At 39.2% G+C, this 70,708-nt stretch overlaps 7 protein-coding genes across 12 annotated transcripts in view; 2 read left to right on the top strand and 5 right to left on the bottom strand.

The window, feature by feature from the left end:
• ldlrap1b (low density lipoprotein receptor adaptor protein 1b) overlaps nt 1-426 on the bottom strand; it is a 27,533-nt gene extending 27,107 nt beyond the window's left edge. The window contains exon 1 of one of the 4 annotated variants that reach the window (XM_067479790.1): nt 82-426. In XM_067479790.1, coding sequence (XP_067335891.1) covers nt 82-166 — 85 coding nt within the window. In that variant the 5' untranslated portion in view covers nt 167-426. The remainder of the gene's footprint in view (nt 1-81) is intronic. The other 3 variants (XM_067479789.1, XM_067479788.1, XM_067479787.1) reach the window with 3 other exon arrangements.
• A 2,912-nt stretch (nt 427-3,338) lies between these two features.
• Nucleotides 3,339-17,431, bottom strand: maco1b (macoilin 1b). The gene is made up of 11 exons (XM_067480939.1): nt 16,990-17,431; nt 15,129-15,270; nt 13,294-13,420; nt 11,781-11,904; nt 10,365-10,543; nt 8,613-9,171; nt 7,827-7,985; nt 7,266-7,448; nt 7,008-7,128; nt 5,762-5,936; nt 3,339-5,649 (listed from the first exon to the last, which is right to left on the bottom strand). Exons 1-11 carry the CDS (start codon nt 17,067-17,069, stop codon nt 5,447-5,449), a joined length of 2,052 nt encoding a protein of 683 aa, XP_067337040.1. The 5' UTR covers nt 17,070-17,431; the 3' UTR covers nt 3,339-5,446.
• A 345-nt stretch (nt 17,432-17,776) lies between these two features.
• On the top strand, nt 17,777-22,021 carry rhd (Rh blood group, D antigen). The gene is made up of 11 exons (XM_067480942.1): nt 17,777-17,793; nt 18,121-18,325; nt 18,638-18,824; nt 19,007-19,157; nt 19,231-19,378; nt 19,509-19,681; nt 20,177-20,314; nt 20,383-20,510; nt 20,593-20,672; nt 20,901-20,974; nt 21,077-22,021. Exons 2-11 carry the CDS (start codon nt 18,178-18,180, stop codon nt 21,101-21,103), a joined length of 1,254 nt encoding a protein of 417 aa, XP_067337043.1. The 5' UTR covers nt 17,777-17,793; nt 18,121-18,177; the 3' UTR covers nt 21,104-22,021.
• Nucleotides 21,790-24,360, bottom strand: tmem50a (transmembrane protein 50A). Its single transcript, XM_067480944.1, has 7 exons — nt 24,217-24,360; nt 23,572-23,677; nt 23,229-23,341; nt 22,651-22,718; nt 22,377-22,469; nt 22,103-22,163; nt 21,790-22,017 (listed from the first exon to the last, which is right to left on the bottom strand). Exons 2-7 carry the CDS (start codon nt 23,671-23,673, stop codon nt 21,972-21,974), a joined length of 483 nt encoding a protein of 160 aa, XP_067337045.1. The 5' UTR covers nt 23,674-23,677; nt 24,217-24,360; the 3' UTR covers nt 21,790-21,971.
• A 2,255-nt stretch (nt 24,361-26,615) lies between these two features.
• On the bottom strand, nt 26,616-28,394 carry mgst3b (microsomal glutathione S-transferase 3b). The gene is made up of 4 exons (XM_067480945.1): nt 28,191-28,394; nt 27,765-27,887; nt 27,447-27,519; nt 26,616-26,938 (listed from the first exon to the last, which is right to left on the bottom strand). The coding sequence occupies exons 1-4, from the start codon at nt 28,314-28,316 to the stop codon at nt 26,838-26,840; spliced, it is 423 nt and encodes a 140-aa protein (XP_067337046.1). The 5' UTR covers nt 28,317-28,394; the 3' UTR covers nt 26,616-26,837.
• Nucleotides 28,395-29,267: 873 nt separating this feature from the next.
• rsrp1 (arginine/serine-rich protein 1) lies at nt 29,268-33,315 on the top strand. Of its 3 annotated transcripts, XM_067480940.1 has the most exons (5): nt 29,268-29,509; nt 30,760-31,390; nt 31,535-31,704; nt 32,814-32,885; nt 32,977-33,315. In XM_067480940.1, exons 2-5 carry the CDS (start codon nt 30,781-30,783, stop codon nt 33,109-33,111), a joined length of 987 nt encoding a protein of 328 aa, XP_067337041.1. In that variant the 5' UTR covers nt 29,268-29,509; nt 30,760-30,780; the 3' UTR covers nt 33,112-33,315. The 3 variants fall into 3 exon arrangements, 1 of the variants encoding a protein (XP_067337041.1); XR_010911126.1 differs by lacking the exon at nt 32,977-33,315 and having other exon boundaries at nt 31,535-32,113; XR_010911125.1 differs by lacking the exons at nt 32,814-32,885; nt 32,977-33,315 and adding an exon at nt 32,350-32,804 and having other exon boundaries at nt 31,535-32,113.
• A 2,075-nt stretch (nt 33,316-35,390) lies between these two features.
• Nucleotides 35,391-40,538, bottom strand: syf2 (SYF2 pre-mRNA-splicing factor). Its single transcript, XM_067480943.1, has 7 exons — nt 40,414-40,538; nt 40,018-40,116; nt 38,922-39,047; nt 38,313-38,430; nt 37,324-37,414; nt 36,756-36,854; nt 35,391-35,831 (listed from the first exon to the last, which is right to left on the bottom strand). The coding sequence occupies exons 1-7, from the start codon at nt 40,429-40,431 to the stop codon at nt 35,666-35,668; spliced, it is 717 nt and encodes a 238-aa protein (XP_067337044.1). The 5' UTR covers nt 40,432-40,538; the 3' UTR covers nt 35,391-35,665.
• Between the last annotated feature and the right edge of the window lie 30,170 nt (nt 40,539-70,708).

Below are 70,708 nucleotides of genomic sequence, written 5' to 3' on the forward strand. Positions count from 1 at the left end.
TTAGCCAAGTTAGCCTTGGTTTAGCCCAATTAGCACCAGCTAACGCTTCCGACGTGATGTGCTCAACAACTGAATACTTACTTTGATGTCTGCTCGAACCCCACGACTGTTTGGCGATACTGGGACTCCGTATAATTGCCCTTCCGGCGGATTTCAAAGCGTCCATGTCGTCACGTTAATCCAAAAGTGGGGCAAAGAGCCCGACAAGCGTCTATCCGTCTCCGTCTAAACACTTCGCTTGCTTTAAAACAGCTCTCTCCCGTTCAAACTTTTTTTCCGCTGTGTTTTTCTCCCCTCCACACGGTTAGCTTTCAGTCGACGAAAGATTATCATGTTCGTCCCCCTGGGCGGTGTTTTCTATGTAAATGAACCGGATAATATGCGTGACGCGCGTTTATAGAGTCACGCGAATGAGGTCCTTTGCAGCGGCGGCGACCGCGGCGGTTACAGTCCAGACGGGCGGTGGTGCTGCTGCGGATGCTGTCGTTCCCCTTTACTTACACACACTCACACACACACACACAGTACAGTTTTACACCCATCCAGTGTGTCTTTTGTGACAAATAATTTGGTAGTCATGTCATGGGCTGTGGTCAGAGTCCTCCTGTTTAATTCAGCTACATGGCTTCTTTTCTAAGCTGCTAAAAGCAGCGTCTGATCAGTGAAAATGTCAGTAATGTCAGGCAGAGGCAGCTGAAGGTTAATTCAGTTCTCTCACCTTTCCAGGTGGATACAAAGCACTATAAAGTAACTAATTTCCTATCATATTATATCTGATAGTAATTTTATATAATATAAAATTATAATGAGTGAGAAATAACATACGAGCACTCTTAAACAATTTTTTTACATATATAAATATTTGCTTCGTGTAGGAAGTTGAAAGTCACTTATTTAACCTAATATTCGCTGTGTTAATATTGCCCTTCAGTTTATGTTACATATATTGTTCACGTAAGAATATTTTAGAACAAGGGCATCCCCATTGTAACCTATTCTCCAAAATTCTGTCCAAGGTTAATAACAATAATATCCCATGGTGTAACAGCTCTAGAGATTCATATTCATTTCTTTTGCCTGTCAAATACATATTTAATGCTCCAAAGGACAAGCCACTGGCAGTTCTTATAGTGTTGAGATGACATGAAGAAACTTTTAGGTGATTATCCATAAAGTAAGATACTAAAAAAAATATTATTTGAATGCTGGTGCTGAAACTTTTGTGTTGTATTGTCTCCATCATCAAAACATTTTTAATGAGACCAAGCCCACATTTCCACATCAGGTTTCATTGAGTCTTCATCAACACCCACTTAACAAATCACTCAGAAGAATGGATTTCAAAACATCTTGCAGTACCAGTTTCCGTAAAAGATGAAAAGGTCAGACACAAGAGTTGAACAGGCACATGCATCCCCAAGGACATATTAGGCAACACCACCACTATCTCCAATCTGACAGTCAGTTGTTGCTGATAAACAATGGTTTTACTCTACATTTCTGGGAGAATTATTATGACATCAGTGAAGCACTGTAAAATAAATGCTCTCTCCACTCAGACAGGTGCATTCCTTTTAAACACAGTTTCTTTGTTGCCCACTACAGCCACGTGTCACTGAAAGGGGAGAGACAAAAGAGTGCACTCTGCTAGTAAATCTACCAGTTATTGTAGCATGCAATCTTGACTCTAAAAGCAGCAACAAAGGTAATAGTTACAGTGGGTGTGTTTGGGTAGAAAAATCAATGCATTTCTACTAGTTGTGAAGAGAAGAACTGGGATAAAGGGGAGCATATGAGCTGAATGCTCAATGTGCAGAGGATTCTTCACTCTAGGTGAGAATGAAAGACCAAATACAATGTGTATTTAAACATAAAGAAAACAAGTAATATGCAAACATCTATTCAACAGTGCTGCAAACTCACTAAATCTTTACTGATTATCTAAGAAAACAAATTCATTTTTAATCTGTTTTACTGTGTTTCTTGTTTTTCTTCAAGAGAAACATGGGAGGTGAACCTTGAATTTCTTAATTATGGCTTCTTCCCATAAAACAGCTGCATTTACTATAGATTGGTGAGTCCTAATGGCAATGCAAATGCAGCTGTGCTAAATGTTGAGAGCTAGAAAAAGAACTATTATAATCTTTTAATTCCACATGCTTGACTCTGCCAAACTGTTTGGTGCCAAACTGGAAGAGACAGAGCAATAATTTCAATAATTCTGAGGACTGAGTGCAGTAGGCACCAGTTAATACAAGAAAAATGAGTGCAGAGCTTTACTCACATTTGTCTGGTTGGTCAGGTTAATCAAGCATGTCTGGGGAAGCCTGGCATGTGACAGAATGCTGAGCAGAGAACTTCTTTCATGCATTGAAATTCAGTGTCCTTGGAAAAGGGATTCTTTATCTCCCCTTCCAAAATATCCCAAGTGCATTAAAAGAATTATCTCAGATCAAATTGTGTGACAGCCCATAATTTTCCTTCCTTTTATGGTTGATCAGATTGAAATCGCTGGCCCAGAGGTCAGCAGAGCCTAGAAACTTCCTGATGGTAATGAGGGCTGAATTTGAAATGCAGACAAAGACAGTGCTTAGAATAATTTGATAAAATACTCACTTTTGACTTTAACAAATAGTTCTTACTCATTAGCATTATTCAAAAAGTGCACACTTTAAACTTCATTTACGTACAAACCCGATTCTCCAGCATAATATCTGAGCACCACTGTTCACACTGTTTTGACTAGTTATGATTTGGGGTTGGCATGAACCATTTAAAATGCCAGTTAAGTTTCCTTTGGTTGCAGCTGAGCTGGGAGTTGAAAACCAGCGTGTGGACAGATCATCTCCAACCTGTATCACACAGATGGACAACGCCTCCTAGTGGCAAAAAAGCTTTTCTGCTAATTGTTACTTTTCATATTTTGTAAGTATTAACTATTTGTCAACCATTATTTACGCTTAAGGGGTTTTCAAACATTGTAGTTTAGTCACTTCTGTTAAGTTCAGGGCCTCATAAGAGGCACAGAAAAAAGCAAAACTAAGATCCAAGCTACACTGTATTTCTCATAATTTAAGTGTATATCCTGCTGTTCCTCTCCTGCCTCCTAAATTTCCTGTTTGTGGTTGTAATAGAGGCTTTCTGATACTTCATATTTTTAAGTCTCAAGCTAAAGCAAAAGGGACCCAGATAATAGCACTCAGAAAGTGAGTAAAATAAACGTGATGTGCTACAATCACAGACTGCTCCTATCAGCAAATTCACAGCCAAGGCTGACAAATTGTTTTGACATTTGTACACATATGTCAGAGTAACAGCAACAAACAAAAAGAAGTCAATTTGCAAGAAAAGAAACATGTTTATTCCTTGTAAACCTCACAGAGCGAGATAGCGCAGCCAAGGTCAGACCTGGGGAGAAACAGAGCAGTGACTGTGGGCAGAAGACAAAACAAAAAAACCCAAAAAACACTTCTTTGCTTTCAACAATCAAGTTGACCAAACAACTGACTAATTTCACAACGTTTTTTCCCCCTCAAGGAGCCAGTGAAATCAGATGAAAAAAAAACCTTCTCCATACACAGTAAATGTAACCCCCATGGCCATTTCAGATGATGATGAAACCACATCAGACTCAATTTTTCTACCTGCAAGAAAACAACAATACCAGAAACAGGCATAAGAAAGACTGCTTCAAAAACAGCCACTTGTCCAACAGCAAATACTGTAACATTCACATTAAGAAATTTGGCTTTCTACTCCCTTATTTTTAACTACAGTCTACTACAAACAGGTGACACGTTCTCTACCTGCTTAACATAAACTTTCATTAAATCATATTCAACTGGATATCTGACAAAACATGTCAGCAAATGTATTTGTAGTACATTCTTGAACATAGAGAAACAAGCATTTCTGGTCTTGGCACACAAACTGAAGTGGAAGTTTACTGTACATAAAATTATTCACTGCTTCATATTAAAGTTTGCTTTTATGTAGCTTTTTTGCATTACACAGTCCATCTTTACAGCTTTCCCTTTCAAAAAGCAGTTTTACACAGTGCAACTTTTAAATGGAAACCAAAGTGAAAAGAGGGTCCAGCAGCTAAACCAAGGGATTTAAAGCTGTAGAGATGAGAAATTATGAGGAGGGGCATGTGACAAGCCGGAGACCTCTGTGGAGTACACTTTTAAGTGGTTAACATCATGTCAACATGATTGGCAAATAGGTCAATGAAAATGTCAGATTTGGTGTTGTCCAATGTTTGTTAAATGCGACTCAAATAATAAGGGAAAAAGCTGCCTTTTAGTTAACGTGCCAGAGTAGGTTTCCCACAAGTGGGGCAATTTGTAGAGTCCAAAAAACAACAGTGTCTAAAGACAATTTAGTTTCATCTCACAGGGTTGGGGTCAAACATTGTTTTATCCTTTCCAGCTTAGCCAGATGCTTCCCAATTAAATTCAGGAGGAGAGCAGGGCTGTATTTTATCATCAAATTAATTTTCTATGTTCTTAACCCAAGGCACTGTGATAATAATAACTGATGAAGGGTCTGCATGGCACTGAGCTTTACAGTTGTGCAGACTTTTCTTACTGCCCTCCTTTACTGAAAAACTCTTAAATACAGCAAAGTAAACCAAATCTCTGTTCTCACTGATAGTCAAAATTTGGGGATGCGTGGGTTCACTTTATTTTAATTGAGAATCTTTGTTTTTTGCTTCACATCATCATGTTCTAATTTGATGTAATGAACACAGCCTTTTGAAATTAACACTTAAATCTTAAGGAGCGAACAAACAAGACCACTCAATACACTTTAAAAACTACTTACCACCAAACCCTAACGCAGCTGAGGGCAGTGCTAATTTGGTGTCTGACTGCAAATTAAAATAATGAATTAAACGCACAGGGCAAGAGTCTGTGCCAACTTTGGACTACGTTCCTCTACAGTTTGCACAGACATTGTCATACTATCTTTGGGGGGAACATATCTGTAAAAGATACTGATGTACAAGTATGTGATAATAAACAATTTTTTTCCAAATCTTAGCATGGAAAAAAAACTACCTAAAATTAAAGCAGCTACTCCCCAGGACCGAGAGCAGATAACTGGTTGCAGGTTTTTGCAGTTGTGGTGAGGAAGGGAGATCAACACCCTTGAGATGATGACACATACCCAATTCTGTGAGGTTTCAGTAGACACTTAAGAGGTGGAAAAAACTGGGACTTCCTAGTTGACGCAATGTCCATTTTAAGTTTTTTGTATTTTGTTTAACTACAACAAATACAGTCACACAATACAACATCCTTCTGACCTGGCAAGGAGAGAACAAAAACCCAAGAGAAAAACAATGTTGTCAGCCGCAGACATGCCAAGCAGTTTGGAAGGTGGTTGGCCTGAAGGAAAATAAAAATAAAGGGAGGATGGATGGAGGAAGTGCAAGATGAGTTCACTTTTTGAGCGGCTGATAAACAGAGGCATTGGGGTCTAGCCCGGAAGGGTTGGCGTCCATGAACTTGGAGGAGTAGTGGGGGGCCACAGGGGTCATGCTGCTGGTGTCGGCTGTATAGGAGATGCTGGGCATGACAGCCATAACTTCGGCTATTTTCTGCTTCAGGTCTTTGATCTCCTGGTCCTTCTGAAGAATCTGACCTGAAAACAAAAATCAACAGGTCAGTTTACTCTAAAGATAAATAATTTGCAGGCATTGTGTCAAATGAAGTGTCATGTGTTAATATATATTTTGTATGAGTGTCAGTCTGACCTTGTGCAATTTCCAGCTGTCTCTTGGCATCTCCCAGTGCAGAGAAGAGGTCTAGTTTGATTCTGGTCTCTGCACTCAGGCTGTTCTCGAGGTGCTGGGTCTTGTCCTGCATGGCTGACAGTGCTGACATCAGCACCTCTGTGTCTTTTTCATTCTCTTTATATTTATGAAGCTCCTGAAAAATTAAGAAGTGAAACAGTCAGGGTCAGGACCTAAGCAGTTGTGACTCAATACTGACATTTGCTTTTGGTAAATTTTTAGCTTGCTAGATGTAAGTGGCTTCCTTAAAAAATGTAAAGAGAAAGTCATCCAGGAGGAATAAGCCGTGAGCTATTTCTAAACCTAGAATGTAAATTCTAAAACAGCTGAAAGTATACACCTACAATCCACAATATAAACCACCTGTTGGTGGTGGAGAATAGCAAGCATTAGGGCTGAATGATATAGGAAGATTTTGAACTATGATTTTTTTTAAGCTATATTGCAGTTTAACATGCTTTTTTCCCCTGAAAAGCCTATTATTCAGTGCACACAAACTGCAAATGATAATACCCAACATTTCACAGATTATAAACTACTCTTTGATGGCCATGCACATCAAAAGCATACAATTCTCCCCATGCTGACCCCTAATCATTTTAGGTTACTACAGTAGAACAGTATTGTGACAGGGTATTAACTTTTAGGCAATAAATTGTTCCACAGTTGACCTGCTCCCCTTAAATTTAATTTTTTATTTGAAGCTTATTTATATAGTAAACAGAGTTCAACCCCCTATATCTGAATGCTGACTTCAGGAATGGAAGACCGTTTGGATTACATTTAGGTTTCAACAAATCGTGACTGTTTGAGACTGTTGAGTATTTTAGTAGTGAAGAGACATTTGAGAGAAAAAAAAAAAGAGTTATAAATATTGACAGTTTCATGTGTTCACTTGAGATACGGCATTGCACTAGCATGTTCTAGGAAACTGGCTTTGAAAGTTGCAGAAAATGCTCCATCATGAAAACCACATAAGTAATAAAACCACTAAATGGGTGAATGCATTGAGCAAGTTGCACAAGTTTCACAAGAAGCAAAACATTTCTATTAAATTACAATATTTAACCATTATCACAGAAATAACCATTGAGAACGACATAATAAAAGGAAGATTATGTTTTAATCAGAGCTTAATGGTGATGACTTTGGTAAACATTCAAATTCATTAATAAAAAAAAACCAAAACAACTCAAAAATACCTCACCTGCACTTTTAACTCAAGCTCTCTGATCTGGTCTTCCTTTAACTTGATATCCATTGTTAGTTTCTTACACTCTGTTTCTAATTCAGTGATTCGCCGCCGCAGTGTATCTGTGCACTCCCCTCTGTGAGTGGAAAAAACAAAGTTGAGGCAAAAAAGTAGCTAATTTATATTTATGTTTGTAAAAAATAACACGTTGAGAGAAACAAACAAACAATAAGTAATATGCTTATTAAAAACTAAATTTCGAGGTTCATCAACCTGGATGCTGCTGCCAATGCTACTGCTCTTGCTGCAGTTGCCTCCTCTAACTTCTTTCGCTTCTTTTCATCTGCAAGCTGTTTCTCAGCAGTGGCTCGAGCCTCCTGCTCTGCTTTGAGCCTCTTCTCCAATTGGCCCACTGCCTGTTTGTCTTTTTGCTTTGCTTGCACAGCATTATGGAGCCTGCAAGTGCACAGACACATACAATAGAACAGAGGATTTAATATAGAGGAATAATGGGGTAGTAGGATAAACGTATGTATTCATTACAATTTCTCATAGATAGCATTTGTCTAAGTAGCCTAACCAAAAGGTTGAGTAGCTATGATTTAAATTTTCTTCTTGAAATTTTCTTTTTTTAAAATGTAAGCCCAGACAGAGTGAAAAAGATTGATCAATGTCGAAGACTTCTCTATTAAATATAGGTCTTCAAGCCATTTAGCCGTAAGCGGTAAAGTGATTTTGTCTCTGCTACCCTAAATGCCCCAGACAATTAGAAACCTCCAAGAGATTTAAAGAGAATCATTGGTCTCCTATTCTGCAAACCTTAGCACAACTCACTTGTTCTGCAGCAGTTCATTCTCCTGGCGCAGTTGGCCCAGCTCGGTGCGTATGGAGCGCTCAGCGCTGCCCAGTGAGCCAATCTGGCTGCGCAGATCCTGCTCTACCTGTCGGCTGGCCTGCAGGTCTGCCTTCAGTTTCTTAACATCCTGCTCCAGTCTGTCCCGTGTGGGAAGTGAACAGGAGAAAGTTTAAATTCAACATAATTTTGTGAACATGAACTAAGAAAATTGCATACATATAGTTTTTACACCCTGAATGGAAGAAGAAACATTAGTAATAGATAAACTTTCGGCATAATTTCAAGTGTGAGTCTAACATTTATGATTAAAAACAAACAGACCTTTGTAGAATTACATTTACTGTCAGAGACAGTCACAAACAAAATCTGCAACAAAGATTTAAGCATTTTAAGCACACATCAATTTCTGATTACTTGTTTGCTTCAGACCAGCTTTTAAAATATCAACTCTAAAACACTAAGGCCATTTAAGTTTTTTTAATGAAGCATTAAAATAAATATATAATAAATATAATATATAACAATATTATATAATAATATTATAACAGCACCCAGCCAAAGAGATAAATATATGCCAAGGTAAAGCAAACCAATATGTATGTACTAGGTATTGCAAGTACATTATAGAGAGTGAATAATAAAAACTGATAAAATATGTCTGATTTACATTTAGCAGCTTTTGTCAGTATAGTCCATTTGTTACTGTAGTATAATCCCAGTGGGTGTGTGTCTAGATGAAAATGTTTGTCTAATCATGTGATTACCTAACAAGTGCCTCTGGTTTGCTCAGCTGGTTGTTGGGAATACAGTTGTCTGTGGGATCCCTATGGGAGCCACCTGATGTCCCCTTCCCCAGGGGTAACTTGTGCTTCTTCTCGTTCTTCCCCGTAGAAGAGGATGACGACGTAGAGGAGGGCACGCTGCCATTGGTAGCACTATGGCCGCGGGGTGAAGAGTTGAGAGCTGTGACATTGCTGCTAGCATTTTTGTAGTTTTTGGAGGAGGATGAGGATGAGGAGGAGCAGGACGAATTGTTGTCCTCTTTAAGTAACAGGTTCTCTGTGCTGCCCAGCTCTGTGGTCAGTCTCTTGCTGTTCATATGGTTCTCCATATACTCCATCTCCTGGAGTTTAGAGTCCACTGATGATGGCAGGATGTTGTTGCTGTTGTGCTGCTTTTTAGCTTCCCCACTGCCCCTTCCTTCTTTTCCTTTTTCTCTATACTCTAGCTCCGGCAGTGGTGCCGATGTCTTTTTATTGGCTGGGGCACCATTCTGTGACACTGGAGGTGTCTCTACTTCAGATATTCCTTTAGCTGCTGCTGCTGTATTAACAAAGAAGCAAGGAGATGCAAATGAAATACATTTAAAACTGTCTTGAGCCCACACGTTTAACAAAAAATTTATTTATTCTCACTTTTACAGTATACAGTATTTATTTACAGCATACACCTGAAACATAATTTAAAAGGAATCTCTGTGAGGACTGACGATACACACCGGTCAGGCATGACATTATGACAACCTGTGCAATTGTACAATCTATTAGACCTTATTTAAAATGAATGAGGTGGCCGAAAAATTAGAACCACCTCTTCTTATAATGCACTCAGGTACAACTCCACTACCCACTTTGACCTTTTTAATAAAGACATAGTAGAATAATCACCTTTCTGACAGTTTCAACCTGAAAACTGGGAAATTATAACCTTTTACAAAGTAGAATTCATGGCAGAGCCATTAAAGTGTACATGCAGCTGAAGCACTACTTGAAACACAACCAAAAAACTGTGTTGCATTTCAAGTGATTCAAGTGACAATTCGGTGAAGTTTTATTTGTAAGCTGTCAACAAATGTCCCTCTAACTGGAGAGGGACATCGCCAAATCATGGCCATAATGACCAGAGACTCCTGTGGCCATTATGCGCAAGGTGTGTTTGTTTAAAGAGCAAGCCAGGCACAACTGCAACCGCCAACTTTGGATAAATAGGAAAATGTTTTCCATGCTTCAAATGAAAGCAAGAATCATTTTGGCTGGTTGGAAAAAAATGGATTAAACCTAAAAATAACCTGACAGCCATTAAAAACACTACGTTTGGGTCTACACTGTCACCAACCATTAAATTATTAATTACATTGGGTGACTGATTTTAACAAACTTACAACAGTTGTCTGAATTTATCAGGCACAATAGTTGTTCTGCATGGCACTTCTTTTGTACAAGAGTAAATCACTTCTATTTTACTAACAGGCATTACTTTCTTTTTTTCTCTCCATCAACAGCCTTGACATTCCATTCATGCATCAGTGACTCAAGGTACCAAGCAATCTAACAGGACCATGAAGCAACAAGATGACACTATATGTACACTTATGGTAATCTCCATTTTTTGGTTTTTACATGTTAAATTACAATTGAATGTGATTCTTCATTATTAAGAGAGGTTTATGGCAGCCCTACATTTCTTGAACCAGGTGTATCAAATGTAAAGAGTATGCATGTGTGTTTCAAACTTACCTTCTTCTGCTTCTCGCTCTTGCCTCTGAAGCATCTGTTGCTCAGGAGGCAAAGCCTGCTGCAGGAGCTGCATGTAAAATTCGTTCTCTTTCTGTACCTCCTTCTGCTTCCGTAGACGCATCTTATAGCTTACGTAGCTCTTGAAGCCAAAACCCAGTGTGACCACTGGGTAGCCAATACTACAGAGAGAGGCACAAGATCATTCAAATGCTGTTTTGATCAACATTGGCAATAATAAAAATGCAGCAGTTTGTTGCTCTCCCAGCAATCTCATATTCATATTTAGTAATTTAATAATAAAAGAGCAACTTGTGAAAACAAACAATTTTTGGCATATCTGACACTGAAGGATACATTATAAACAACAGTTCAGCTGAACCAGAACATGTGAGTTATGTTCAACAAAACACACCCGCTGAAACCAGAGAACAGATCCCGCTTACTTCTTTATATTACTACTCAAGTGCTACTTTAGTACTACTTACTTCACATTTAATATCATAGGAAGGAGCACTTTACCTCCTCCTGATGTCTATGGGTATTTAGAAGTGGTTTTTGGTTAAATGCCTGAAATAATGTAATGTAATTACCCAAAGTCAAGCGATTTTCACATTTTATATCTATAGTAAAAATCATAAATACCCTGATAGTGCTTTTCTTTTTTCTTTTTTAAACACGTCTTAAAAATGATGGTTGCTAACAAGTAGATGAGACTACACATGTTGTCAGGAACATCAAATGTCAACATGCCCAGCAAAGACTCATCTACTTACTAATCCGCTTTTACAGCCAGTTTATTACTCAGGCTCAGCAGCTATGTCAGGTCACTATAAGAAGAAAGGGTTTTGTTGAAGAGTTCAGTGCTGAATCAAATTACAAAAGTTCAGTGGTGGTGTAGTTTGTTTATGGTCAACCAATGCTTTAGATAATTTATGTGTAATCTTAAATGCAAACAAGTTATAGAAGTTGTGTTCATCTGTGTAGATTATCTTGCTGAACAAAACAAACACCATCCCCCTATTGCCTGATTCAGTCTCTTCACGTTAAATGAGAAATAAAGTAAATATAAAATTTTCAAAAAACTAATGGCTATGATAAATATTTTCAGTGATAAAATTATGTGGAATTATGCATTTGATCTTGGCACAAATGCAAAATTCACAAAACATAAAATATTTAAAAGCATTTCTTTAAAATTTCCAGGATGTCAAACTTTAAATGATGTAAGGATTATGAAAATCTTCTCCAGTGTGTAATGTAAGGTGAGCCTTGCAAATTAACCTATTTCATAATTCAAATACAAATTCAATAACTTAACTCCTAGGCACCATGCTGACAAAACCTAGCATTTCTTGCAGTAAACAAGGTCAGTGTTCCACAGCTCCAGGTTAAAAAAACAAACGAACAGTGGCTCACCAGTGTGCAGCAAAAGGACGACACAGGTCCACGTGAAAGTTCTTCAAGTCTCTGAATCTGATCGCTGCCTCTATGTACACGAACAGTATCCAAAGAGAAACGGTGGGCAGACAAACCCCCCTCTCTGGGAATAAATAAATAAATAAATAAAAACACAACATTGAACAAAGACATAAGAACTGTGCATTTATTTTTCACTCTCAGTAGTCTGTCAGTGTTGTGTGTGACATTAGAAAGACATGATTGATACCCAAACCCCCCTCCAAACTAGGGTACACTGAAATCATTGAATTTCCCATTTTTAAAAAGAATTTCTGACAATACAGACAATGGGAGTGTCACTATCAAATTTGTCCATCTGCCGACCCCTGAGTCTATCCTAAGCTGCCATGGAAAGATTTATCTCATTGAATTTTTCTATTTTGCATCAGTGTCCACTCACACTGTATCAACTTGTGCACACAGGTACAATACATCATCTCCTTGGCTATAATAGCTTCAGAAACCTTTCCTAACAGACTATGCAGTTGTAGAGAGATATTAATACTTCTGAGACATCTCATTAGGCCTGAATAATATGAGGAAAATATGTGATGCGTGATAACATTGTTCATTATTGCGATGACAATGTGACTCGCAATAAATATTGATGAGGTACACATCTAACATACACTCAAAATAACTGACTAGGAGTTGTGCTTTGCACTATCACACTAGAAGACAGGAGAGAAAGAGAACGCACTGTGGCCAACTATTTTTCAGATCTGTTAATCTCACTAGTCAATAAAATGCTGATTCCTGTTCAGTCACTTGCACCGATGTAAAAAAATTTTTACTTTTGGGCTCTCTAATTTTAAGTTTCATATGCAGTTCTGATAGATTAAAATTCTGCATGTGTACAATTTCTTATTCTGCGCAAACCAGGCCCTCTTTGTGAAGTGTTTATTGCACATTTTTATGACATCATGATGATGATGATGATGATGAAAAAAGGATTCATCAGTCAGCACTGTAACCCATGACCAGGAATAATTCTAGCAAGTAAACTGCTCAAAAAAATTAGCACTTGGATTTCAATCTGACACTTCCAGTTTGGTCAACACAAGGATATATGGCTAAATCAACTCAACTAAGTCAACTAACCCGCAGTGGACAGGTCACATACCCACACTATGTAAGCTGACTGTGTGTAAACATAACACAAAGTTCATGAGTATTGCACAATACAGTTCACACCTGCTTTTTCCAGAAGCTAAAGTTCTAAGAATTAGTGGGACCAAAAAAGATAATTTAGCGTGATAGTCTATTAGATGAATTCACAAAACGGTTTATTTTTTCCTTTTCTTTTGTTTGTGAAACAGAACTAATGTCTACAAAATCACAGCCAGAAAGTTATCTTCTTTCCCGGATTTAAACCATGAGCCTTTCACAAAATACAAGTCAAGCTAATTGCTGACATGTGCCATGTTTAAACTGCCAAATTGTTAAGCCAATTAATAGAGGAGGGCTGTACCTGTGTGCCAAACATACTGCACCCACACGTAGGTACTGGCAGCGAAGAATAGCCATTGCACTGGGATGAAGAGGAGGCAAATAATGTCCGAGGTAAATGCCACACACACAAAGAATACTGAGAAGGCCTGTTGAGAACAAGAGAAGTGGTTATGATCAACAACAACATATGCAGAGAAAAGAGAAGTAGTTTGCATGTTCCTTTTAGCTCATACTTTGAACTTGTCAAAGTATAAAAAAGTGGTAATGATATCTTTCACATTAATAAACTTTTATTATTATAAAGAAAAACATGAATGGTTACATAGACATTATATTTTTGGTTTGTTCTCTCTGTGTCACTATGAGACGCAATGGATGTAACAGGCTCACTAATGGTCACAGTGAGCCTGAAAAAGCGACACCCAAACAAAAGGATTAGAAACTAGAAGTTAACCTATGGTTCTTTAGTGATAAAATTTGACTTTATACTCAACTCACACTTTTCCTCTATGTAATGAATAAGTCTTATACTGTGCTTCAATGCATAGAAGAAAGATTTTTAGAGAAGTGAGGTAACACATAAAAACACATATTTGAATCAAAGTTGGAATATCTTAAGCTCATTAAAGAGAAATAAACCCACATTAAATTGCTTATCTTGTGGCTGGAGCATTTAGACCGACGGTCCAGGGACAAGACAGGGTCAGAAGTGTAAAAAAAATCAATATAGTTCTTTTTACATGCATATGTAAAACAACTTTTAGTTGTAGCAAATAACTAAAATGACATAATTACATAAATACATGACATAAATACATTCCCATTTCAGCTTCTTTTTTATGTGCATCTATCTCTTTTACTAACTCTTTTAAAAGCTGTTTTAGCACCTTAAGACTGCATCCAGCATTTGCGTGTATGTAACTCTAGCACCAGAAGCAACATTTGTGTGCTTCTACTTTAAAGCCGGATGCGACATGTGAATGTTTGAGACAAGGTCATCATTTTATAGTGGGGGAAGGTGAAATGCAGTGTGGGAGATGTAATTTATTTACCTCTTTAGCCTCTTGGCCTCTGTGTACACCACTTAAAGTTTCTAAAATTGCTTTTGGGACAGTGACGATAGTTGACAACCACAGAGATGGACTGACAGTGATGACAGCAAAGAAATGAAAGATTTCATTTTAGAACTAGAGTATAATGTGGCTGCTGATCAACGTGCCAAGGATAAGTGAGTGGATGAGAGACATGGGCATGCATGGGCAGAAGGAGGAGGCAGAGTTTGTGAGATTCCAAGATGAATTGAAAACTGGGAATTAACACCCAGGTCTTAAGAGAGATAAGGACTGACCTGCCTTAAAAAGCAACACCATTACAGGCATTTTCAAAATGGTGAAACAAATGAAACCAGCCAGACTGCTTTCCCAAAGTCATGACAAGGGACAGGTTTTAAATAACCTAGCAGTAATAATAATAATAATGGTGAAATATAATGATAATGTCTGACAAAGATGCTGGATTACACTGTCCCTTACATTATTTCAGTGCCAATTTATATGCAAATATGCAAAACATGCACCTTTATATCTGCATGGGGGTAATTTATGTGAAACCTTCTGAGAGGCAGCTTTTACAACTTGCTTGACACACTAGTATACAAAACATGTAGTTAAGATTTGAAGTGTGTGCTTTGTCTACACCCTATGAGCCTCAGCGACCTACTATAAGCCATAACAACCATCTGTAGATAGGTTTGTAAAGACAATAGGTTTTTCTTTGGAGAACATTAACTCCAGCAAAAGTCACTTTTTCCACCTTTATGAGAGCATAAAAAAATATTAGACCATAGCCACTCACCAGCCCCTGGTATCTAAAGGAGTCGTACACACTCCGGATGAAGAGCCAGAACGGCCAGAGGTACTCAAACCGGAACTCCAGCACAAAGTCTGCCAGTAGCACCAGTGCCCACACCACAAGGAACTTCAGGTACAGAAAGGTACTAAAGGTGGAAAAAAAAAAAAAAAAAAAAAAAAAAAAAAAAAAACTGGGTGACACAAGAGTTTTTCCAACACATATACACTTCAAGGACCTATTTTTTCCAATGGCAATGTAAGTCATGTTTTTCCCTGTCTTTTCAGGGTGCTCACAGCAAGGTCCATTTCAGATCTATAAGCAAATCAATATTTAAACATATAACAAAACTCTTCAACTATTTTTTAGGGAAATTAAGTCTGATAAATTGGAAAAAGGTTCATGTTGTTGAATGGATTTGCAATGTAATTTGTGTTAGCATACCAATCTTTAGACACTGCACTCAATATATGGCAAACCAATATTAAATAAACAGATCAGATCTTTTCTTTGTGTGCGTGGTAAATCAATTGAGATATATTTCTAGAACTGCTGTTTCCCTGTTAAAATTTTTGATATGTGATGTCACTTTAAACTCTAGGTAATGACACCAGTTTATAAAATTCACAAGGGTTGTGGAGATAAGAGACAAAACGCTGTATTTTGTTGCTTGTTCTTTCCTAGTGTCACTATCATTTAGTAAAATGAATGGAGGGGATCTCAGTTGACATTTTTATGGATGCAACATGGAGCCCCACAGAATGCCACAGCATGGGGTGTTGTTTGATCTCAGCATGAGCCTTTTTTGACGACTGGCACCTGTTTAATAATTCAAGCACCACCCCACACCTCCAGGTCTATTTGCAACATGTGTGGCTACTGGCTTTTAATGTTTGGTTTTTCAGATACTAATGGTACTCACATAAAGGTCGGACCTGTCAGGGGGACAATCAAGTAATTTTAAATGGGAAATGGATGCTTATAAAGCGCTTTTATCAAAAGCACTTTACAATGCTTCTCATTCATCCATTCATATTCATACATTCATACACACACCTGACCCACTGGGAGCAACTTAGGGTTTAATATCTTACCCAAGGATACTTTGACACTAACCAGGAGGTTCTGGGAATCCAACCACTGACCCTGTGGTCCGTGGACGATTTTCCTTACTAACTAGGCTACAGCCGCCCCAGAAACTGTTCCCAAACGTCATTAAGAAGTAAGACTTGGACAAGTCGTCCAAGCTGAGTAATGCAACATAAGCTCGTCAGATGTCAAACTAAAGGGACCGCAGTCCTATCAACTCACGTTTGCGGTAGATGTTAACATATGTTTCTCTAATATGATATACATAAGATACATGTGGTGAACCTGGAAGTCAGCAAAACTCCTGTGGTCTTAGCTAGCATAAGTTACATTAGCTAAGAGGAAAGAGACCTACGCTAATTTTGACACGGCAAGCACATGACAACTAGGGTGGGCAAGTCTTTAGAATTCGTGATTGTTAGTATCCACACTCCACTACAACCCATTTCAGACAGCAGCGTCACTGTAAAAGAAATTTTGTGACATGGTTTAAAACAGGCTCTGTTGGGGCCTAGCGCTACAGCTAAGCTAGCTTCAAAGCTTACGTTACCTGCTAACGGGCAACGAAAACATACCGCTAGCATATAACGCTACTATGCTGTACAAGCAGCTAACTAGCTATGTTGACAAGCTAACGCTGGCAGTTCCTTGATATTAATTATAACATTGGGAAGTTTCACTTTCTGCGGCTATCATGCTGTAAGCATCTTTTATTCAGTGCCCACCCCCCAAATTTTAGTCGTGAGGAGAACCCTCCGCCAGGCTCCATATAAGTTACCTGCCGTATATACCCTCGGTGATTCGGTTCCGTTTTAACGGCCGTCGGAGTTTGCTGCAGTCCGCATTGCGCCGCTTCATCCTCCTCCCCTTGGCTTTGGCCTTCGAATAACAACTGTAATCTTATCCAGTTTTCTTGTGTATACGGACAACGATAATAAATGAAGTGCCTGTAGTATATGTCGATGTTATTATTTTTCCTCACTGGAAACAAAGAAATAAATAAAGGACTCTGTTCGGGAACCTCCTCCTTTTCTTTTAGCGCAGGCTCAATAAGCTCATCCGCGCTGTATGTTACGTACGTCCAGTTATCAGACGGCTGGTATATCCAATCAATCTATCCGCCGATGCTTCCCCCTTTGACGGATAAGGAGATGAGCCATTGACGTTGCACCGTAGCCGGTCGTTAAGTTCACCTCCGGCAAAGGCAACGGTAAAGAGAGAGGACGTGAGGGCCGCTGTACGCGAAGCGTCTCGCCAATAAACCAATCAGATTTTTTGTGGACAAATCGGGCAGCAATTATTGACCAATCCCCTGATCAAAAAGGCGGGTTTCACCTTTGAGTTTTTGCTTTATTATGAGCAAAATACTTTTTTGTTTTGTGCCAGATTTAAAACCACTCATTGCAACATACGGGGTCTATTTATATCTGGCTCTTTGACTGTGTGTTCAGTTATAGTTGCTTTTTGACTTTATCCTTGGAACTTTTATTCTATAGGGCTATAACAAAGTGGCTTTGTTAAAAAAAAATAGAAATGACATAAAGCCTATTGCAGTGGGGAGACATTTTACAAATAATCTAGGGTAGGTGCAAATTTGTACCTGTGAGTTTTGCCTCTTATATTACTTAAATGTGTTTCCGCTTTTAACAGTATTGACTATTGTTTTTATATGCTCGTATGAGGTTAATCGATGGTCCTCCCTTAAAAAACAAGAAATAAAGAATATGTTGCAGTGCATTATATACTTTTTGTGGATCATGTTTTGTAATTGTAAAGTGAAGGCCGTTAGTTTTCATAGAGCATTGAAATCCAACCTAATTTTAGCAGGACAAAACATTTTGTTATTCAGATTCTGTTTGCCATGTAGCTCTTTAAAAAATGCTGTGCGGGTTTCGCCCATTTTTTAAAGCGCCACGATAACATGTGAACGTGCATCAGTTGGAGAAGTGCGCAGGAAACATCTCCAATGGCTCCACAGTACGCACCAAGTCTGCGAAGCCGTCTGGCACCGTTCTTGATCTTCTTGCAGATAGGATTCATTGTCATATTTGCTTTTTACACTGAGGTCGACAATAGAAAAGAAGATGTGGAAAACTTCAGCCACTTTTACTCAGGTGATTAGTAAATTTGTTTGGGGGGAGGCAGTAAGACAGTGGGGGGTTGAGAGGTAAAAAAGTAATGTTTTATCTGAATATTTATTAACACAACGTTACATACATTAATAATAGATTTTTGATATTTTATACAGGTTCTTTAAAAAGCGAATGATATGCTGATTCAGTAGAGGAGGGGTAGCAGTTATTTCTGTTGGGTACTGATAAGCTCATATTCTTGCTGGTTCTTTGACCTGCTTGATTCTTGAAAATGGGGCCATCAGCAGACCCTAAGACGTCATGACTTCTGAGTGTTATTTCTCTCTCCTGCAGAGTTCCAGGATGTAAATGTGATGGTAATTCTAGGATTTGGCTTCCTATGCACTTTTCTAGTGCGGTATGGTTTCAGTGCCTCTGCATTCAACCTCCTTGTGGCTGTCATTGCCACCCAATGGGCAATGATACTCAATGGCATTGAGTCCTGGTATTACAGAGGAAAGATCAGGCTAAGTTTGAAAAGGTGGAGTATCATTGTTTTTTTGTTTTTTTTTACAATGACACAATTCCAGTTGCATAAATAATCTCTAGATGTGTTGTCTGTAGTGAAATGAAGTGTCCATAACTGAATTAGTTAAATGTTCAATTTATTAGGGACATAGTGTTGTAAGTCCAATTTTAAAGTCAGTGCTTGTTTTACCCAAGCTTGGTAGTTGCTGAAATGTGTGCAGCCTCTGCCCTCGTTTCTATTGGAGCTGTGCTGGGTAAGACCAACCCCATTCAACTCGTTCTCATCTCACTGCTGGAAGTCTCAGGATTTGTCTTAAATCGGTGGGTCCTCTGGACTCTGCTAAAAGTAAGCAGCCTTTAATCCTATGTTTTCTCCTTTGTAAAAATGTATATTTAATGATAATGTTACCCAACTGTAGGTCAGACCTCTGAACAGCATTATGATGCTTCACATCTTTGGAGCTTTCTTTGGACTCATGCTGACCTGGACTTTGTTTCGAAAAGGATCTGAGCAGCACTTTGAAAAAGAGAAATTTGACCGCAAAACGGGCTTGTTCTCCACTTTGGGTGAATAGTATACCATGTTTTCTTTATGTTACTGTGTCATGATATTACATTACTGTACTGTAAAAGGCTTTGTAGGATGGTGCAGTACAATGGTCATTCTTCAAATGGGGAAACTGTCTCTTTTCTGCAGGGACTCTGTTCCTCTATATGTTTTGGCCCAGTTTTAACTCAATCCTTGTGGAAAATAACCCTGCTGAGAGGAAGCTAAGGGCAGTTTGCAGTACCTACCTTGCCCTGGCTGTCAGTGCTGTAACAGCAGCTGCTTTGTCTGTTCTCTCCAGTCCTAAGGGAAGACTCAACCTGGTATGAGCTGACGTTTGATAGGTTTACACATCTCAAACTATCAGAGCTGAAGTGAAAGATGTGTTTCAATAGAGAATGTAAAGTTACAGTTAACTGTTGGGGGACAGAAGCATCATCTTGTGAGGGATGTGCTCAGCCTACAAAAGTGGTTCTGATGGATTACTTGCATACCTTATGTTTAGTTTGATTTGTTTAGCTCATTAAAATTTGATGTAGATGGGGTCAATGTACGACAGCACTCCTAATGAGCTTTTATGGCAGCAGCAATGACCTACCATGGTGATGCTTTTCAGAAGTATGGCAAAACATCAGGCTCCAACTCCTCATCAGAATAGGGGGTGCTCTCACCATGGCACACAAAAACAAAAATTCAACACAATGTTAACTTTGCATTCTCTATAGCACAAAAGCGAAATAAAAATATAATCAATCTATACACTTAAAATCAGTCTGAACTGACAAATAATGGAGCATACATCTTTACTTGCCTTTCAGATACACTTACAGTCATGCATCCTTGCTGGTGGCATTGCTGTTGGGGTGTCCATGTCAGTGGTTCATCAGCCATGGGAAGCCATGACAATTGGATTTACTGCTGCCATTGTATCAACTATTGGATTCCGATACCTCAAGGTCTGTAAATGTAGCCCTCAATTAAATAAACAACACATTGCAAACATTGATAACTTTCTGTTTTTCAGAGCCACATGCTACTTGCATTCCAATGCCATGACACCTGTGCTGTTCTGAGCATACATGGACTCCCCGGTCTACTGGGATGGCTAGTACATCTCCTCATACAGATTATAGACTGTGATGATTACACAATGTAAGCATGCACATTTCACATGATTTCAGCATTGCAGAACACATACAAAAAAGGTATGACAACCTGTGTAATTCATTTGTAGGGCAACCCGGTTTGCTGTATTTCACATCAGTATTCTCCTCTTCACAATCGCTATAAGTCTGTCCATGGGAATCATTACAGGTAAGCCTTCTCTCTAGGTTTCAACTATTAACAGACTAGTCATAAAACAAAGAGGCCTATAAAGGACTTATTGCTTATTATCCTCTAGCAAAACAACAGAATAGCCTTTTCATTTTAGTAAAATCTACATTTACAGTGTGGGATACACAGAATGTCATACATGTCCTACATATTTATATATAGGCCATCTGTGGGCTTGTTTTGACCCTGTTTTGTCATTGTTCAAAGGACTAATAATAATGTGGAATTTCTGGAGACCTCCCCAAGACAAAAAATGCTTTGATGATCAGGCTTTCTGGGAGGTAAACAATCACAATTATGTTTCTCTTTAGTGCAAAAGAAAGGCTATAGTTATACTAGTAACGCATAAAACTTCAATAACAATTTCTTTTTCTGTCTTGCAGTTTCCCCATCTATTAGTGCACAAGTAAGAGGATAGAAAAAGAAGTAAACCAAGTCTAATCCTGAAATCAGAAACCTTCTCGGCATACATTTATGTCAAAGTGTAAAACTTAATACAATTATTCCTTTTTTAATGTAAAGTACTTATTAAACAAAAATCAAGGATTGACTATAAAAACAGAAGACTCATTTACTGCTCAGTAATTTCATGTTTAATTTGGCCATGGTAGTCAGAAACTGACCTTATGGTTTGGAAGTTACACAAGAAAAATAAATGAAGTGTTGCAGTCACATACAAGTCTCCAGTACAGACACGACGCCTGTTTTGTAACCTCAAGTTGTTGACCTCAAGTCAGCAATGTCAGCTATTTAAACTTACAAATAAATCCCGATAACTGCAAATTCCAGAGTTGATATAGTGTTCTTTTAGGATAAATACAAACAACCTAATATGTTACATTCAATTAATTGAATGTTTGAAGTATTGGAAAAGATTTCTCTCAATGACATTTTGTGGCATGACAATAATTGTTTTCACTTCAAATTAAGGATGTTAGAAGTCAGTTTAACCAAAGGAAATGTGTACAGTTCAGTGAAGTAAATCTTTCAAAAGACACATTTGTTATAAGTTGTAAACTTGTAACAACATGGCTACACACTTTGAGTGCAAATAGACACATTTTAAGATGTGTTGCTGGAATATATTCAAATAAAAGAATCTATGAAAATGTGTGCTTGGTTATGATTTAGCCATTATACAGCAAAAGATATAAATTAAACAGGTTAAAGTTGAAAGCTATAAAAGTTTATATATAAAGTGAACAACCACTAAAGCATTTTGCCTCATACAGTATAGAAAGCAGAGTGTATTACAGTGGACCAGTCACATGGAGTCTGTTACTGCCACAGATCCTCTGTACGTCCAAACTTGAAGACCAAACCCCTAAGTCAGGAAAAACACAAAAAACAATATTGAATAATATTTCCACAAAGACATGAAATAAAATGCAACTTGTGTATTAACTCACCCAAAGAAAATGAATGCATTTTGGAAGAAAATTGCAATACCGGGGTACACAAAAGGCTTCTCTGCAAAAGACAGATTTCCACATTACTAAGTGAGGCAAGATTCATACTTTGACATTGCACTGCATTTATTAAAGCAGTAGCCATTTATTACAATTTATTTTCAAAGTACACTTCTGAACTATACATAAAATTCCTCTCAATATCATGCCTTAAAACTGACTTATGAACAGTCAATGCAAGTTGCCATGTACTAAGTGGACAAACTGGACTTACGAGGAACTACGAATCCTCCAAAGAGAATCCACATGGATGCAATAAGGGAGCCAAAAGCCAGCATGAAGCCAATGAAGAGCCACACTCGAGCGCCTGCAAACAGAGATAAGAAAGGGTGGGTTATTTGGTGACATGATACAGTGCTACTTTATAGCTTTGAGTTTTACTGCGCGCGTGTTGTAAAACTAATACAAGGAAACAGTTGGAAATTAGGACAGAACCACAGAGAAATATGCTCATAATATAGAGTAGTTCATTATGACATCATACAAACCTGTCTGTCCCATGCAGCCTTCACTGTAGCTGTCTCCTCTCACTTGGCCATTTGAAACAGCATTTATCCTAGAAGAGTCAAAAGACAGAAAGAAATTATCGATACTTATTTGCTTTCCCGAGAATTTTTATGTTAACTGACCCCATACGGTACGATATATTCTAAAACGTTTCAACCTCCAAACTAAAAAAAAATGTAAGTCACAAAATGGCAGTATACAAAAAAAAATCTCATACAAGGGACTCCATGTTTAATTGGAGATGCTCAGTTGTCAGAGTTGGGTAAGTTGTTAGTATTGAGTTTCAGTTGTGTGATAACAGCTGCATATGGAAACCAGAAAGCAGACCACCATTCAGCATTGACTACGAAAGGGCAAAGTCACTACCAAAAGGCAGTTAAGTCAGTGAATAGTGGAAAGAGGATTAAGTACTGTACAACCACCTTCTCATAAGCTTCATACTTGGTTATGTGGTAACATCTAAAGTATCTCCATGACAACTAAAGAAATAATAAATAATAACAAATAATTGGCATGAGAATTCGTTGTCACACTGAAGGAGCTTGTGAAAGAGTCTTACATGAGAAAGGCCACTGTAGCAATGACTCCACAAGTGTGATAGGCGTGATGAAACTGACTCTCATCAGGATATTTCACAGCTGCATCAATGATGATCCACCAACCAGTGAAGAACTGCAACAAAATGATCTATAGTTAGCTTTGGGTACCAACTGCGTACTTATATGATGTGAAAGATTTTATTACTTATTTCATAAATCTTTCTCCGTCTCATTATGTTTCTCCTTAATAGATGAAGTCACAGCCAATTATTAGGAACCAAAGACAACTAAAGACCAAGAACTCTAATCTCACAGTACCCCTCCACCCCTTATGCCTTTAATCGTTGAGAACGGTGGTCATACCAGGACTCCAGCAGCTATGGATGCAATCGTGTTTCTTCTCTCCCCCCAGTCCACATTGCACTCGCAGTCTCCGCACCGGATTCCATCCAGAAATCCTGACATGACTCTGGAAAAAGGCATTAGGTTTAAACAGTGTGTAATGTCACAACAATAACAACTTTATATAACAGTCAGCTGGACAACATGTTTGTTCCTTATATAGAATGTATAACAGCAAACGTCCGTTTCTCTCCAGACTCACACCGCAAAAACAAAACAGTTTGTGCGCAATCGCCGTACAGTACCGATAATGCTCAGCCCCCAGGCTCATAGACAACCACTAACAATTCTCTATCTATAGATTTATGCACTGACGGTATATAAGCTGCTCTGTCACGTTTATTCGACAGAAAGCTATGAACTAATCTGACCTAAATGTTGTAGACACAAACAGTGTAATCAGAATGTAGGTTAAAACGCGGTTATGTCGTCAGATTCTTTTGTTCATCTCACTCGCACTAGCAAACATTTCCTTGAAGCTTTCTTCTTGCTACGAAATCGCTAGAAAACAATGTCAAAAGCCAAACGACAGTGATAGTACCAAGTTAAAACACACAATCGAACAGCGTTACTTGATTGTAATGTCACGTTCAAAGGAATTGTTACCTTCTATTTTCGTTTTTGGTGCGAATGTCTTGGATATACGCGACTTTGCTTCCGAAAGAGCTCGGTCACGCATGCGCAGTTCATCCACGTCGTTTGATCAGCGAACCTCTGAGACGCCGTTGATATTGGTGCCTTCAGGTGTTGTTGCAGAAAATGGGAATATGTTCGGCAGTTGAAAGCACACAAACTAATGAAAATGTAGCACATTAAGGCTAAGGTTGCCTATAAATTTTAATATATAATCGACCGAAATGTCACATAGAAAGAGCACTTAGACGTCCATAAATCTGCATCGTTTAAGAGTCACTTCTCAAAGTAATGAAAAAAAAAGCAAATGGGATTATGCACTTTCCGTTTGATACAGTAGAACTAAATATGTGTGCTAACTTTGCTGCTAAATGCTCTACTTTCAACTGAGACGAATTATCTCTCTCTCTTAGGGAATATGCTTAAATTTTCCCCCATTTGTTGTACTTATATGTGATCTCACTAGGTTTACGATTTTAGCAGTAGTACGTGAAGGAAACACTGTTTACAGGCGTTTAGGCCTCAGTACAGTTTCACAATTAAGTCGTTGTAGACTCTAAAACAAGATGGCTTCTATTCAGAAAATTATTATTATTAAAATATTATTTTTTATATAATATTTTTAAATAATAAAAAAGGGTTTATGTTAGGTATAGGTGCAGAGTACCAATAACTATGGAAGACTGTTTATGCCACTGGACGAAGTCAAAGTCACTTACTAAGTCAAAAACAATGACAAGGTCAAATAATGAGATACTATCTCTAAATAATGATTTTAAAAAGATCAACAGCTTGCGTTCTGTGTTGAAAATAAAAAAATGAACAAATTCAGAAACAGTGAACAAAAACAACCCCCTTTTTGTTGTTTCTCATTATTTGATTGATGGGGATAGGACGAGTTATTGGTGTGTATCTCAGGTAGCGGTTCCTGTGTACAGACCTCAACAACAAGTCATATTGCTGGGGTTTGGGCAGCATTGACCGGGACAGGAAGATACTGAATAGACTGGTAAAGAAGGCCAGCTCTGTCCTGGGTTGCCCAGTGCACTATGTGGAGTTGGTGGGTGAGAGGAGAATGTTTGCCAAGCTGACAATACATTTAGATGGTTGGACAATACCTCTCATCTGCTGAATGAGACAGTGGAGACTCTGTGCAGGTCCTTCAGTGGCAGACTGATACACCCTCAATGTAGGAAGGAGCATTCGTTCTTTCGTTCCCACCGCTGAAAGACTCTATAACTCAACAGTTCAGCTGAATCTTTGCTTGTATACTGTAAATTCTCTTGGCTACGTGTTTGTTTATACATGCTTTTGGATATGCATTGTATATTCTGATTTTACAGCACCATTCTTGTGAGCTGCTTAACGAGTGAATTTCCCCACTGTGGGATCAATAAAGTTTGATCTTCTCTTTTCTTATATTTGTTATATTGATATTGTCATCATGAAAAGGCAGAAAAGGGCTATCAGGTGCGGTTTTCGTGAGGTTTCAGGTATCATAATGAGGTAGGTAGGTATCATGGTATCATGATGATAACATAGATGCCTTTGCAGCAAGGAAGTCCAGCCATGTATAATTTTAAATTTAAGCAATTAGAGACTTTGGATTTTAGTGCTACATTATAGTTTTATGTTGTCTTGTTTGTACATTCTGCTTCTATAAGGCCCATTGTTACCTAATACAAGTATAAAGTATTCACTGGCCTTAGCACCATTTCCAGTATGTTGCTGACACTGGAACAGAGTTTGAGTTAAACCCGCACTGCAACTTTTGTATTCCGTTTTTATATTATATTGCAGTTTTGTATTGTTTGAACACAGCACCTTTTTAGTATTCATACTGTTTGAGCTGTCAGGACTTTCTACATAATTGCACAAAACCTGAACAGGAACTCTGGTTTTATTTATGTTTTTATATTTAATAGGGGGGCACCAAACCTTGATCTCACCTAGGGCACCAAAATGGCTTGAGCCGGCTCTGCACTTGGTAACTGAAAAGAACAAGAAGCATTTTTAACATTTGCTGTGCTTTCCTCATATGCAAGCAAATGGGTGAGACAAAGCTTAGCAGGAATCCATAAAAATTCAAAAGGATACCATTATTTAGAGCTACTTTAACTATCCAATGACAGGAAGATGTGCACAGTACTTCCTGGTAGTATTTCATTACTTTGACTTAGTAATTCATAATAATTACATAGTATCTCATTATTTTGACTTAGTAAGTCATTATATTAAGATACAGGATCATCATTTGTTTTCATCCCGAGTGGCGGTAACAGTCTTCTATAAATGAAGCTATCTGGAGGCAAAATTTACATCTGCGAACAGTACCTTTGTAATATAAAGATGTAGGGGGGGTAACAAATATGTGAACTGAACCATTTTTATTTTATATGTTGATTACACGAAATAAGGCCAAGCAGGAGAAGTTTCAAAGTGAAAAAATACTTTGATTGTTAATCTTTAAAACAGTTTGACCCTGAACATAACAGGAGGGTTAAGGATTACATGTGGTAATGATAAATTTCCTACACAAGTATAATCAAGTAAAGGCAGATACAAGTTGAGGCAGATACAAGATGACAGTTGCCTTAAAAGACTCCAAGCAACTGTAAGGCTACACATATTGATAGAATGATGACTCCAAAGTAGCCTATATAGCCATAGGCACCATTCATCCTCTTGGATGGATCTGGAATTAAGCATAAAAACAGAAAAAAGCCAACAGTCACTAAAGCAGAATAAAGAAACAGAAATAAAAACAATACATACAGTACAATTAAACCAATACTGAAATTGCGACCACTTAATATTTTGCAAATAATTAAATGCATTACTTGTTATAAACATCTGACTAGAGCAACAAGAATTTAGACTTCATAAGTGCATATCCTAGCTTTGTTAACTTTTGCTCATGTGCTTATCTGGGGTAAATGATTACACAAAACTTTGTGAGGAGCAATAGAAATGATCAGGCAATCACTGCACTATAACCTCTGTAACACCTGAACTGCCACCTTTGCCCTTCTAAGGCTACAATGTTATGAGTATTATTTTGTTTAAATTAGAAAAATGTATTGTGATTGTAATTACAGACTCAAATGATGGTTGATATTATAACAGGTGCCTAGGGTGTTTGAAATGAGTGGAGGCACTGATAATTCCAACCAAATTACATCAACATTATCAGTCAGTCTTACCTCCTGTGTAGTAACCCCAGGCATAGGAAAACCTGCTGGTCACCCAAATGACCCCCAGTATGGATGCTGACAACTGAAAATCAGAAAGAACGGGAATATATATATATGGGTAACTCAGTTTAGGGAAAAAATGCTTCATCACTGTGACACTAACTTTTGGAATTGACTGTCATGGGAGCTGCTTGCCTCTCCCACAAATTAAACAACACCAGAAATAGTTATTAACTCTCAATATTTTCATCTATGTAAAAGTAGTCCACAAAAAATATATTATTGGATTTGATATTGAAACATAGAAAAACTAAATGGGTTACATACCGGATATACAAGAGCCGCAATAGTCTGGAAAACAAGCCACTGAGGGTATACCTCGAGAGTGTTCTGATGGGCTCTCTGGATACAGTTGAACACTTGCTCCTTATCACTGTACATTGTGGGATACTGCAAAATAAAGCAAAGATCAAACATGCAATAAAGGTAAGCAGAAAAGATGCCTGTCCGATTGTACTCCTAACGCTGCATTACATTTCTCTCTATTCAAAACGTATTTAGAATTGTTACTGTTGGAAGCCATGAGCTTTGCAGGTAATTACAAATACTTACACACTTGGACAATTTTGAAAACGAGAATAAAGAAAAACAACTCACAAACCCACACATACAGCACACATACTGCACACATACTGTACACGGTTCATTACATAACGTTACCGTCGTTAAGACAATCGTGTGAAACCACCATACCGTAACATTGTACTTCTTCCTGGCAGACCCAACCTTGATTGCTAAATACAACAACATAATCCAGCTGTAGAGGAAAGTAAATATGACATATCCGAAATTGGATGGCAGTACAGTAAGGATAGCCATTTCTGCTTTTAATGTAGCCTGACTCTCAGGTAGCAAACTACTAGTGGCGGGCGAAAAAAAGTGTTATAGTAGAGGGCGGTGACGGGGTAGGCAAACAGCCAATGGAAAAGTTACGTAAATAAAATACCGCGAGATCTTTTCTTAACGGATGCTATCTCCCTAAACCAATAGTATCAATGAGTTTATTCCACAGTAATAATGTTATTGTTTAATAACATAAAGTAATTCCATTTAATTAGTCGCATTGTTGATTATAGGTTAAGAAAACATAATCCTTGACATATTGTTCAAGACGGAGTTATACGGAAATTCCTCAACAACCAGGTCGTTGCGTTCGTGCATGCTACCATCTTGTTTAATGATTGCTATAATAAATGAACCCCATCCAATAAAATATTTATATTATTCTGAGAATGTCATTTTATTTTTTACTTTAGTTTTCTACTTTTACTTTACTTTTTTTGTTTGTTTGATAATCTACATACCAGCCATTTTAGTTTATGCTTACAACAGCGCATGCACTGTGGGGGAAGCTATCCAACACCCAACACACTTCAATTTACTACAGCCACATAATGGTTCAGTCCCTCTGCCTCATTCTTCCCCATTTTTTGCTTTGTTGTTGACGTGTAAAGCTCTGCTGGTTTGTTGATTCAACCAAATGGTTCGAATCTTTGCAACAATAGCAGAATCGGGTGAGCCGATACCGAATCAGTCTGCACTTCCCGAATTGAGGTTGACATATTGCTATTTAACAATGACCCATGTTACACATAATGTCTTTATTTCAGAAAACATATCGAAGATACGTCGATTTTATCCCAAATTAATTCAATTCTTTTAAGTTTCTATCAAACAGAGATGTCGTGAGAGGGAACCGTTCAAACGAATCGAATCGTCTCGGGCAACGCATGACTGGAATTTTCCAAAGGCTATGTAAAGCTGTTGCTCCGCCACCTAGCCTCAGTTTCGTTAGAGTGACGAAGGTTCAATCTCGAAGAGAAGATCGTGGTTTTGCTTTTCACAGCACTATTTTCTTAAAAACCAAATATTTGAGCCATTTTCTAGTCAGTATTATAAAGTATCTTCTTTTTGATACGTTTTGGGGACAGATTTCTTATTTGTTTTCATTATATCAACGTTACCTTGCCGAACAAAGAAACAAAGGTTTCGAGCTAACTACATTTGACCTGGTAAGTGATTAAACGGTGGCATGTTAATGATTTATCGACAAACTCTTATACATGTAAACAGTTAATTAAAATAAATGAAATTTCCGCGTAGTTAAGTTTATGTCAGTCGTATTAATTGAGAAGTTATTGGGATGGAGGTAGACCGTTATGTAGCAATAGCAGGCGTTAGCTTAAGCAGTTCTGGAAATTTCCAGTCCATTCAGTCAGCTGTTGCAATTACGCAACATGTTTTCGCTCTGTAGGGGCAGCACTGAGTAACAATTCACAAGCTTGCCCATTCTCATTTTCATTTGCTCATCTATTCACAGAAATCCTAATCTAATCCTAATATTCTTATCTGCTGTGATTGCTTCAGCTATCTACTATGAATGTTTCGGCTAGAAACATCGTTCAAACTTTAAAATGTTACGCTTATTAAGGACATTGTGTTCTTTCATTCAGCTTTTAATATCTTTTTATACTTCCGCTTTTTCAGCATTTTTTTTCTCATTCAAATTCATGGAGAGACTCTTAAGCTATCTTACAGCATTTGTCCTGTTTTTACTTGAATAATCGCAGTTTTAGTTTTATACAGTTTTTAGAAATGTTTCCACCAGCAGAGTGGCGATGACGTCACCTCCAATTAAAAGCCATTGTGAGAGGGTTCCAGAATTTTGTGAGCAGACCCAGATGAAGGCTGCTGATCACAGCAGAAGGCTTTTCAGATATGACTTGTAGATTTTTACTTATCGCATTGTTTAAGTTTCCGACATGTTTGCATATAAACAATGTGTTTATAGCCCACCCCCCTTCTCTCTCGCTTGCTCTTTCATCTCTATGGAAACAGTATCAAACAAGCACAAGCCAAAAAAGCACAGACAAAAGAAAAGATTAGATGTTCTGAGTGATAAATTTATGCCTTAAACCATGTGCCCTCTTTAGGCATTTTCTCAACTTTGTTTTTTTTTTTTGGTGATCAATTTGGTAACCTTTCATTTGATAAACTTTTTTTTTTTAATTCCAGTGCTATTTGGTCTTCACTACTTCGACATACTTTCAGCTGGGAACACTGATGAACTACAAAACCTTCAGTTTACAAAGGACATTATGCATATAACACCCTATATAGCGCCCTTCCTAGCTTTTAAAATGTTGTTTACAAATATAATTTTTTAAGATAAGTTAATGATAAGTTAATGGAACTTAATGGAAAAATAACTTCAATTTAACTTTTGATAAATACTTAATTTTTTATTTATTTTTCATTTCAGCCAGTGGCAGACAACAACACAATGGCTAAGAAAGGAGAGTCTCACTCTGAAATGGCCCATGCTCGGCAGAGTGATGGCATCAATGTCATCTTTGACCAGAACACCCCTGGTTCATCTCACACATTTTCTCGCTCCCGTTCACGATCCACAAGCAGCAGTGGCAGTAGCAGCTATGGCTCCGGCCACTATAGGGGACGTCGCAGTCACAGAGGGCGTTACAGGTCATCATCTTCTGAATCCTCTTCAACATCTTCATCCAGCAGTAGGTCCTCCTCTTGCTCCAGGTCTCGCTCTCACCCCCGCTGCCACAGGCGTTCTTCACGCTGTCGCTGTGACAACCATCGCAGATATGACTGTGGCCACTACTGCCACTCTCCACCACGCCGGTACAGGGCCCACTCTCGCTCTGACAGCTGCTCGCCATCGCGAGATAAGTACTCGGATCGTAGGCGCTACAAGTCCCGCTCTAGATCCCGCTCTAGATCCCGCTCCAGGTCGTCTGGTCATTGGAGCAGGTACAGCAGGCGTGTGAGCAGATTCCAATGCAGATTTTCCCGATCTCCAGTCAGAACCTATAGGTGCCGCTCAAGGTCCAGATCTTCAGGACGCGCTGTCAGTTTGAGTGTAGATGGTAAGTTTTTGAATGTATAAAAACAATGACAGTCAGACTGTATTTATTTTTATTTTTTTGCATAGAGTAAGATTTAGAAGTTGCCAAAATGTAACATTTGATGCTAATCAGATTAAAGTTTTGTTTCTAACCTGTGTTCACTAGAAAAAAGGGAGCTACTCAAAGCTGCAAAGGCCAATGCTATGAAGATCCTGGGGGTGGAGAAGCTGGAACTTCCTGAGAGTGTAAAGTCAATCCTATCAGAACAGTCAGAGTCCAAATGGGAGTCAGCAGAGCCAAGGGTGAGAAAAGGTGCTGAAAAGACACGGACACAGGTGAGGATCTGAAAGCAAATGTCAGCTCTGCTGAATACACCACACACTAAAGATATGGCCCAGATTGTATTTAAAGGCCTCCTTTTTTCCTCCCTATCTTGGATTAACTATAATTACAAAGCAAGGGTGTTTTTTTTTTTTTTTGGTTGTTTTTTTTTTAAAGTTCTTTCTAGCTGTCACACATTTTTTTTGAATGTGCATACAATATAGCAAGCACAGTGTAATGTCTTTTAAGCTCTGTGTTGTGTTGAATTTCCTGTGTCTTGTTAACGTTTGGACCCTGAGGGAACACACATACTCTCTGTATTTATTCCTGTCTTCATAGATAACATGACAGTGGTCTCCTTCACTCATCGGCCCCTGGATTATCATGTGACTTGGGTGACAACAAAATGTGTTTGGGTGAAAGGTTAACTGATACTCTTGTAATGTTTTGTATCGATTAGAGTTATACTTTAAATCATGTAGATTACTACACATTACACAGAAAGTTTATATGAATGCTAATGGCACACATTAGATAACTAGCTCCTCACACACTTCAGACGTTGTATTACACTGACTACACTTACTATAGACGAGCAAATTTTTACAATACAAATGTATGTATGCTTTCAGTTGAAATGGGTCATTGTTATTTAGCAGAATCTTCCACTCGATGGAGCGCAGGAGTGTGGACTGCATTATAGTGACTAAAAACAGACGAAGAACTCCTCTCCGTTTACCAGAGATAAGTTGGCACAAATGACGTGTGCTCAGAGGCTATAAAAGCTGTGCCACCATCATTCTGCCATTTAAGACAGAGAAAACATCCTTTTTATTTGACATTTTGTTAACCTTTTGTTTCAGGTTCTGTCCTTGAAGCATTCATGTAATGGTTGAGTCTAGCCTTTGACAAGAGTGGGGTTTTGGGGTGGGGAATTGCATGAGAGCTGCAGTTGATTCAAGCTAACACTAAAATAGTTATCTGGGTAATAGAAGTGCTTAAAAATATTGAATCCTGTAATTCATTTAATGACCTTCAGAAACTGTCAAGGTTCACCCTGCCATCAGTTTTACACTTATCTAACTAGGACCTTTTTTTTTTTTTTTTTTTTTTTTTGAAACAGAGAGAAGTGGAAGAGCCTGGTGTGTCCAGTTCAAAAGGGTCGCCAAAAAGGACAATTTCATTTAGCCCCAATGTAAGTGACCTTTTACATTTGTAATTTTTTAAAATTCTTGAACTGTTGAAAGTCAAGCAGCAATGACTTTGGGGTAATTTTGTTTCTTTAGAATTCTGTGGCTAAACCAACAGTGGCAGTTTCATCTAGTGCTAAGGTAACTCCCAGAGTGGACAGCTATGAAAGCAGGATGCCCTACGGCCACTGGATTCCAATAAAACCAGTCCAAACCTCCAATGCACGCTAACACACTTATTTTGTCACACTAGTGACAGTATATGCACACTGTAAAAATTTGTAAATATGTTCATTTCATAGTCAGTGTTTTCTTTCAGATGTAAACAAGTGGGAAGAGGTGAAGAATTCATTTCAGGTGGGATTTTCTTTCCCCTACCCTTTCATGTGTATTGTGCAGTTTGTATAATCAATAAATATTTATTTGGGGAAAAAAGTGATTGTTTCTGTTTGTTTTTACAGCTTCATGAATACTAGATCTGCTTAAGGTTATTCAGTGAAGCAAAGGTTTTAGTTTGCTGACAATTCAGACATTCAAAAATTCAAGACCAATTAAGTTTTATTGACATTGCAGCAGTTTGAGCATCTCAGGTCTTTATTTCTGCTTCATGGGGTTAAAAACTGATGTGAATACTGAATTTAAATGAACTAACATCACACTAAAAGATCCAGTTTTTGGAGCAATATGCCAGTGATAAATTCCCTGGTAAATTATGGTTCGTGGTTTAGAAAATGAACCTTCACAGGCTGGAGATGACTCAACGTACCAAGTCGGCTGAGATCTGGCATTCTAAACAACTAGGTGGCATAGTTTACTGTGCAATAAAGGGTTTAGCTGTTCATAAAGAGGTTTCTCCTCAGTCATGTAGGGACACATCTAAGAACTGAAATGATAGAAAACAGTTTGTCACACCTTCAACCTTAAATTCCAGACTGGGTTTCTTATGATTGGTTAGCACTGCTGTCTGCTTCTACAAAAGGCCTCTTCACTGAGGCATTTAGGACATTAACAATGGCTGAACTACATGTCGGTGATTTACTTTAAAAGTCCTGGTGTTATGCTACGGCCAAGTGACATTTAAATGGGACACAGCTAGTATATTTAAATGGATCAATATGTCTAACTATCATTATCCAGGAGTTACAGCCACATTACAATCACCTATTACTACCATGAACTGCTAACACAAGATGTGAACATGTCTCTTCTTGAGCAACTTCATATATTCTGCTGTTGTGGCTGCTGTGCTCACCCTAAAGCTTGTGTGCATTTGTCTTGACAGGTTCTTGGCATATGTTTAAAATATATCAGTAAACTATTGCTAGAAGGTACCTGTCTATTGAGTAAGTAATACATTTAATGTACGCAAGATTTTTAGGGCTGATATTAACATACATGTCACAATCTGTTGTAATGAAAGAGGAAAATCAGAGTGCTTTGAATGTCTTACTCCCAGACTGTGTGTCTCCTGCTGTAAACTGACCTGTTAATTCTGATTATTTTGAAAGAAGATAAGGCATGCAAAAACATAACACAGGAAAACTTGTGCAAAAGATAAAACTACTTCAACTGTATTGCTGTTCCTGCAAACAGAACCATCCATAATAGTTTCATCTGGCAAGGCAAAGAGGACAGACAGGTTTGTTTTGGTATATTTGTATGAAGCAGGGATTTACTCTAAAAATGTGTTTTAGTTTTTAGAATTTTTAGAATTGCATTGTAGTAACTTGCGTTTTTACACTACCTTGCGTAGTAATTTCCATCAATGGAAAAATAATGTGATTTATTTAAGGCTTAAATCAAACTAATGTTGGTTTAAAAGCTACACTTTTACCTGGCAGTTGGTCTCAAGAAAATTATAGGTGTCAGATTAACTGTAAGACACAAGACTGAATTTATGTATTTCTTTACAAAAGTCCCAGCCAGTATCCTCAGGCGAATCAGATAGGATTGCAAAAAAATATCACAATCATAAAGATGAACACTTAATCCACTCCCTAACAGATTTGGAGCAGAGTCAGATATCAAAGGCACAATTGGAAGATCTCCCACATCTTTCATCAGCCTATCATAAACAATATGTGTCACACTGGTGTCCTTTGAGGGCATCCCATATTCACGCTTCAACATTTGCCACACAGCTGTCTGCCCTGTAGAGGGTGCAATGTCACTGTATTCAGACAGGAAGGAGTTCAGGAATACAGCGTTACATGGGAACCTGCTTTCATGTCTTTAATCTCTGCTCCAGTCACAAGACATTTGTGCTCATAATGCAGCTTCAGGCAAGTTGGTTAAACTGAGATGTAGATGATAATGAATAAATTGAATTGCTCAATTCTTAGTTCTTATCTCTATATGCACATACACTAAAACATTCTTTTGGCTGGCATTTTTTGCTACATGCCCTGAGGTTTGATGGTAGTTAATGGCAGTTCATTCTCACACTCAAAATGTTTCCATCGAGAGACCACACGCAGTAAAACCACTGAAAAACCAACAAGCGTGCAAGATCACTGGGTAATGGGAAGTGGTTTATTTTAAAATAATAAAAATCATCATAACAGCATTGTTTTAACTTCTAAACTGTACAAAGAAACATCACACATCTGACAACTGAATTATCTTTCATCTTAAACTAACCTCACCATGATATAAGCATGTTTGAGAAACCGCCTAACGGTCCATTTTTGCTTTTTAATACATGTATTCCTTGCGTGCAGCAAAGAATGAAAAGAGTAACTTGCATCTAAGGCTCTTAAAAGAAAACAAAATTGAAGCGTGTACACTAGACAGCTGTGCCTCTCTCCAAGTTTTGTTTGATCTCTGCTGTGTATTTGCCGTAGAAGCGCTCGGCCTTCTTGTTGAACTTGGCATTCCTCTCGTTGATGTAGTCGATGTCTGCATCGTCGTTGTAGGCCCTGCGCCGGCTGTACTTGGCCCGTTTCTCGATCCTGACAATTGCAAATAAAAGCAGCTTTAGGAGGATTTCATAAACTAGTATGGCCACTATCCATGGCATATCCAATAACAATAATTGGCTACAGGCAATTTGCTGGTGTGCTTTTAAATTCTGGCAAGGAGAGTGGCAATGGAAAGCCTAACTCACATACATGCTCAGAGGAAAATACTGTCAATTTGTGAGCCCCCAGTCTTGATTCAGTGCATCTTCAAAGCATTGTTTTGCGTCATGCCCTGGCAACTGAATCCTTGTCTAATGTTCTACAGTCACATCTCTAAAACAAGTCTTAGACTGTCTCAAATACAGAACAGCACTGGGAAAGACCATGATAATCAAAGGTGAAAGGACATCAGCAGTGTGAAAAAAAAAAAGAACCACTAAGCACTTTGGGCCTGTGTCTAATCCCTGTTGTGAGCTTGTCATGGTCTCGTGAGGTTTTCATAAAGGCATACTAAACCATCTATCCATGCCCACCTACCAAAATGTTTAGTACGGTGGCTTGTGGTAACCACTTGACCATATGTTGGATGTAAGGTGGTGCACAGAGTCTGCTGTGACCTTACTAAGAAATGGCAAATATTCTGTTTAAGATAGTCTACTTGCCATCTCCAAACAAGTCTGATTGAACTCACACAACATTTTGGAATGTTTGAACTCTTTATGCCAGTCATAGTCAAGCCAAGGATGACTCTAAGGAGCATGGCACTCACCCATACTTTTCTTCAAAAACGTAATGGAGAATGATATCATCTATATTTAACGTTCATCACGTTAGTTGAGTGGCTTAAGTTAGCACAGTTACTACCTAATGTACAAGGCAGATATATAATGTGCAGGTAAACACTGAGATTAAATTAATGGTGTGATTGGACAGTATATGGTCTTTTTCCACTGTGGGTTGTTAATTGTGACTTACTGTTTCTCAACATCTTCCACCATGCGGTCAACACCCTCCTTTGTGGGAATGTGCGTGCCATGGATTAGGCTGTTGGACGTGGGGTGAAAGTCCTCACCACTGTGGACCACCACCAGAAAATTAGAATTACACAACAAAGATAATCACCCTTTTTATTTTAAATGACTTAAAACGGCATTTTTTTTCTATCACTCTGATAACTGTCCCCACCCTAATTAGAGATGATGATGATGATGTGGCTTTGGGGCAAAATGCATTAAGTGTAGTGTTCACAGTTCTGCATGTGGCCTTTTAAGTGTGAAAAACCTGCAGGCACTGAACTTATGTTAAGCATTAGCGCATATGCATAAACCCTTTCAGAGCTTTAATTTATTTCAGAAGTGTGTAGATATGTAAAATACTACCACAGGGCAAATAAGGGAGGACATTAACAAATTGGAAATGATTTGTGCACATGTGAGGGGTGGTAACTAAGTTGAATACACTGGGCAACATACTAAGTGACACAAATACAGTGTGGTCACAGCAGAGGAATTGTTAAAAAAAAAGAAAGAAAAGAATTACTCACTATTCTTCCCGCTGTCTCTCATAACTTTCTAAGTCGGGTTTGATCTGCTTGGTGAGCCTCTGGTACTGTCGGAATTGGGCCTCAGCATAACCTGCAGTCCATTGTGTGAGATAGAGGAAAAAACATTTTCACTGAGTTATAATTGCCGGAGCAAACAGCAAGCAGGCATGAGCCACAGCAACACAACCTGTAGCTGGTTAAGGAGGGAGGCGAGGAGGTAGCTCCTCGCCTCCCTCCCTTTTCCTGGTATTAACCATTTTCCCCAGAGGTTTTAATTCAGAGGAGGTTTTGATAAAACACATGGCAGCCATATTTAAAAGACACAACAAGTTTTTTTTCCACAGTCGACTAAATTGGGAGCACTTTGAGTTGATCAAAGTTCCAATGGGTCCTTACATGTAACCATTATAGCTTTCTACACTGCTGCTAGTCTGCAAAATTTCACTACATAAAAAAACAAAACAACCAAAATAATTAAAAAGAAAAAAAAGAAAGAAAAAAAACTCATGATCAATAGGTACAGCACAGTAAAACAAAAGAGTAGAATCACATTGTACCACTTCCTGCTTCAGGAAAATAACTATATCTTAAATAAAACTGTTTTATCTGAACCCCGTTTACTTTAACATTACAACCATTAAGCAACAGCCATTTTCAGTGTTTTGAACAATGACTAACTGGTGTGAAATTTTGTCCACTGAAATGTATAATACATATTTGGTTTAGATTTTTTGAAATAATTAATTGAAATATGACCATAATTGTTAGTTGGCACTTTGATCTTAAAAGATTAACACTGTTGATAATTTGTTGTATTGAGGCTGGTGATAGCAGACCAAGAGGAGCACTGGCCTTTCCCCCCCCGGTCAGATGATATACAAATCACTTTCTTTCTTTCTTGGTTTACAAGATTAGTATATTACCAAATACTACGAAAAGTACACTGCTAACAAACTACATGTCTGTCTTGTAGATAGCCTGCCACCTACCTGCAAATCCAGTGTCTGGGTTCTTCTTCTTTTTCTTCCTTTCCCACCGATCGGCATCGTCAGCAGTAATCTCCAGCAGTTTCACTCGTTTATAGTCCTCCCCTCTGTCAGCACATTCCTTAGAGCAAAGTTGTATTTTTTTAGTTAATATTGAATACACTTCTTTGATGTGCTACTTCAATAGTTTCTTATCTCTACCTTAAAATTATATAATTGTTAAAATTTATTGTTGTATATATATATACACATATAGGCGAATTAGAGTTTAATAACTTTCAGCAGAATCATGTGAGGAATAATCATAATTTAATTATGTTCTACAACGTTCTGTTAAAAAGTTTATTAAGTCCCTCTTTTACCAGTATGATGAGATAGGGTCAGGAAATACACAAGAAATGTAATTATAATCCATTCTGTAAGACATTTTTCCTTCATTTACACAATCAAAATGTTAAAATGTCTGATACTGATTTAAATCATATCACCCCAAAATCCATCCTAACTGCTGACATTGAAACTCTTGACAGCAGGTCAACATTTTGCCATCTTCCATCATGCAGAGTGTTACTGAGTTTACAGAACTATAACAAATATGAGAGTAAAAAATACCTTTTTCTTTTGGTCTTCAGCAAGTTCCCACTCCAGCCTGGCTTTTTTAGCCTCCCAGTTCGCCGGGAGTTTCAGTCTCTTGTCCTCCTCCACCACCTCTTGGTGATTGAGCTTACGTGCTTCATTCTGCAGTGGAAAACACCACCATAAGTGAGTAATTAAATCTACCAAGTACAAACATCTTAAGCTCCAAAGAGATGGTGCCTTAGCAGTAACAGTTCCATAGCTGTTGAATGCCCTACTCTTACACATTAGGTCTACGCTAAGATTTGGTACCTTTAAGTCACATTTGAATACCTACTTTGGTCATTGGCTTTTAAACTTCTCCACTTAGCACCTTGGTAAATATGATTTTATTATTGATATTCTCGGTTTTAGTATTATTATTATTTGGATTTATAATTTATCCAGTATTATTATAGGGCACTTTGGTCAACCTTTGTTGTTTTGCAAATGTTATTTTTACATAAACTGACCAAGATCTTTCACCACTAAATGTTTTCAAGGGCTTGTCCACAGCCGTCACCCCTACTGATATCTGATATCCTAAACTTTATTACTGTTATTATTCCTTACATTTATTTGGCGCCTAACTACTTCGGCATACTTTCAGTTAGAAACACCAATCAAACTTCAATACGTTTAGCTTATAAATGGTAAATGGCCACGTACATAGCGCTTTACAATGTTGGTTCCCATTTACACACACGGGTTGCTGCCATAAAAGGTGCTCACCTGACCCAGCGGGAGCAACTTGGGGTTCAGTGTCTTGCCCAAGGACACTTAGACAAGTAGCCGGGATCGAACCACTAACCCTGCGGTCCGTGCACTATCTAAAGCACATTTTAAATATGAATCACTTTTTAATATCTTTCATAGTTTTAAAGTTATTTAGACTTTTAAATAACGATGGCGTCATCGTGCCTTCGCAAAACCAGTATATAAAGGAAGCAACACTTCCTTTCAGCAATTTCAGCAAGAACAGTTCAGCTTTTCCCAGCTTTGCCTGGAAAGTCTTCTCAGCACCGAAGCATTCCCGGTGCATTTTCTTTTTGGAAAAATGATTTTCTAGTTGAATTAAGTTACAACAACTTACCCGTTTAAAATGTAACTCTCTAAATTTTCGCAGTCTCGCCTCTCTCTTTTCGGACGCTAAAGTTTCATTCAGTTCCCCCTCAGTGGCCGCAGCAGAGTCCTGTAAAGAAGGACAGTTAACGTTATGAAAGAAAAAAAAAACTGTTGAATAGTCTGCGGTAGCCTGCTACTGACAGAAGTTTGAGGGTCTCGGGAGCTCATGAGCTAACGTTAGCGTTAGCACTCGCTAACATGGGTTAGCTTAGCACCACCACAACAGCGTAAACATCAAAGGAGAAACTCAAACAGAGATCTCCGCCGACAAAATGAAACATTGCTCCTAAACGATAGTATTTACCGACCTATTATCAACTCCAAAATCACAATAGTTGGGTATGTCTTTTAATAAAATACAAACCTGACTACAAGACGCCATTGTTGTGCTTCACGATAGCAATGCGACTTGCCGTGTTGTTTCGATTGACGTTTGTGATGACGTCCTAAGACTCGCAGCTGGGAAGTACACGTGACTGGTTCAATAAGTGGTTCGCGATTTGGCGCGCCGTTCTAAATAAATGGGAAAAGTTACAATTGTTGAAAATGTATTTATTTGTGTTGAACAAAAATGAATAGAACAGTTTCACCAAGTTATGAAAGCACATTAACTGTCATCACCCCTGATTTTATTATTCCCAGTTCCCACTGAGGCCATTATTATTTAAAAAAAGGTTTAAATCTCAGAATACACACTATATTAATATAGGTACATATTTAGTGACGTCATGGAACGAAGATTTATTTATTTCAGTTCAAAAACACAAACTATATTACAATGACCATGAATGTCATCGTGATACCTTGGTCTGTTTAATTCTTTTAGTCCAGTAGATGGCTTAGTAGAGCAAATGAAGCCTCAAGAAGCTTTGCCCTTGAGTGAACCAATTTGATGAAATGCTTGCTTCTTGAAATTCTTCATGAAACTTCAAGCGACCGGAAGTGTGACGTTCGTGCCGGATATTACGAGGGAACTTAGAACAAGAAAATATTGAATTAAAAAAATGTGGATTTAATAAACATAACCACCCATTCCTTTGTGGAACATTCTCTGCTTTGCAAAAAAGAACAACATATTATTCTTTTAATCTCAGAAATACATCGCACAATTTTATTATTTCACTTAGACTTAATATTTCATAAACTCAAGACAAATATTGTTTGTTTTAATAATGCTATAAAATAATGCTATAAATGCTTAATTTAACATCACAAAAAAAGTGCATTTATTTTTAATCTCACATTATTTACTTTATATATTATCAAGTTTAACTTCTGTACATTATTTTCAGTTCTGTATAATCTTTTGCATAGTTTGTAACTGCCATTTTACTCTAAATAGGAAAGTATAGGAGTAGACAGATTCAGTACCCTGTAAGAGATGAGGGAAAACACTATGTAAAAATTATTGTTATTGCTGTGAGGAAATTTCTTAAGATCAGATACCTATGCCACAAATAACTTCCATAATGTTCGTAAGTTGTATTGAATATTAAAATATCAGTTATACTAAAACACACTTCGCTCTGTACCAGCCTCTCTATCATAATCACATTTTTAAAACGCCTTGGGTGGTGTGTTCTTTTTTTGAACCTCCAACTCCCATTCTGGTTGTTAAAAGGAGACTTTTAAGGAGTTGACAGCGAACAGTGACATTTTAACAAGCTCATTTAGGGAAATTTTTTATGAAAAGTTATTAGACAAAAAAAAGGAAAAACCTGTAATATTACCACAAAAACTCATATTTATTCCCTGCAGCAATGTATCAGTTTTATCGTGGTACCATGGCAAAAATAGTTGTCGGGCATCCTGTACCCTACAATAATGTCTTTGTGTATAATTCTAAATAAGGCCATTATGCTTCCTTTTAAATTTTACATTTATTGGGAAATACTGCTACACCAATGAAAGTTGGCATGATGCATACAGACACTTCTGAATATGACTGTAGGTTATAAACTGAGTCATGAAAGGTCAAGCATAAAGTCAGCAATGTGCCACACAGTGAGTTTGTTTAAGCTCTCCAAAACTCAATTGTAATGGTTGTTTTGGCCATAAGAAATGAAATCTCATATGTATTACCACCTCATCTATAAAAACACAAGTATCAATCAGAACACAGAAACAAACCTAGGACCTCGAAATATGACTTGATGTGATCAAAACACAAAAGTAAACATTTGAGTATGTTTGACTTGACAAAATGGATGTGCCCCCTGTTTGATTGCATTATACTAATAGAGGTCTTTTGGAGGATGTAATTAAGTGGAGTTTATAGTCTTAGATTAAAGCATCCTCTAGATCACAGGCAATGTTAATGGAGTGATGCATTTTCACTGGAAACCAGATGGGAGCATATCACAACGGCACAAAACATCATTGGCTTGCATATGCCATGCAAAAGAGAAGCCATCTTCATAATAAATGAATCTACCTTGAGGTAGTGAGAAAAACACTAAAGTAACACGAAGAAGACAAGGAAACAAAAAAATCCTCTGTATTTACTTTATATGTACAAGGGCAGAGTGCAGAAAAGTTTAACAATTGTAAAAAATTGGAAACCAATGGGAAAATAGAGATTCAGATTGATGTATCTGACTGGTAAATTGGAACAAATCAACACAAAATGAGCGTGAGAGCTTACACTAAATCTTTTGGGTATTTATTTTCTTCAATAGCTCTTGCTCTAATCTCATTCACACTTCCCCTTGAGTTCCCAAGTATTCTCATATGGTAACTAAACTCCCCTCTGAGTTCAGTCACTCAAAAATGGAGCAATAGTTAATGTTTATGTTCCTGCCGTATATAAACCATAGATAGAGTATAGTAACATTTAATGCCAATTGAAAAAAAATATTGTAGTATTGTAATATTGTATTGTATTGTATGTGTATTGTAGTTACACATTATAACAATACTCTAGCTACAGTTTGGTTAAGGCAAAGGAAAATAAGTCCTGCTATTCATTTAAGTGCCAGTGCTTGTCATGGGCCCAACAACAGCTTTCAAAGTTAAAGTAGACATTAGTTTGATCGAAACTAATATCCAGATTGGCTTTGTGAGAGGCAGTGTGTGGATCGCAGGAATTCTATCATTGCCATTTAAAGAATACAGAACTTTGCAACAGTAGGTGGTGGATCTCACATATGTTAGGCCACCCACAAATGCTGAACAGCCACTCCTCAATATTAACTTTTCCAGTCAGGCAAATCAGACCTGAAACAGAGTATCATTATATCTGCAAATAAATTGCATGTTAGGGGCACGTTTATGAATACACACCAGACCTCCCATTAATCTCATATAAATCATAGTTTGTTGCATGCTACAAATCTGATATTGTATGTTTTTTGTACATGCATAAATTCATTAGACTGGTGCTGTTATCTTGGTCTTAATAAGAGTTACTCTAGATAGCACATGGGGGGCAGGGCCTCTCACTTTGCAGGCAGCTGCTTCGCATCTGGAACTTAACATAAACATCATGGCCAATAAAATCCTTCCATTTCCTTAATTACTATTCCTGTCATTTCCGCACTAAATGAAAAGTTATTAATTCAGGGCCAATACAAACATGCTTCTCCAATATGAGGAGCTACTCCTGAAGCGTCCCCACCCTGACTACAGGACACTGTCACTAGACTGGAACCACAAGCTGCTGCCTTACTGTGCCAGTGGGTGTTTGTGTGAGTGTGTGGTGAACACAGGGCATACAGACATGAATGGAAGACAAGATGGCGTCTTGTTTTCCATCTCCTCCAAGTGTTCCCACTGGTGCCAGTGTAATCATCACAGGCACAACTCATCCTGTTTCATCTCTCCATTTCTCCTCTCGCTCCCTCTTTGCCACCCCCTCCACACTCCTCTTGTTCTTTTGCTGCTTCTCAGTGTGTTGAACACATGCTCTGCCACCCATTTCCCCACCCCACTGAAACTACTTCTCTCTTTCGTTCAATCACTCACTCAGTTTTCTCTGACACGTCTCCCAGTGATATATAGTCCATGTTGTATGCAGGCTCTTTTTAAATAGCACATAGGCTGATGATGAGTGTTCAGAAGGCATCTGTGTGCACTGTTGCCCAATTAACCACAAATACTTGCTGGACTTACACAAAATTCAATACTTCTCACAGGGTTATACTGTATACGGTATCAAGCACACTTTTAGATGTAACATTCCTTACAACAGATTATAATATGATTTCAAAGCTGCTGCTGCTGCCATTAGACATATCCAAAGGGCATGCATGAATGGAATGAATATACACCTATTTTTAGCAAAGTCCAAATTGACTTATTGCAATTAATCCTTGTATTAGCAGTAACACAAACGTTGATACAGAGATAAGTAGTTAGGGCTTGCATACACAGTGTGTGCGGTTCCTAACTGAGCCTGACAAAGCAATTGCCATCTTACCTGTGGGCAAAACAACATTTAGATCATGAGGTAAGTGATTTGACACAGTGCTAGCAGCCAACTGAAGCTATTCATGGGCCAGGAGAGGAAGAGGATTTGGTGAGTGACACATATACTTACACAAAAGATGCATGTATGCACTCAAATACCACCAGTTTTGTAGTCAATGCTTTTGCTCCACCACACACAATTAAAGTCCCAATTAAAGGCCATTATGGGTTTTCCACTAGCAGCAACCACAGGGAGAGCAGCTCCACGGGCCGTACATTGTGGGCACACAGATGTCTCCGCTGTTGTCATCCAAAGGAACTCAGACTGATCCACAAACTTTATGATCATAATTACTGATCAAAATTAAAGTGCAACAAACAATATAAACTCAAGAGCAAGGCAATAAAAAAGTTTGAGTGATTCCGGTAAGTGGGGCCAAGTGGGACTAGTAGGAAGTGTTTGTGAGATGTTCATCCTGAGCAGTATACTAAGTATACTGAGGTGATAACAAACAGTGACTGGAGCCACTTTCTTGTGCAGTCAATTATCTCCTGTTTACCACAAGAGGGAGGCATTTCCCTGGGATTTTACCAGAAATTACTTTAACTGTATATTTCAGTGAAAATATTAAATACAAATGCTGCATTTTTATGTGTATCCTTCATTCTGCAATTGTGTCTCTATTTCCCACAGCCACAATCACCAATATATTTGAGTTCTCACCACAAATGAAAGCACTGGGGTCCATATCTGTTGTGAAGAATCCAATCACCACCATAGCCACACACCAGTTGTGTCTTACCCTGAGCGTACGGAGTGTCATGGGTTTCCGCTTCTGAGTTCCCATCCTCTTATCCATTGACCCTAATGAGAGAGTAACATTCTCACTTGGCCAAACAATACACTGTTGTAGAGTGCTGTGATAAGACGTAGCCAGTCAACAGCCTCTGGACATGCAGCTGTGCAGTCTTCCCTATCTATATCTGGCCTGACACGCAAAATCAGTCGGCAGATCAAATAACTTCACACAGACACACATGTGAAAATGCATGCACTGGCACAAAGACAAATATGCACGCATCTTTGACTACACACACACACACACATTAACACACACACACAGAGTGCAAATCCTTTTCCAAACCAATCTTGTGTTCTGAGAACTAACAATCTGTTTAGCACAAAACTGCAGTGGCTCCTTTCATCTAGAGTTCAAGGCACCAAGTGATCTAATTCCTAATCTGATGATGAACAAACCAGTGCCAAATCTAAAACAAGTGTCAACAACAAACACCACTGTGAACTGCTGAGTGATAAATGAGCTCTTTCTTCATGGTCAGTACAGTTTATTCTGTGAGTTATTTAGGGCTTAAAAAGATCTTTTATATCCATGAACAAGGCAAATTCAGTCATTTTCAAGGTGGGTATCTTTTCCCCTGGGAATAATGTCAAAGTAAGATTTGCAATGTGAGAAAATATTTATATAAAGTTCATAGGACCATGTCATGAGGCTATTTCTCAGGTTAAATCATAAAAAGTAAGTTATCATTATATATCATATATAAATTACTGAAAAAATCTGCAATTTCATGACATCTGGGAAAATGTAATCAACATGATGATGCAATATGAGCAAAAACTACAGAAGAGCTACTAAATGAGTTATGTGGGCAAGTGAAATTTTCATTAAGAATTTATATGATGGTTTAATATTGCATGCTGCCCCATCTTTTTAATTTATTTATAGCATTTTGTTTGGGTTGCCTTATTTTATGTATTTAGCGGCCTTTATGTGGCCATGTTATGTTTTATTATGTAAAACTCACTGGCTGTGAGATAACCTTTAAAAACTCTAGGATAGTTGGCGACTCAATAGTGAATAGCTGGTCTGAGACAACATAAGAACATACTGTATGCTCATGAAAGTGATAACTCCAAACTAGAGGAAAGAGAGGAGCCATGGCATGCAACCAAACCATTACAACCAAATGCAATTAATGACAAATGCAATTGCTGGGGTTAGAACAGGCTTAAAAAGCTGCTGCTTTCAAAGTGTAAAAATTTCCAGTGTGGTATTGGCACTATTTGGTCCGTCAAGTTATAACGGGTCTGTGGGTGACATGCAGTCATTAAAACCAGACGCACATGTGGGAGCGCTGAACAGGACAGTGAAAACAATGACGGATATTCCAGAGTCAATGAACTGTCTGAGCCAGACAATCTGCAGTGATGTAGCGTTGTGTGTGTGAATGAATGAGGTGTTTCCCCTAATGTGGGCTATAATCTGACCCTCTTGGGAGGAGCAGGCAGAGTGCTGTGGAAAATATATAGTGCAAATTCAGACTAGAGGTCCATTTTGAAATCTGGTTCCTGCAGAGGAAAAGAGGATTGTAACAAAGAACTAAAAACACAAAAGACGGGAATGAGAGAAAGCATAAAAAGTAATATTTGCACATATCAAAGGATGAAAAGTAATCAAAGGAGAGAACTACGCAAAATAACTGTGAGCTACATGTAAACAGAGCATATACAAAGCAGATAGGTGGCAATCTTAAAGGTAATATACAGAGAGAATGCGTTTAGAGTCCATTAAACCCAAAAGCCTCTGAGGGAACGCTTCTAGCCAGACATGGAACTTTGATGGAGGTATCCAAGACACTTTAACTCCAGGTTAGCCTCTCACTCTGAGTAATGGACCAGGGCATTTTCAGACTCCCATGGCCCCTCACGAGGCCCTACGAGACCCTATGATGAAGTTAGAGAGGCAAGCGTAATCGCTATGGCAGAGAGAGCGAGGGAGAGAGAATGAGCCGTGGCCGTCTCCTGTTGCTGGTGAATGTAATTTCAGATCGTATTGCAGCGGAAGCACAACTGACAGAGGAAGAATCTATTGAATTCAGCTCAGACATCACAATAATATTGAGTCTTGTTTATAAACACACATTCAAGATGCTGCGGGAGTATCAGCCTTTTGAAAGCCCCACTGCTGAGCAGAGAGCTTCAGTGTCCTGTGAGCAAAACCAGAAAGAGGTTTGAAATGATGTCATTTGATAAGGCTGCTGTAAAAATATATTTTAAAAAACACAAATAACAGTAAGTGTTTGTAGTATCTCAATGTGATTTTAATAGCTTGTCAGTAAATAACAGGTTATGTAATTCATCAAGCCCTTCACACGTCCTTCATGCTGTGCCCAGACATAGCTCTGAGTTTAATGGTAACATCAGCATGAGCACATGCTTATAATGACAAGGAAACATGTGGATTTTAAGCACAGTTATATGGCTTGTTACATTCACACATTTTTTTTGCTAACAGTTGTTTATTAGTATAATTAACCTGAGGCTTATGGGAAGGTCATTAGTTTATAACTACTTGCAAAACTAGAGCAAAAGTTTGACCTGATGATGGCACTACATGAACAGTTATTGAATTTTGATTGAATTTGGTGAAGTGTACAGCATACAATATCATTTAACATTTTTCAATCTTAACCAAAGTGGCTGAGCAACACCTGACTTGCCCTACTCTGAGCCCCACTGGTAGCATGGCTTTAACGATCACCTGACAAACAACACTAATTCTCCCATTCTTTTGCTTTCATTCATTGCACCCCCATGTCTTTTCCTCAGTGGTTAGGCAATCCTTCGCTCATTCCTCTGGTGAGACGCCATTGCTATTATAATGCCATCATCCCTGCCTGCCAAGCCATACAAATGATGTCACTTCCACTCTTGGTCATGGTGGTTTGGTTTTGGCGACTGGTGCATGTGACAATTTGTGACTTACTAGGGAGCCTTGAAGCTTCCAACCTGGCAACTAGCCAAAATATCCACACCTTCATCCAGGTTTAGAGCAAGGCACTGATTGATGCAGCTGAATGTTTTAATTCAACTGAGAGCTCTTGACAGTGGCCTTATTTCTGCTTTTGCTCTTTTTAATATTTCATTGTTAAATATCCCCACCCCCACCTCTGTTCCTTTCCCTTCATGCTGTGCATTGTCTCCACTTCTGTCATTTAGCCCATGGCTTTGTAGTTGTCTTGCAAGGCAGAGCGAGGCACAGGCCCAGCGGTGGCTGATGTATAGCTTCTGGAGAGGAAATAGAGCACAGGTGACGAGAGAACGTGGAAATGTCCTCATGGCACTGTGCCCACTGGGCTCAGCATTGGAGGGAGCCTTTTTTCTTGTGCCAGGTGGGTGGATAGTGGGTAGACGTAGGAATGGGATCAAACACTAGAGAGGCAGTGGAGGGTGGTGGTGGTTGTAGGGGTTGGTGGTTTTGCGACTGTGAGGAGTGGTCAATTGAGTGGAAGGTTTTAATTCATATGCAATTAATTAATGCACAAATTGTCCATGCATTTTCTTTGGCTTGTTTCTTCCCTCTGCTAATGTTTATGAGGCTTCCCAATCTCTGGTTTTGGAATATTTCTAAATCCATTAATGCCCCATTTGTTAAAATGTTAGATATTGCGTTTCATTTTCTTTTCTGGTCCCATGCAAAATGACATAAAACATTCAACTGAAAATATCGCCTGCACTGCTTATCCTATAAACGAAAGGTTCCATGAAAGGAAAAACAGTTGTTAACATGAGGTATTTATAGTTCCAGTCGTGTTTTAAATTGCTGCACCATGTGCACTAGCCATACACATTCAATGAAATCTACCACTTTTTCACCAAGACCACGTCTGTAATTTGCCAGTCAACAGTGTCACTGTCCAAACTCTGATTCTGCATAATGTATTTGAGGTTGGGAATTTCGCATTCATACTTGCAATGTGACCAAGAGCACGGGCAGATGCCTCTTCTGTCCCCACAGTGTCTCATTATCCAAGCTCTAGCAGCTCAGGCGTGTGGGTTCTCAGCGGGGAACCCCAGCCCAAAGTGTGGTGGTGAGGATTGGACAAACCAGCCACCACTCACAGGATCCGACAGGATGGGGAGGGAGGAAGACGACGGTCATCATTTGGAGGTTTGGGTCTGATTGCTTCCCCTTGTGAGGGACTTAACTGCCCCTGCTGGGAATGCGGTCCATTTCACACCCATGCCTAAAGACAGACAGGAAGAAAGACGTGTAAAAATAAAAAAATAAGGAAGAAATACGGCCATGAAGAGTGAAACTGACAGAGCAAAACAAGGTCACAAAGGCAAACCTCCAAAGACAGCATGAATATAATGTATGAATTCAGGCTATAAAAAAAGACTACATGCAGTACATTATATTGTGGGAATGAGTCATGAGAGTGACTGGCTAGTCATTATGGTGACAGAGGAATGTAACTTTTTATTTAATGTACTAATAAAAATAACTTCAATTATATCAGGTCAAAGACACCTACAATTTTAAAATTATAGCTGACATCTAATTTGCAGCTATAGCTCCATTTCAGAAATTCAAACATTAAAGCAGCCTGCAATCTATTTTTTAGAGAACAATGGATCACAACTGGGTCTATGTGAAGGGGGGTAATGACAGTGATGCACCCACAGAGAATTATCCCCCAACTACGCAGCTTCCCTCATCTACTCCGAACTTTATAGAATCTTTCACATAGCTCACTGTTTTCTCTTTCTGGTCCACAACTTTGTAAAAACAGGAGTGAAACATGAGGTGGCCAGAAGCACTACGCCACATGATAATTTATAATACATTTGCAAACAGGTAACTGTTTGGTGTGAACATATAAACGTAAATGCAGGATTAAAATAAGCATTTTTGATAAGTGTGTTAATGTGAAAGTGTTTTTTTGTTGTTGTGGCGATTACAGTACCTTCCTTGATGACAGAAAGGTCAGTGCCTGGCATTGATAAAAAACAGACATTGTTTAGGGGGTTTCTGAATATACCTCTGGAATTCAACTTTGTTTGAAAGCCGACCATGTTTCACTGAGTAATCCTTGGGTTGGAATATATAATCAATGTAATTTTTGTCTTAGTCTTAGACCCTTCTTGCATGCTTGCCCACCCCCTCATTTACAGTTGAATGCAATCGCTTTACTGGCTCAGTCACTCCTGTTCTGAAGCGGCAGGCCTTGCCTGTCATCGTGGTTACTGCAATAACTAATTATTTAAGTTTCCTTGTATCTTATTTCATTCATTTACTTTAATCACAGTCTATGGGAGGCGCCAGTGATTTCCCATGAGTGACGTCTGCTAAAGGGAGCAGAAATTTAGAGTGGGCCGTTTTCAGCTGGCACTGGGGCAGAGAAATAGTAAAGTTGAAGTGATTACAGCTCATCTTAGAAGAGCAGCTTGCCCTTTTGATCTTTGAATCCTGCAAATGATGTCAAGGGGAGAGACAGAGACAAATCACCTGCGGTTTTGGAAATCATTTAGAACAGACTGGCTTTCCAAGCTGATAGGGGGTGAAAATGGCTTGATCTTTCTTAGATCTACTACTTCAGATACCCTATCTCTCTTGTGTGGGTGGGGTAAATAAAGAAAGACAGAGAGAAGGACAGAGTGGCTTAGTTCTTGCACAAGACTAATAGATCCATTTTTTTTTTCTAACTGAAAAAAAAAAAAAAAGACACACTAAAACAATGCAAGCATGAGGGCAGCAGTATGTGCATGATTGTGATCACTGAACTGCCTGGCACTGTGGCAGTCTCGGGCCAGTGAAGAATTATGGCCTTCGTCTGCTCCATTAATTAGCAGCCATTCAGACAGGAAACCAGAGCCAGCACTCTGGTCCCCTTTCATGTCTCATCCCATTTGCCTGCACAAACCTCATTTTTCAATATTTACTGTATCACTTCCAGACTGATGATCATGAATATTGTGCAAATGAAGGGAGGTGAAATCTTCCTGGAAAAGGTTTGAAGTGCTTAATAGTTTGCTGGTGAAATAGTGGCCTGGGGTATGTGTTGTTAGTGAAACCCTCTGCGGGCTGTCACGGCGTTACATTAAAACGGCGGCCTTGTACAGCCACACGTCCAGGCGTAACAATAATGAATCTCTGGGACTTTGAGAGCAGAAAGAATGTGAATGCAAGTGTTTTATGATCTGGCAGTGCCACGGACAAAGCAAATAATCGTCCGACACAGAGGAGCAGGTAGTTTCACTTAACCTCTGCTCAGGGCTGAGCACCAACTTAACAGAAAGCACATGGTTGCAGAGCACATTAGATAGAAGGAGAGAAAAGGACACTGAATATTCCTATTAAATGCCCCCCCCCCCCAATTAAATATACTCCACAGTACTGAGGTGTTGGAGAGCAACCCACCTAATAACACTGTTATCCCACAGTACTTGACCCTTCATTGGTACAGTATATACAAACCTACTGTAGATAGTTACTCAAGTCACTGAGGCCACACAGCAAGACCTGAGGATGTCTCAGATCTGGTTGGTGCCTCAGTGTACCTGCATGGTCAAATGGAAGAAAGAGCATACATCTCGTGGACTGTGGTCTGCCGTTTACTGGATGTCTGTGGCCTGTGGCTTTGTCTCTCTCCCATTAGTGTGTTTGGTGTTGTTCGCATGCCGACTGGCCCTACGGTAAATGCTCCTTAACGGCTGGCCACTCCTGAGGGCACAGCAGCCGCAGAAGCCCCTAAGAGGGTGTAGGATGGATGGAGTGTGTACATATGGGTAAGTGAGAGAAGGTGTCTGTCCATGCATGCCAGTGAGCATAAATTAATGAGTATGATAAAATTATGTGACAATATTTTGCGTGTTTGAAGGGTCAGGCTCATGACAGTGACCATCCATCTCACAGGCCTAGAACTGCCTGACATACTGCCCAGGTTTGCTTCTCCTCTGGCCAAGCGCTGCTATCAGGTTGCCCCATGTGGTTCCACTTAGACCGCCAGGGGCTCCAGCTACAGTCTGCAGACAGCCTCCCAAGCCACAGCACGGGAATGGTGCAGGGGAAGACCCTAGTGCACAGGCTCAATAAACCACATCATGGCACACACCTCATTGTTAGCAACTGGTGCCTTATGGCCTCTGTGGTGCCAGATTGACAAAGTGAATGTGTTCTTGTCCACTGTTCATTACTGGTCTTCTTTGCTTTGTTAGAGTGAGGAGCTTGGCCAGGGTAGAAGTGACATTGCAAGGAAAGACAATCTTATAATTTCAGGATGAAACCTATAGATGATTTGGCTTAAATGCTTCTTTCATTTTGATTGGACACAGCAGCAAAATAAAAATCATCTAGAGTCGATTTATGAGACCAATGCACAGTTTGGTGGTGAAATTACAGCCTTCTTCTGACACACCCTAGTTTACATGTTCCGGTCTCTTTGCCTCAGCACACAGTTAATGCCTGTCCTTCTGTCTCAGTGTCCCACCATCTCTCCTTGTCCCCCATCCACCACTTACAGTCTATCACTATATATTTTTATTGATGAGGCCTGACAGAGCCCCAATTCCAATATAGCTTAGGACATTTGATACACATACCCCCTCCTTAAAATCTAACGGAAAAAAAAACAAAAAACGACAAATGTACTTTAGTCTCCCTCTCTCAGTCTAGAGACTCCACTCCATAACAGCAGGCCCTAATTTCTCTTTCCAGTCATGGAATATGATAATTTTCTTATTTGCAAGAAATATCAATTGCTCAAGGCGGACACATAATCATTGGGGAGGAAAGGAGAAGCTACCTGCGTAATGTGCTTAACAGGCTAACCCATTTAGCCGCAGGCGCTGTTTGAAAATGAGAAAGTGCTGATGGTCAAAATCAATTTTCCCTGTGTCCAAATTACTCCCTGCCCGGCTTAGAATTTCACCTAAATGGCCAAACCTTAAAACACTGATACTAATTCTATCATATTAGAGCCTGGTCATATAGTTGAAGTTATTGCTAATGCTATTTTGTTGTATTTATTGATGTAGCGAGATGACTCGAAGGCCTGGGAGCACTGAGTTCTGTTCCTGCCTTCGTGTTTGTGTGCATGGATGCATATCAGTACAACTCAATGCATACAGTGAATATGCAGCTACCCCGCCGTGAGAAAGCTGAAGTCCACTCCAATATAGGTTCATATTTCTCATATAACATAATAAAAAACTATTTAAAGGTGGTATTTACCTTCCGCTGAAAGGTTCTTGGACCATTGCCTATAAACGACAGATAACCATCTTTATTTTCTGGCTTCCTTTGTTTCTTAGTAACTGCTTAGAAAAGAGTTTATTTGTATATGGTAATGACTTAATACGTTTCCTGGCATTATGTACTTATTACTGTAAACATGGACAAAAACTGCAGCACATTTCTACGAAACAATCCTAACATCCAAGAAGAAGTTCCACAGAATACTTATGAAGTAGACTTTACATTTCTAAAATAAGTCATTGTGAAATTGTTTTTAAAAGCACATAAGAGTTACTTAGAAAATGTTGCAGTATTAGGTCACCTCCAGGCCTAATTTTATGATTGTAGCATACGACCCCTTTTGGTCTCTGCTCAAGAAGTTGTGGATGTGAGGTCAGGATACCTTCAAGTCAGGGTGTGTGAGGCAACAACTTGCTGCCTCACTTGCTTGTCAAACCAGACGTTTGTCTTCCTATGGTTGTAAGCTACAGTTTAACCACTGATTGTGAGTCTTCAGCTTTGACTAGACAAGAGTAGATTGAGATTTTTTTAAGATATGCTTTTTTTGTTAGAGGATACAAAGACTTTTATATCTGTATAGTATGAAATTACAGATAGCAGCCAGTTAGCTTGGAATAAAGACTGGATGTGGAAAGCGTTAGTCTGGATCAGTCAAAATAAATAAATAAAACACTATTTCCAATAAGTCACCTGGTAAAACAATGTTTAAAGCCAGGGTAGATGATTCTCTCTGCTTCAGGTCTTTTTTTCTATACTAAAGACAAAAGCTTTGTATTTAGAATACAGTATGACAGAGGCATCAGTCTTCACTTACTTGGCAAGTAAGTGAATCAGAATAGTTTAAAAAAAATTCTGTTTTACTTATAACAATTGTACAGAAGGGAATATGGAACAAGGTACCAGACCTTAGTTGAAAATCAGTAGTGAGGGTAACAAAGTTTTTTCTTATATAGCTCTGATGTCATATATCTGTCTGTATTTAAACTGTCTGAATGACAACCTATCTGTTATTTCAATGGCCAGGCAGTCCAATAGATCTCTGCTTAATTTTTTTTTCAATTATGAATCCAGCTTGACAGTTGTTTCCAGGAAAATAGCGTTACATATTAACAGCTTCTCATGAACTCAATCTGACAGACCTCTTTTATTTACCTACTAAATAATTACTGGTCTTTCTTAGAAGGCTGAATAAACTGGGAAGCCTTTAGCAACTGTTGCTATTGCACTCACACTCAATTTCCAATATGATAATCATATGATAATGGTTCCAGGAAACTCCTTAGTAAATTACTTGTTAAAAAGAAACTTCTTTCTTGAAACCTAAAAACCATTGGGATTACTAATTCTGTCACTAATAGTGTGTGTTTGCGTGTGACTGAGTTTGAGTATTCATGTTCCTAATGTTAATTCTTATCTTAACATTTTTTATGCCTTCTAGCAATCTGTGGAAGAATAAAGGCTACAACTTCACCAATATATCTTTTAATATTTAAAGCTGCAGGAAAAAGGTTTGATGGATTTGATGTCACCTGTCGACAAACAATTATTCTGCTGACTTGCTCGAAAGGAGCTGGATTATTTCTTGAGTCTTGCTGGGACAAAACTGATGGACTTCTCCCAAAAGACATAAAAACAACTATGGTCAGGACTATAGATCTGTGGATTTGGGGTTAGGTTGGCTTGTGGCCGTGGGCCATCCACCTGGGCTAGCCACCGCATCATAAACAACAGCTGTGTGTCAGGTCTGCTGCTGTATCAACATCACCACAGTAGCCACTGGCTGCAGATGCACATACACATTATATCTATGAGACTTCCTGCTGGAGGACAGTCCACTAAACCCCAAGGCCACTGTCCAGGAAGTCAGGTACCCCACTTTGACACCAAGACAATAAGGGAAAACTACCAAGGAAGGAACTACTTTGTTCCAGCATGTGTTCCACTTATTTCACTTGCAGGTTTATCTTAATTAAAGGCCTTGAACGTTCCCGTCTCCTCTTCCACTTTCAGTCTCAGGGCTTGAGAAATCATATCTGTATCAGCCCTGATCTATCAGTTTGCCCCTGTCTGCTGCTCAGAAGGCAGGTCACACTAATAACCTTTGTCAGCTCTTTAGGCGTGAAGAAGGTATTTTGTAACCATTTGGGCAGAAACGGGCCGGCTTTCCCGATATTGACTCAAACACACAGAGGGGAGAAGGAGGGGAGGCGTGGAATAAAGTGACACTAATGGAACACTGATGACAAAACAAGGCGCGCACAGGGACCACTTTCTAGCGTTTTTAATTCTTAATGCCGTCGCCTCAGGTTTCAACATGTCTTGGATCGAGGCAGCTGCTTATGCCTGGACGGATCTGGCACGAGGATTAGGATTTCTTCGCGAGGAAATGGTCATGTGATTTACTGTTGCTGGAGAGGAGCTACAGGTGCCAGCGCATGAGGAGGGAGGGATAAGATGACCTAAAACTCGTCTCTTTGGAACCACACTACGCTCCTCACCCCGCTCCGGAATCAGCTCCATCGTGACTGGGCTGAGAGACCAGAGCGTCACCCTATACTTTGAAAACACACTTTGATGGCAATTAAATATTAATATGGGGAATCATAGCCTGAGAGCTGTATCCACATTACATGGAGCATGCAAATCGCTCCAATCAGTGAGCCAACTGAAATAGCATCTGGAGAGCTGTATAAATAAGACTATGGTTATGTTTAATATCATTAATATGGCCCAAACCAACAGCACAGGAAAACAATAATATAAAGTTGGGAAAATGGTTACTTAAATTATTATTATTTGGTTTTAATTTGCATGTGATGTGTAGTCGCTGTGAGCTTGTGTGACTGTTTCAGTGACCACCATTAACAATTAGGCATAAAAACGTGGTAATTGTATGACAAATGACCCATGTTGTTTTCGTCATCAGACTCAAATGCCACATTAAAAGCCTTTCAAATATCTGGGCTAAAAGGAGGAAGGGTGTGGAAATTTGCAAAATTCTCTCTCTCCTCATCTCTGCTCCACACAAACACAGTCATCTGCCTTTTCTCTTGGTTTTTCTCTCCACTTCATAATCAGGCCTGGTTTCCTCCCAGTAGGAAAACATCCCTCTTCCCTCCATGCCTGCATCTGTCAGCGATTCTGTGTGGGCCTGGACTCAACTCAGCCTTTGGCCAAAAATATCCCCCCAAGCCTCCTCTGAATGGGACAGGCCACACAGACCACAGGCGCACAGCCCTAAAAATACAGAGCAGCTCAGCCACAGCTCCCCTCATTCATTCATTAGCACTGAACAGACCCATGAGCTAACAGAGGCATAGAAACGCACGGTTTTACACACGATGTGATGTAACATCTCTCACAGTAGGTGTGGAAAAACAATGGTTGTCTGCTGAGCTTCAGACAATTTCAGCTCTCATCCACACCCAAGAAAAAGCTCTTATGCCAAAAGAGCACAACTTCAGGTAAGTGCCAGATAAATGCCTTCAGATTTCAGCCTGGAGACAAAAACTTCTTCTGGCTGTGAGTGAATATCCAGTGTCTGTGGTGGCGTGGGAGAAATTCATTAGAAGTCATAAAGCTGTCTCAGCAAAATGATTGATTGGCCTCCGGTTGGCTCTCACAGATAACCATCGTCTCGTCACATAGTGCCACCCATTATCTCTGCAATCTTATGATAGAGAGAGTGAGACAGAAGGTGAGAAACTGTGTGTTTAATTGTGGTGTCGGGCGGCTGCTTGATGTGTGGGCACCATTTTGTACACATTCCGTTCCTTGAACTTGCCAAGAGACGGGACAGGCCTGGGCCAAATCACATGATTTGTGTGTATGTGTGTGTACAGTATGGGTGCAAGAGTCTATTTGTGTGCCTGCATTTGCAAACACATGTATATGTTTTCATGCAGACTGACTTTCTATAGATGTGTTCAGTGTTTGTGTGTGTGTGTAGCAGGTAAAAAATATGCTGCATATTTGTGATTTTTAAGTATATGTGAGAGTCTGTGTGTGTGTTTATGTGTGTGTGTGTAAACAGCTGGCAAGCCTGCCTGTGGTACTGTGTACACAGAAGTTAAGGTATTCTGGCTGAGGTTACAAGGTGGGTGGGGGGGTATGCCTTGGCTGAATGAGGCATTTAGTGCTGACAGTTAAAAATACCCTGAGCAGGACTTGAAGTGCTGCTGCTGGAGCTAACGCTGGTCCACTGTAGCCATCCTATGCTGCTTTCCCCCATCGCCACCACCACCATATACACACACTCTTAAAATCAGCCGGTTATTTCAGGCCTGATCTGGGTTGCGGCCTAGCATGCTAAACCTGATGTAAGATAATGGTTAACCAGAAGTATGAGTGCAGGCCTGGGAGTCCTCCCACACATGAAGGCATGTGGGTTCTTTATTGGCATGGACCACGTTGTTTGATATTCAAAAGTAAACAAGGCCTTATCGGGCAGTGTGATGTTATCTACACTCAGCAATATTAGAAGCAGTGGATAGATTTATAGTCGCAAAGGCAAATTGTTAATGAAAAAACTGCACTCACATTTTACCCTCTAATGTCTGTGGAGCCCCAAAACTGTCAATTATAATCAAGGTTTGAAATAAACTATTCAATCCAAATAGAAAGGTTCATACTTTTCCTTTCTGACCTATGGAAAAAATATAACTCAATTAAAATGTCTTTCTTTCACTATACTAAACTTTTTTTTAATTTTATCTTTCACTACCTAATTTTATTTAGTTTTCTTGTTTTTGGGAATTATATTCCCAATTTTCCCACCACATTTAAGCTTATATAAAAATGAAATGGTGTTTCCGTATATGGAAACATATATATATATATATATATATATATATATATATATATATATATATATATATATATATATATATATATATATATATATATATATGTGTGTGTGTGTGTGTGTGTGTGTGTGTGTGTGTGTGTGTGTGTGTGTGTGTGTGTGTCAGTTTTAGGTGTTCATACCATAAATGTCTGGAAAAGTATTCCGAAGTTATAGTTACCTGGAGTTAAAGGAATATGCTGTTAGTTCCCATTGGCTCAGGCTCAGCTGCTTATACATTGGGACTCAAACAACAACTTAATTTCACTGATTCAATCTAACCATTAAATCATTTTAGTCAGAGGCAAATGGAGAGCTGTTTGCTGTTTATCAGGCTGAAAGGCTTCTTCTCACTCATTTAATGATAGCATTACAGTAATATAGGTGTTTACGATAGGTGTGGGGCTTATTTAGAGTTAATAAAACATTCTCTTGCCTATGTAATGAAGGATGCTGTTTGACATAAGTGCTTTTTGTTTGTTCTGTTTGGTCTCAAGTGTGAGGAGAGGACCATTAACTTGAGACAAACATTTTTACCAGTGGTTTGTGAAAGCCTTCTCTGAAATGTATGAGAGGAAAGGCGCAGATGGACGATGCCTGGAGCCCATCGTTGCTCAGCTCAAAGCAGCGAGGCACCGGGTGTAACGAGATTTAATTTGATTTAAAAGCTGAGGTGACATAATCATAAAAAGAAAAGATGTTTTCCATGAACTTCCCATTTTAATAACTTAGGTTAAAGCAAATTCAGATAAAACATTTTGGATGCTGCCACAAAAAGTGTCCTAAACATAGTTTTACAGTTAATATATAGGGGGTGTTCTGGATAAAGTTGGTGCAAGTATTTCAGCAAAAAACACTTTGAAAGGAATTTGAGACATGGCCAGGTATGATTGTCACTTAGTAGTCAAGATGAAAACATAGCATACAGTATGTGGAGCACCCGTAGAAAAAGGGCCCGAGTGTCTTTTCATTGGGGGCTGGTGGGTGGATGGGATGTAGTTGACAAAATATAAAACAGAATGTGTGTTTTTGTGTTAAATTTGATAATGTTCCCCTCGGGTTTCCAGGAGCCCACAGATTGGTCTGAGTGTGGAGCGCACGACAGAGCTTCAAAAAGCAGCTATTTAAGAGTCTCAGTTAACAGGACCTTCCAAACAGCCAAACCGCTTCAAACGTCAGCCAAACAAGATCCACATTGTTCAATGGCATGCCCAAAGTGGCCATAACCCAAGCACGGGCCCATAAACAACTCCTAATTGGTTTAATTATCATATAATTTTAAAAATATGTTTTAATATAAGATCTATCCTTTTATTTACCCAGAGCGGAGTGGAAATAAGACTTGGACCCAGTAACAAATTCAATATGTTCATTATGTAAACACCTTAAAAAGCTAGGAGAGCGAGGGAAGCAGATTGAACCAGTCATTGAGAGACTGAGTAAGAGTGGAGTTTTCACTTAAGTGCTGCACATATCCAAAATATTCAAAACTAAATGTTTAGTACTTTGAAAGATAACCCAAATACACTGATGGATCAGAGCAACAGCCAAACCTGCTTTTTTGTCGCTGTTTTTCTGAGAAAGCTTTCAGATGATGTACAGAGGAAACGTGACAAGTGTTTCCCAACAACAGAAAAAAAAAACTTTCTAACTGCAAGCTACAGAATGGTCCACACACAGTTTCACCCCTTTTTGATACTCTCTCTTTGTAGACACACAGAGAGGCACAGCATGTTTCAAACACCTCCCCAAAAATGTGACAATGCACTGTATCACAACACAGAACACAAGAGGAATCTTTAGCATGTTTACTCATAGACTGACACTACAATGAAAACATGCGGATAAGATGCCAAGACTCAACTCCTGGTCATGTCTGCTCCTGTCTAATAAGTTGGAAGCTGTCTTTATAATCAGAACACAGAAATACTACATAGGTTTGTAATGAATGCTGGAGGGAATTACATTACTGTAGACTGTTTTGAAATTAACTGAGAATTTGTATTTAGTTAATCATATATATATTATCATAACACCTTTAATCCCAAGATTACTGATGGTTACATGGTTGATCTTCTAAATTGTATTTTCAACAATCTCCTTTAGACACTGAAAGCAACAATGAATGTCTTCTATTAATGGGTAATCTCTACCAGTCTCAAACTTAGATTACTTTATTTGTCTGTGCCATAAGCCCTCTGTTATGGTTTCTTTACTTCGAAACACTTAGTCAAGAAGAAAAAAATAAATAAATACTGACATGCATGTTGTTAAAAGGAGATGCTGTTTTTCACTGCTGTGAACAGTTGTGCAAATCAAAGAATTTAGAATTTAGGGCTACTTAATGCTTTAGCAGCAAAACCCCTTAATGTATTGAAATGGGCAAAAAAATAAATGTTGTGGTTCCTCAATTACAGTTTTTATTTGTAAGATGAAGAAAGTTTCTTAATTTTCCATGTGTTTAAAATGAAGTCTAAGTAATATAAATGGAGGAAAAAATAAACTAATAACTATGTTGCACATGTCAAGCACCACTTAGAAAGAGAATATTTTAGTTACATCACTGTGTAACTGTATGGCCCTGTAACAAGGATGGCTAAGAGACGCCACTGAGCCTCCTCTGAGACCAAATGTTACCGTGCCAGATTTGTGGCCTCACAACAATTTTAGGCAGAGCCAGAATGAGGGATAAATTGCATTGAGTCATTGGATTCCTATTAGGGAAAATGTTTGTGGAATGATTGGCAGTGATACCAGAAGTACTTTTAAATGATCAGAGGAGATGAAGGAGGAAAAGCAATTGAGGTATACGGTCTGTTCCAAGACTACATCTGACTGTCAACCATGTTATCCTGTGATCAGGTCCTCCAGAATGGTGCACACTGCAAGCCACGCGTTCTAGTAGGAGAAGCAGAGTCAGCTAATAGCAGGAATCTGATAAGTGTTTAGATGATCAATTCAGCCATTCAACACATTCAGAATTTTTCTGCTTAAATGCTGAGGAAGCCAGGGCTGCTCTCTGTGTATGCACATGACTTGAGGATTAAAGCAGACTGTTTGCTTAAACCAGCAGTGTGATGTTCTGTTTATGAGGGATACTGGAATAGAGAACAAATGCAGCAACATACTTTGCAGCTACATTTTGGTAAATCCTCACATCCTCTCGTACTTTGTCTTGGGGGAACTCTGAAATGTGTGTTTCATTTGCAACTTTGACCTTGGGATCACGCGGTAATTCATTAAAACGAATTCACTCCTCATAGAAGTAAGAAAAGTGATGGAGAGACTAGGGACCAAGTGGGAGAAACTGAGAAATAAAGATAAATGGGACATGAGGAATAGAGAGAGTGAGAGAGAGAAACAGTGAGAATGAAAGAGTACTTCGACTGATGTGAGCCAAATGACAGGCGCTGGGACACGAATGTGAAAACTTAATGGGCCTGGCCTCTGAAGTGGGCCTCTCCAGTAAAATGAAAAGCCTGTGGAGCTGGCTCCTGTGATGGATGAAGCGTTGTGCTCCCTGGGCCCTGACAGATTCTGGGAAAGCGCTTGAGCCATGTCCGGTCCTGATAAAGAAATAAGAGGAGAGCCAGGGCCGCTCATCTCGCTCCTGAGGTGACAGAAAAGCTATGAGATGTGGTGGATTTCCCCAGTCATTACCTACAAAGCTGAAAAGCAATCAAGTAATTTGTTTTGCACCCTCCTGGTGTAGAATCAATAATTTTGTGCTTGGAGATATCAAGACTAAAAACAATAATGTGCCTGGATTTGATGGCAAAGGTGCTGCTTTTATAAGCCTCCGACCCCTTGAATGCGCACCAAACTATCAAAACAGAAACCTGGGACTGAGCCCATATCTCCCAGTTTAGGAGATGTCGCCAATCTAGTTTCTAATAGGTACCATCTCCTCTCTGAGTGACATCACTGGAGTCATGGCAGAGGTGATGGGGACCAGATGGTGAGGAGATGGTGACGAGCCACTCTTCGGCCTCTCTCCCCTTTACCTCTCATTCATGTGGTTTTCATTTGGGCCTGTGCTTATCTTATGTGTCAGATTGTTGGGGTTCATCTTTGTGCGCTGTTGCCATGAAAATGGTTTTTATTGACTCTGGTTTCCAATACAGTTGCCATAGACTAAAACAATGTGCATTCTCTTTACCTCACCCCACACATCCCTCTCAGTTACTATGATTGATCCTACAGGATCGGTTGCCATTTCATGCTGTAGATAGATGAATTTGGCCTAAAAAGATTATGCTCTGACTTTAGTAATGTGGCCTGTGGTGGCTGCTTCAATCAGCAGATGTTCCACCTTTATTTAATGCTATTCCTGTCTTCCCTTTCGTCACCATCTATCATTTCCCAAAAGCGACCAAACATAGCCCAAGCAGAAAACCTTGGTGTTGTGTGAAGGTCGAACATTTTCTGTCCCACACACTTGCACAAACAAACACACACACAAGAAATCCATTGATCCTACAGGCTGGTGTTCATTACAGATTCCTGTTAGGATCCATCCACCTCATTGATTTTACCATCTCCTCTGATTAGGCAATTGAGGGGAACACACCAGCATTTCAATAAGTCTGATCACGAAGACTTGCCCCGTAGGATAGGTGATAAAAAAAGAAGAAAATGTGTAAGAGTGAAAGGAACAAATGACACATTTATGGCTATTTGCTAAGCCCTGCTCTGCATTGATGTTATGTTGATTTAACACTGTAATCCTGCGTAAGCGCTGAAACAATAGGTTCTTGATTACAGACAGAAGTAGACAAAAGTAGGCTTCTCATTTGGAGCCCATCAATTTTCTGACAGAAATCATGTGTTGCCACAAGATTTTATCAGCTGTAAATATGCGGCAAGCTAATTCTCATAACGTTACCTCCGTGAGTTGATAATAAAAAGCCTGTGCAAGACCACTACAGCTGACTTTTTAATGTTTTCAGCTGACTTGTTTTAAAACAAGAATGTTAAAAATAATTATACACATGATAGGCTAAAGGACTGAGGCTAAAGATTAAATGTCGCAGGCAAAAAGTTAGCATCCCCACTCGCTGATGGACTGTATATGTCATTTAAAAGAAGCACTGTTCTTGTATTGTGTGCAATAGATTACTTCTTTTTCAACTAAGCTCTTTATTTTACTCGTTTTAAATTAAAAATATCCATGTAAAGATCCCCACTGCTGCTTCAATGCTTGGTTACTACTGCGCCCATTCCTGGTCCTCGATGACCCCTTCTCTGTTGTTTTCCAACAAACCCTGCACTGTACACACTGCTGATTACTTCGATCAGGTGCGGTCAGTCAATGGGAAGCTGGAAGATACGATCTTGGATGAGGGTGGAGTTGGGGAAGACAAAGTGAATTGATAACTCACAGCTTCAGGCTTCATCTGTGGGTATAGCAGAACTTATTGAGGACCAAGATTGAGAACCCCCTATGATTGGATACCATAAAAAGACAGTTTAATGTGAAAAATGACACCATCCTTAGAAACTTTAATAGTATTAACAATACTACAAAGTGTAGTGTGTGAATAGATTCACATGTGAATGTGAAGGGCTGCATGAACAAATGCAGGAACACAACAACATTCAGTGAAAAAGTTGGACAGACATGTACAAGCACACGTACCAGGTAGATTACTAGACAGGTCAATCAGATGATGCCATCTGTGTAAAAATCCTGAGTATTAAAAATTATTTTCTTGTACTACACTGTCTAATACATTCTGAACACACAGTTCCACATATGTTCCTTCAAGCTAATATCCGCATTGTATTTTTATTGTACACAGCACAAAAAAACAATGCAGCTCTAACAACAAAGCTTTGTGTTATTTTAAAGCCACAATACTTTTGTGCGATTTGTCTCGTGCTACTACTTGTGAGTGTCATTTACTTTTACATAACTGTCATAAATACCAGTCGTGCTTTGAGCCTTCATCATTGACAATGGTGCGCGTGCATTTGTTTACAATCTGAAGCTGTAATAGGCAAAGAAAATATGAGAAGCCAAAGAGTGATGTCAATTGACATGGTACAGCAATATATTATAGTTATTTCACTGCATAGTTTTATTTACTGTCATACTGAAAACAAATACTAACACCATTTGTATCTGTAACCCTCTTGTACATCTTTGATTAGTTTCACAAAAAGCACAAATTTGATAGTGAGCTAAACAGCCAGCAACACAAGAGCATGCATTACCATTTCCAATGTCCTGTTATTGTGTTACTTGGAATTTTCTACATTTGTTAAACTTCTACACGTATGGATGACACAAAAGTAAATCTTCATTAAATCAACCACACATCAGGCAAACACGGCACAACAGCAAGCAGCTAATAGGTCACTTAGTGGTCCAACAGCAACATTGCCAGATTGGCATGTAAATGGTTAATGGTCTGCACTTATATAGCGCTTTTCTACCTTATTGGTACCCAAGGCTGCTTCTCATTTACCCATTAGCATTCACAATCACACACTCACTGTGTACTCACACACTGGGGGAGCTGCTATTCTCAAAGACACATCGACATGTGAGTGGAGGAGCGAGGGATCAAACCAGCGACCCTGGGATTGGTGGACCCTTGCACTACCTCCTGATCCACAACCACATGTGTCCGGCATCCTTTTATCTTTTTTGGCTAGAGATGTCATGATACCACTTTTTTCCCAGATTGAGTACAAGTACTTACATTTGAGTACTTACCACTACAGAGTAGCAATATGAGAGCTAAACATCAGTGCTTAATGTGAGTCGCTGGACAGCAAAATTCTCATCAGTTCACTGCAAATTTAAGCTGATGGGAAACACTGGTGGTCCAAATAGCTAGTAATTTAAAAACTGTACAGTTTCCACCAGCTGTCATAGATTTCTACTCTCTGTCAACCTGGAAGGAGCAAACAGCTGACGTCTAGTTCTGAGGTAGACAAACCCACAATGGTAGTGATCGACATGAAAAAAGAAGCAGCGACAATGTTTTCATGCCTACACTGACTTGAACTGAAGGATTTGTGGCATATACAAAGCAGTGGAATGCGTTCTGCTTAGTGATTTCAGGCCGGGAGGACAGAGAGCAGACACAAAGCCTGTCTTTGCCCACGACACAGATCACATGCAACGACCTGGAACTGCTTCTAAACACACAGTCCAGACCACAGAAGTGGATCCAGTCACAGAAACAGAGGAAGACTGTCCAGGCTTTCTTCCCTGTCTGTGTCAACAATGACACACCTCTGCTTCAGCCTTTACCCTCCCTCCTCCTGTCTTTACAGCACTGAAAGAAAGTGAAAGAGAAAAAACAGGCTCGTGTCACACTGTAAAGCCAAAATGCTTACAATCCAGACTGCTTTTATTCATGGTGCTCCACTGTCTTGTGCAGTTCTAAAGTCCAGCTTTGCTTGAGCTCTGTCTGTTTCTCTTTTTCTCTCTCTGGTCCCTCTTGCTTCTCTCTCTTCAGAGGGATAAAGCAGCAGTTGAAGAAGTAGCCCACCCTAGGGGTTGAAAGCTTGTATCCCATCCAACCCTGAAAGCTGTTTTCACTCAAAACATTGTCAGCGTGCCCAAACATGTCAAAGGAAGTTATTTGTAACAAGAGGGATAGGGAACTATCCTTTAGATCTGTCATCAGGCTCTGGAGGGGAAACTCACAGCTCACTGGCCACACACCTCCATGAGCCAATCAGAAGGCAGGAAAGAAAAATAAATAGGAGGTTCTGTCCCTCAATGGACAACTTACACCAGCGGTGTCATCATCCTGCTTATGCGTTGTGTGCAATGGTCACTATGTGCTCTCTATTTTTGCCATTTCCTGCCCTTTACGACCTCTTCCAAACACAGCAAAAGAATTGTCAATATTAATGTGGTAAAAATGATTTCAAATGAAAACCCAGAGCATTACATAATCAACTATATAGGCAAAGAACACTTATCTTGGAAACCTAAAGAACTTCAGTATTATCACATTGACACTTTAAAACCATTTTAGACATGGAGATAGAATTGTCAACAAATGCAATATACTATAAGCTACAGGAGATCTCAACACAACATATAAATGCATTATTATATTTGCTTAAAATGAGCAGAAAAGCCGGGCACTTTAGTCAACAACATCCGTTCCATGAGTCACTAAGCTATTAGTCAAACCAGCTCTGTGGGCGTAGAAACAAACTTTATTAAAAGATCATAGGCACACAGGCCGACAATAGGACAAGTCATTAATCAAAGGTGGAAAGGTTGCCATGGCATGCGTGGCATGGTGGGAGGCTTGGCTGGAAAAGAATTGTAGAAAATGACTCATATTTTTCCAGATTTGTTGGTGCAATTCCCTCAAATCTCCTCCTCCCTCATCAGGAATGTCACAGCAGTCAAGGAAAATGTCAGTCGCTGATTGTTGATCACTGACAAATAATTAACACACAGATTGATACAAACAAATGTAAGTGTTTTACTGTACAAATACCAGTTGACGAGCTCAAACATGCCATAATTAACACGCCACTCTGCATGCACGCAAACTCAATTCATGAGTATAATCATTCAGAAATCTAAAGGCACACATGCTTATTGCTCAATCACACACATATATACATATAAACTCCCCTATGGCAAGCTGTGCCCAATCAATTGTTGTAAGCATTATTCAACATGTGTGGCTAATTTGTCCTTGGCAATTTCCATCATGGGTGGGTGATGGTCTACAAAGATAGATAGAACTAAGCTGAGGCAGTCACATGGACAGGACCCGACCAAAGCGTTCCAGCCACAAACACACAGAATAAATGTCAGCACTTTGACCAATCTCCAGCCTTTCCTTCTGCTCCTATCAACACGCACTAGCATAATTAATATCGGCGTGGATAATTGGCGTGCTAGAGAAAGCGGCGGAGCAATGACTGAGGCTGGACGTAAGGCTAACATATATTGTGAGGGTTTGCCAGGTAGCAAATGCGAAACGTCTGATGTTGGACTGGAGTCATTTAACTAAATTACCCATTAAAATGTGCTGGAGCCTGTGGTTGGCAGAATATGAAGTGGATAGTTACTACCTCGTCCACATACATTTGTCACTGCAGGCAAAGAAGCTGACAAACCTAGATACATATGCATGAACACACACACACACACACACACACACACACACACACACACACACACACACACACACACACACACACACACACACAGAGGTTCTGCGGGTAGTTCTAACTGCACAGGGTGTTAGAGGGGCGCCACTGTGGTCAGACTGGGCTGTCTGGGAGCATAAAGTGGCCTTCTCTTGGTTCCCCACTTGCCTGGGTGGTCTGGTGTAGGTGTATGTTTGTGGATAGGGACGGAAATACCCATCATGCAAAGGTGAGATGAGTGAGTGTGTGTGGTGGCAAAGGGTAGTGGACAGCCTAGGCAGTGCCCACACATGAAGTGACTCAAGACCCACTGACCATCCCAATAAGCACGCACGCCTGTGCACACACGCATGCACTCACACTAAGTCCCGATCTATGTGGAACAAATATTTTGACAGAGACGGGTAGACGATGTCTCCTCTCTCTCTCCCTCTGGGTAACTACTGGTGTTAGGCTCAGCACAGGATGATCTTGGTCTGTCCAAACAGGACCTAAGAAACCTCAGCCACTTTTAGAGTCAATCAGCTCCCCATCAACCCAAACTCCGCCCCAACAACTCTGAAGGCAAACTCTAACACTGAACCATTAGACGGTGGAGTGAGGAGGACAGCAGATTCCTTGGGTTCCTTTGTGGCCAAAAGGAAAAAAAAGGAAACAGTTTCTCCTTCCAGTGAAATTTCAACAGGCAGATATACTGCATGTCTCCAGAAGTGTCGTTCTTTCTCTCTAGCTTGCTCACATAAGTGCCAGCCTATTTTGGTTTCCCAAAATATTTTCTAATGCTTGAAGGGCTGCTTTTATATTTTTGTCACACATGCTGGGTGAAAACGAGAGTGTCTGCTGAAAGCACCATCCACTGGCCAGAATCAAAGGTGTTGTGACCATGTCAAATGGTTCTCTTTTGAGAGAGATGGCCATCTCAGTACCCAGAGCCTTCAAAGGTATACGAATAATACGAATAAACGAATAATCTATATAAACATATCAACTTGTTATTGCTACTTATTCAGCAGACAGCCACATTATAATTATTATGAACTCATGTTTCTGTCCACCTGATGACTGCATAATTTTGGGTCTGTTTAGTATCCACCATGTCTCTAGCTCTATAGAAGCAAAATGTGTCTGGTTGGAAATTGTGGAAACAACACTGATAACAATGATCCTGAATACTGAATGCACTGAGAGAGATAGGTGATAATTCTCCCTGGTTGTGTACTATGAGTGAACCATACTATAACATAGTCCTCTGAACCCGCTGCTAATAAATGGTTTTGATTTTTATTCCATGTCTGCTAAAATGCGACAGACATCATATGGAAATTCCTCATGCTCACTGCTTTAAAACTCTGGACCACATGCTATGTTGTTTACATGCTATTTCTCTGCTTCCTCCATGCATGCAGGCAAAGTTAAGGAGGCGGCATTTATTATTGATCAAGCTATTTCCAAATGTCCTTACTGAGTAATAAACAGTTGTTCATAGACAGTCGGTGCATTAGTGTCAGCAGGAGCACCAGGCGGACAGCAGAGGCCTATCAGTCACCATCACTCCCAACGTGATGAGACTGATTATAGGTTATTATTAAGCTGTATTGATTACTGCCAGGGGGGCCTAAGTGTGCTAGGGAGAGATTGTTGAAGCGTATAGAGAGATACTTTTATTGCTCCCTGCATTGTGGTACTGTGATACACTTTGACAATAAAAAGTGTTCACAATCGTGCTTTGTTTAGCCTTACATTACAGAAACAGTTCTCTGTGTTGTCACTGGGTCTATTTCAGGGAAGTGATATTTATCATCAAATTCCATCAGTGGTTTTGAGCTTTCATTGTCATAGTAATTATGACCATCTGTGTCTTAAATAAATTTTTGAAGGGGTACCAATTTGCCAGATACCCGAGCCACCCCACACACACACCAATTTTGGGGGAAGAGAGAACAGCTTACAGACTTTGGAAGCTATGTGGCTAACCTACCCTATACCACTCTGTCCACACACACACACACACACACACACACACACACACAACCCTCTCCTCCAAACCAATCATTATACCCATCCTGGCCACAGCTTGAGAGTCCTCAGGTCCACAGAACATACTTAGTTGTGGTTGAAGAAGCACTTATATCCACTCAGCACTATTCCACTGCCTCCCCAAGACGATGTCTTTCTGGTGGAGGAGATCTTCTTTTACGAACTTCCTGTGATCATCCATCAGCCCGCTAAAAAGAAATGGGTGGATATGGTGGCCACATTCTCTAACCTCAAGAAGAGCCTAATGCAAGAAGCCTTTCTTGTTCAGCCCTTCAGCCACTGTTGCATAAGAAGTGATTACATAAATTATTAATGCTTTACTGGGTTTAATATTTAATGGTGGCGACATGTAATTTACACTTATACTCGAGAAATCACGGGGTACAGGCCAAAATAAACAAGTGTATTTATTCCAATGAGCAGTGAGGGTGTTACATGAATCCCATCTAGTGGACTCCAATTTCAATAATGACTTGCACTGTAAAGCAGCACCTGGAAGATGGATTTGTTTCATATTGGAAGAGTTTGGAAACAGCAGATTTCCAATGTATCAATGTCAACCAAATGGATTAAATAAAGAAGGAAAAGACTTCCGCTTTAGCAAAGTTGAAACTTGAAAGGGGGAATAAAATGATTCATACAGTAAGGCTTTTGATTATTTCTTACTGTATGTATGAGCTAATTTAATACCGCATTGCTCAAAGCAAAATAATGTAAATGTAAAATATAGAATATTAATGTAAAATACAAAATAATAATTAGTAGCACATGGCACAGCACCGAAATAAAGAACTTGTGGCTCTAGACGAGAGTCTCCTCATCCTCTAGTCCAACATCTGTACATCTACAATGTACCCTCGACCGCCCCTTCAATAATGCCAACTCTTTTTTAATCTGCATCCATCCATACAGAGGTTTGATTTATCTGGACCAAAGAAAAACTGCTACCTCTCATGAAGAACGGCAGCCAGTGAGGCTTCAGGACACTGCAACCCTTTTTTGATTAAACTTTCCTTGTTTGCAAGCAATTCAGCTGGACTTGGCCTGTGGCAGTAACCAAGGATATAAATGGGGTGCTAAAGTTTAAGTTAACGCTTTTTAAGGCTACACATGATGTGAACATATGTTGTGAATTTGGGGGAGCTACATTCCGCCGTGAGAGCAGCAGA

This window comes from Channa argus, chromosome 16 (genome assembly GCF_033026475.1).
Source record: "Channa argus isolate prfri chromosome 16, Channa argus male v1.0, whole genome shotgun sequence".
Classification (NCBI taxonomy): Eukaryota; Metazoa; Chordata; class Actinopteri; order Anabantiformes; family Channidae; genus Channa; species Channa argus.

Coding starts and splice junctions, on each gene's coding strand:
- mgst3b (XM_067480945.1), bottom strand. CDS start 28,316: ATGGCTATCCTTACTGTACTGCCATCCAATTTCGGATATGTCATATTT. Junction 27,520..27,764: donor TTGCGGCTCTTGTATATCCG/GTATGTAACCCA, acceptor TCTGATTTTCAG/TTGTCAGCATCCATACTGGG. Junction 26,939..27,446: donor CTGGGGTTACTACACAGGAG/GTAAGACTGACT, acceptor GCTTAATTCCAG/ATCCATCCAAGAGGATGAAT.
- maco1b (XM_067480939.1), bottom strand. CDS start 17,069: ATGAAGCGGCGCAATGCGGACTGCAGCAAACTCCGACGGCCGTTAAAA. Junction 15,271..16,989: donor ACCGAGGGTATATACGGCAG/GTAACTTATATG, acceptor TTCCACCTTTAG/TACCTTTCTGTACCTGAAGT. Junction 5,937..7,007: donor AGCTTGAGTTAAAAGTGCAG/GTGAGGTATTTT, acceptor TTAATTTTTCAG/GAGCTTCATAAATATAAAGA.
- rhd (XM_067480942.1), top strand. CDS start 18,178: ATGGCTCCACAGTACGCACCAAGTCTGCGAAGCCGTCTGGCACCGTTC. Junction 18,825..19,006: donor ATCAGGCTAAGTTTGAAAAG/GTGGAGTATCAT, acceptor GTTTTACCCAAG/CTTGGTAGTTGCTGAAATGT. Junction 20,511..20,592: donor GACTGTGATGATTACACAAT/GTAAGCATGCAC, acceptor ATTCATTTGTAG/GGCAACCCGGTTTGCTGTAT.
- rsrp1 (XM_067480940.1), top strand. CDS start 30,781: ATGGCTAAGAAAGGAGAGTCTCACTCTGAAATGGCCCATGCTCGGCAG. Junction 31,705..32,813: donor CTGAAAAGACACGGACACAG/GTGAGGATCTGA, acceptor TTTTTGAAACAG/AGAGAAGTGGAAGAGCCTGG. Junction 32,886..32,976: donor CAATTTCATTTAGCCCCAAT/GTAAGTGACCTT, acceptor TTGTTTCTTTAG/AATTCTGTGGCTAAACCAAC.
- syf2 (XM_067480943.1), bottom strand. Junction 38,431..38,921: donor CTGAAGACCAAAAGAAAAAG/GTATTTTTTACT, acceptor CTTTGCTCTAAG/GAATGTGCTGACAGAGGGGA. Junction 36,855..37,323: donor GAGAGACAGCGGGAAGAATA/GTGAGTAATTCT, acceptor GGTGGTCCACAG/TGGTGAGGACTTTCACCCCA.
- tmem50a (XM_067480944.1), bottom strand. CDS start 23,673: ATGTCAGGATTTCTGGATGGAATCCGGTGCGGAGACTGCGAGTGCAAT. Junction 23,342..23,571: donor CCATAGCTGCTGGAGTCCTG/GTATGACCACCG, acceptor ATTTTGTTGCAG/TTCTTCACTGGTTGGTGGAT. Junction 22,164..22,376: donor TGGAGGATTCGTAGTTCCTC/GTAAGTCCAGTT, acceptor TGTCTTTTGCAG/AGAAGCCTTTTGTGTACCCC.